This window comes from Marmota flaviventris, chromosome 11 (genome assembly GCF_047511675.1).
Source record: "Marmota flaviventris isolate mMarFla1 chromosome 11, mMarFla1.hap1, whole genome shotgun sequence".
NCBI classification, from domain to species: Eukaryota; Metazoa; Chordata; class Mammalia; order Rodentia; family Sciuridae; genus Marmota; species Marmota flaviventris.
In genome coordinates this window covers 26,593,508-26,665,596 of record NC_092508.1, presented here as the reverse complement: position 1 = coordinate 26,665,596, position 72,089 = coordinate 26,593,508, and the positions used below count along the sequence as shown (strand labels likewise).

The 72,089-nt window shown below is 35.8% G+C and overlaps 2 pseudogenes; both read left to right on the top strand.

The window, feature by feature from the left end:
* Positions 1-17,009: 17,009 nt before the first annotated feature.
* LOC114097872 (growth arrest-specific protein 7 pseudogene) lies at positions 17,010-17,962 on the top strand (annotated as a pseudogene).
* Positions 17,963-46,598: 28,636 nt separating this feature from the next.
* On the top strand, positions 46,599-46,753 carry LOC114097696 (large ribosomal subunit protein eL39-like; annotated as a pseudogene).
* Positions 46,754-72,089: the final 25,336 nt, after the last annotated feature.

The following is a 72,089-nucleotide window of genomic DNA, read 5'->3' as shown; positions in this document are numbered from 1 at the left end:
TTATTGTTCACACAGGGGTATTTATATGCTGGGGATAGGGAAGCTCTCTAATCAGCAATTGCTGGATGTGGGTGGGTATTTATATGCTGGGAATGGGGAAGCTCTCTAATCAGCAATTGCTGGATGTGGGTGGTAAAACTGCCAGGTGCAAGATGTCTGATGATCCTGATAACCGCAGGATGTTCCAGGGAGATAGGTAGCTGCAGGATGCCTCCCAGGCAGGATGTCTCCCAGGGGGCTGTCAGGCTAATCTTTGAAGGAGAATTTCCTTCTAGTCCCTGACATAGAGTAGTTTTGATTTGCATTTCTCTAATTGCTAGAGATGTTGGACATTTTTTCATATATTTGCTGATTGATTGTATATCACTTTCTGAGAAGTGTCTTTTCATTTACTTCGCCCATTTACTGATTGGATTTTTTGTCTTTTTTGGAGTTTAGTTTTTTGATTTCTTTTATACCCTAGAGATTAGTGCTCTATCTGATGTGCAAGTGTTAAAAATTTTCTCCTGAGCTCTAGGCTCTCTATTCACCTCACTGATTGTTTCTTTTGATGAGAAGAAGATTTTTAGTTTGAATTCATCCTATTTATTAATTGTTGATTTTAATTTTTGCACTATAGGAGTCTTCTTAAGGAAGTAGAGGCCTAATCCAACATTATGGAGATTTGGGCCAATTTTTTGTTCCATTAGGTGCAAGGTCTCTGGTTTAATTCCAGGTCTTTGATCCACTTTGAGTTGAGTTTTGTGCATGGTGAGAGATAGGGGTTTAATTTCATTTGTTGTATATGGATTTCCAATTTTCCCAGCATCATTTGTTGAAGAGACTATCTTTTTTCCAGTGTATATTTTTGGTGCCTTTGTCTAATATAAGATAACTGCAATTATGTGGGTTAGTCTGTGTGTCCCCTACTCTGTACCAGTGGCCTATAAGTCTATTTTGTTGCCAATACCATGCTATTTTTGTTACTATTTCTCTGTAGTATAGTTTAAGGTCTGGTATAGTGATTGTTACCTGCTTCACTCTTCTTGCTACGGATTGCGTTAGCTATTCTGGGTCTCTTATTTTTCCAGATGAATTTTATGATTGCTTTTTTCTATTTCTAAGAGGAATGTTATTGGAATTTTGATTGGAATTGCATTAAATCTGCATAATGCTTTTGGTAGTATGCTCATTCTGACAATATTAATTCTTCCTATCCAAGAACAAGGGAGATATTTCCATCTTCTAAGGTCTTCTTTAATTTCTTTCTTTAGTTTTCTGTACTTTCATTGTAGAGGTATTTCAACTCTTTCATTGGGTTGATTTCCAAGTATTTTATTTATTTATTTATTTTGATTCTATTGTAAATGGGATAGTTTTTCTCATTTCCATTTCAGAGGATTTGTTACTGATATACAGAAATGCCTTTGATTTATGGGTGTTGATTTTGTATCCTGATACTCTGCTGAATTCATTTACTAGTTCTAGAAGTTTGCTGGTGGAATTTTTTGGGTCTTCTAGGTATAGAATCATGTCATTGACAATCGTGCTAATTTGAATTCTTCTTTATCTATCAATATTCCTTTAATTTCTTTTTTCTGTCTATTTGATCTGGCCAGTGTTTCAAAAACTGTGTTAAATAAAAGTGGTGAAAGAGGGCATCCCTGTTTTGTTCCAGGTTTTAGAGGGAATGATTTCAATTTTTTTATATTTATAATGATGTTGGCTTAGTGCTTAGCATAGATAGCTTTTATGATGTTGAGATATATTCCTGTTATTTCTAATTTTCTAATGTTTTGAACATAATAGGGTGCTGTATTTGGTCAAATTTTTTTCTGCATCTATTGAGATGATCATACGGTTCTTATCTTTAAGTCTATTGATGTGATGAATTACATTCATTGATTTCTATGTGTTGAACCAACCTTGCATCCCTGGGATGAATCCCATTTGATCATGGTGGACAATCTTTTTGATATGTTTTGTATTCAATTTGTGAGAATTTTATTGAGAATTTTTGCATCTATGTCATTAGAGATATTGGTCTGAAGTTTTCTTTGCTTGATGTGTCTTTGTCTGTTATTGGAATCAGGGTGTTATTGGCCTCATAGAATGAGTTTGGAAGTGCTCCCTCTTTTTCTATTTTCAGAAATAAATTGACGAGTATTGGAATTAGTTCTCCTTTAAAGATCTTGTAGAACTCAGCTATGTATCCATCCGGTCCTGGGCTTTTTTTGGTTGGTAGGCTTTATAGTGTCCCAGAGATTTTTATATGTTGTATCTGTGTTCTCATTCACCTCTAAGAATTTTTTAATCTCCTCCTTGATGTCTTTTGCAACCCATTGTTCATTCAGTAGCAAATTATTTAGTCTGCAGGTGTTTGAGCAGCTTTTATTCTTATTTTTTATTGATTTTTAATTTCATTCCATTGTGATCTGATAGATCTCTGCTATTTTATATTTGATAAGATTTGCTTTGTGGCATAATATATGGCCTGTTTTAGAGAAAGATCCATATGCTGCTGAGAAGAAAGTGTATTCGCTGGTTGAAGGATAAAATATTCTGTATATGTCAGTTAAGTCTAATTTATTGATTGTTTAATTGAGTTCTATAGTTTCATTTTTCAGCTTTTGTTTGGAAGATCTATCCAGTGGTGAAAGATTTGTGTTAAAGTCACCCAGAATTATTGTGTTGTGCTCTGTTTGACTCTTGAACTTGAGAAGACTATGTTTGATGAATGTAGGGGCATATAAATTTATTATTGTTATGTCTTATTCATGAATCTTTCCCTTAAGCCATATAAAATGTTCTTCTTTATCCCTTTTGATTAACTTTAGTTTGAAGTCTACTATATTTGATATGAGGATGGAAACCCCTGCTTGCTTCGGCAGTCCATGTGAGTGGTATGATTTTTCCCAATCTTTCACCTTCAATCTGTAGCTGTCTTTTCCTATGAGATGAGTCTCTTGGAGGCAGCATATTGTTGGGTCTTTTTTAAATCCAATCTGCCAATCTATGTCTTTTGATTGGTGAGTTTAGGCCATTAACATTCAGGGTTATTACTGATACATGATTTGTATTCCCAGGCATTTTTGTTATTTAACTTGACTTGGTTTCTCCTTTGATTAGTTTTTCCTTTAGTGTAATACCTCCCTTTAGTGATTTTCATTGTTGTTTTTCAATTTTTCCTTATGAAATATTTTCTGAGGATGTTCTGTAGTTCAGGCTTCCGAGTTGTAAATTCTTTTAACTTTTGTTTCTCATGGAAAGTTTTTATTTCATCATCAAATCTAAAGATTAATTTTGCTGGATATAATATTCTTGGTTGGCAATCATTTTCTTTTAGAGCTTGATATATGTTGTTTCAGGATTTTCTAGCTTTCAGGTTCTGGGTTAAAGAAATCTGGACATAATCTAATTGGTTTTCTCCTATATGTAATCTGATTCCTTTCTCTCATGGCTTTTAAAACTCTCCTTATTCTGTATGTTAGGCATTTTCATTATAATATGCCTTGGTATGGATTTGTACATTTGGTGTCCTGTAAGCCTCTTGAATTTGGTTTTCCAATTCATTTTTCATGTTTGGAACATTTTCTGATATTATTTCATTGAATAGATTGCTCATTACTTTGGTTTGGAACTCTATTCCCTCCTCTATCCCAATAACTGTTAAATTTGGTCTTTTATGTTATCCCATATTTCTTGAATGTTCTGCTTATGTTTTCTTACCATTGTCACTGTGTTGTCTACATTGTTTTCAAGATTATATATTTTGTCCTCATTGTCTGAGGTCCTGTCTTCCAAGTGGTCTAATCTGTTGGTGATGCTTTCAATTTGGTTTATTGTTTCTTTCATTTCAAAGATTTCTATTTGTTTGTTTTAGAACCTCTATCTCCCTATTGAAGTAATCTTTTGCTTCCTGTATTTGTTTAGCTCTTTCTCGAAATGATTTTTGCTGCCTGTATTTGCTCTCTTATAGTATCTTTTAATTCCCAGAACATTTTAATATGTACATCCTGAACTCCTTCTCTTTAATTTCTTCTGCTGTGCTTACCATGGATTCTAATAATGTGGTATCTTTATATATTTGGGGCACTTTCTTCCCCTGTCTTTTCATATTGCTTATATGTCTTCCCTTCTAGCACTGTAGATCTGAGGCATTACCCTTTTTACCCTGTAGGCTTATAGTGCCCCTGTAGGGATCCAATATCTCTTCTTTGAGGTGAAGGACAATGTTATCAGATATCAATATAAATAGTGTACACCCTAAAAACAAATACTTGCTATTAAGATGTTTACAGTTTGGTCACAATGTACAGAAATGGTAAATTCAATTATTGTCTACAATATATTCAGTAAGTTTGTAAAAGGGCTTACAGTTTCTGATGGTGGACAAATAAAATGGGAGTAAGGAGAAGGATGATATGCTGAGGAGGTAGGAGGTGAGGATATAGGGTTGTTATATCTTAGGAAATGTGAAATAGAAATCTAAAGAGGAAGGCTAGTAGCAGGAGAAGGGAGAAGAAGTAATTTGGGGTAGACAAATAAGTGGGAAGATAGCAGAGTACATAAAACAAACACACATATATATTGAGAAAAATTAAAAATGTTAAAATAGTAGAAATTAGCAAGATAAAAGATACGCACACACATGCAAAACACAGCTATAATATACTATTCAGACGTCCCAGTTCTCAAATCCTACTTCATGCAAAGTACTTAGTTTTACATATGTTGGGGATGTGAGGGTGGGAGAATAGAGAGGGAGAGAGGGAAAAAAATCTTAAAGGAAGAAACAGGATTGTTTTGGTTGGAGATCTGTATCTTTCATGCTTCCCTTCTCATCCAATAGGCAGGGTCTTCTGTTATTAGCTGGTATCTCCGCCTTCAGGGTAGTGAAGTTAATCTGGGTGTCACTGTGCCAGAGTGGCAACTGGTGGGGAGAGGGGGCAGTTAGAAGCTGGGTACCTGGGGTCAGCCAGAGTTCCATGAAGGTGGCCCAAGATGGAGGCACCTGCTTTCAGTGGTGAGCTGTCAGGTTGTGTGGTGGAAGCCAAGCAATGGCATTGGAGGATGAGTTCAGAGACTAGCTTGTGCAGTGTGTGGCAGTCAGCTTACTTCAGAGCCTGTGTGACGTTCTCTCAGTGCAGGCAGGCCACTGTGCAATATCTTCACTGCTGCAGAGTCCCAAGATGGCGGCGACCAGTGGAGCCCTGCGTTGGTAGATGGGGGTTCACATAGGAGTGGCGGCTGGAGTTCCTGCATGTGGGAAGCTGCTGGATGTCCTGGGCAGGTGTAGTTTTAGTGATTTCTGCTCAGGTGGGTAGCCAAAAGTTCTGCATGGGTGTTGATGGTTCCACTCAGGTATCCAGTAGTCCTGCATGGGTGAGTAGTTGGGAGACCTACTCTCACACTGGGGCCTGGAGCCCTGTAGGGGCATGGTGACCATGATTCCCACACAGGAGCAGGAATATGGCTTGCAGAGAAGCAATATCTCACAACTTGAGTCCCAGGTCACAGAGCAACACAGAATGCTGCCTCCCTCTGGCTCACCATCTTCTCTCCAAATTCTATCCTTATATTTCATTCCAACAGGAGACACAGAGTACTGAGCTTCCCAATATTACTTGCAATTTTTTTATGTTCTGCTAAAATATGCCTAGTTTAATTAATATAAATTAAATTTTAAGAATTTTTGTAAAATTCTTAAATATAGGTTAAAGTATACAACTTTTAAAGACAATTTTATAAAGGGAAAAGTAAATATCAACTTCTCTAAAAAATATATATAGGCATATAGCACCATCTATTGATGACTCTATTTATTTGTAGACATTTTAATTTTAGTTCATTGATAAATAAAAATGAAAGTTATGAAAACTAGCATATGATTCCACTTATTTTGTGGATACCTAAGGTATTAATTCGTAGTCTTCACTGATGATCTCATTCCTCTGCTAGTTACAGTGCAATAGAGAAAATAAGACTATTTTAATAATGTTACCAAGAGTTATGTAAGTGCTATTGTTCTAAGTGTGCCATTTACAAATCTGTTGCCTATCAGCTGCAAATCAATTCTTTATTTCCTTGTTTGTGGTGGTGGAACTGAATCTCTCCCACCTGGAAAGATGTTAAGCTTCACCACTAGAAAGAGTCTGCACTACCAAAGATGGGACATCTTTCCTAGGTGTTTTTCCCTTTTTTATCCTGCAGTATTTTGCTGACAAGTAGGACATCTAGCTGAACTTTCCTCCAGCAAAGTCTAATGACATACCTATGGCCAGCTTTCCAGAAAGTTCTGCAGGTAGCACTGCAGCTTCTCAGCAAGTTCAGCAACACCACTAGTGTTGCTGCAACAACAGTAAAAAATATTATTATTATTATTATTATTATTATTATTATTATTATTATTATTCAAGTACACACAAAGCTCATCACAAAACAGACTATATTTTGTGCTAAAAAGGGAATTGAATCATATTATTTGGCCCAATGGAATTAAATCCCAAATCAACAACAACAAAAATAAAAGATCTGCAAAATTTCCAAATGTTTAGAAATTATAAGACATTTCTAAATAATCAGGTTTCAAAGACATTACAAGAGAAATTCTTAAATATTTTGGACACAATGAAAATGAAAGCATAACATAATAAATTTTTTTGAGATACTCTTAAGTCTGCTAGCAATTAGGTGTTGATCTATTTAAAGATAGCATTTAAATTCTCAATGCCTCCATTGTCTGATTATAAAGATGGTTGAGTTTGGGTATCCTGGCTCTTAGTTTTTTTATTCTTTTTAAATTTGTTCTAATTAGTTACACATGATAGTAGAATGCATTTTGATTCATCATACATAAATGGAGTATAACTTCTCATTCTTCTGGTTACACATGATGTAGAGTTACACAGGTCATATAATCATATATGCACATAGTATAATAATATCCACTTCATTCTATTATCATGCCTACTCCCAGACCCCCTCCTCTCCCTTCACTCCCCTCTGTCTAAGCCAAAGTACCTCTATTCTTCCCTAGCAATCCCCCTTATTGTCCTTATTGTGAATTAGCATCTGCATATCAGAGAAAACATTTGGCCTTTAGTTTTTTGGGATTGGCTTATTTTGCTTTGCATGACATTCTCCAGTTTCATCCATTTACTGGAAAATGCCATAATTTAATTCTTCTTTAAGTCTGCTAGCTCTTAGTTTTTAATGAATTCATATTGACACAGCATTTACTCTGAAACTATAGTCTCAACAAGACTTTATAAGAAATAATATTGGAGAAAAATTATGATGGAAATAGAATTTTATTATTTTAGTTTCAATTGAATGCCAAAATGCCCATACTACTGAAGACACTATACATATTTAATGCCAGTCACATTAAAATTTCAATGACTTCTTTAGAGAAATAGAAAAAGTAGTCATGAGTCATGAAATTTATTTGGAAAAATAAGAGACCCAGAATAGCCAAAGAAATCCTTAGCAAGAAAAGCAAAGCAGGAGGCATACCAGGCCTTAAATTATACTACAGAGCTACAATAACAACAACAACAAAAAAAAAAAAAAACCCAACATGGTATTGGCAAAAAATTGGCATGAAGACCAATGGGATAGAATAGAAAACACAAAGACAAACCCACACAAATAGAGTTATCTTATACTAGACAAAGCACCAAAACATATATTGGAGAAAAGAGCCTCTTCAACAAATGGTGATTGAAAAACTGGAAATCCATATGTAGGTAAATGAAATTTAACCTCTGTCTCTCACCTGGCAAAAACAAAACTCAACTCAAAGTGGATCAAAGACCTATGAATTAGACCATAAACCCTACACCTCCTTGAAGAAAACATGGTGGCTCAGGAACTGACTTCTTAACAGGACTCTTAAAACACAAGAAGTAAAATTAAAAATCAATACATGGGATTACATCAAACTAAAAAGCTTCTTTACACCAAAGAAAACAATCAAGAGCATGAAGAGAGACCCTACAGAATGAGAGAAAAACTTTGCCACCCACACTTTAGATAGAGCATCAACCTCCAGGATATACAAAGAACTCAAAAAACTAAACATCAAAAAAAAAAAAAAAAAAAAAAGACTCAATTAATAAATGGGCAAAGGAACTAAACAGATACTTCTCAAGAGGAGAAATATGAATGTTCAATAAATATATGAAAAAAAATGTTCAACAACTCTAGCAATTAGAGAAATGTAAATTAAACCTGCCCGGAGATTTCATCTCACTGAGGTCAAAATGGCAATTACCAAGAATACAAGTAACAATAAATTTTGGTTGAAGATGTGGGAAAAAGAATACACTCATACATTGTTAGTGGACCTGCAAATTGGTGCAACCACTCTGGAAAGCAGCATGGAGATTCCTCAAAAAACTAGGAATGGAACCACCATTTGACCAAGTTATCCCACTTCTCAGTATATATCCAAAGGATTTAAAATGAGCATACTGCAATGACACAGCCACATCCATGTTAATAGCAGCACAATTCACAATAGCTAAGCTATGGAGCCAACTTAGGTATCTGTCAACTGATGAATGGCTAAAGAAAATGTGGTACATATGCACAAAACTCAGCCACAAAGAAGAATGACTTTATGACATTTGCTGGTAAATGGATGGATCTGAAGACTATCATACTAAGTGAAATAAGCCAATCCCATAAAAACCAAAGTTTGAATGTTTTCTCTGATGTGTGGAAGCTAAACCACAATAAGAGGAGGGGAGGGTATGAGGGTATGAGGGTAAAAATAGAAGTTCAGTGGATTAGGGAAAGGAGAATGAAGGGAAGGGAGGGAGGATAGGAGAAGGAAAGACAGTGGAATGAATTTGACATAACTGTCCTATGTACATGTACAGTGAATCTCACCATCATGTAAATCCACAAGACTGGGGTCCTAATTAGAAAAAGATATATTTCATGCTTGTAAAATTATATATATATGGACTGTGCTCTCATGTATAAGTAAAAAAAAATAAAATTTCTGAATTTTTTTTTAAAAAAGAGTCAATTGAAAATCCAGTATTATGCTGAATTTGTGTTTTTTTACTTTACTCCTCAAAATCTAAACCCTGTAGTATTGGTAGACTAACAAAATACTCAGTGCACATAATCTCAGGGACATTAGTAATGTAACCTGTTATATAATGTCCTTTTTATTTTTCCAGTTAGATAAGTGTCCAAACAGAGAAATATTTTTCTGTAGCCCTTGACACTTCATTGAAATAAATAGGAAATTATGACTATGTATGCTGAAATTATTTTATTTTGTTTCCTTTAACAAAATGGTTCAAACATATAATTTAAGTTCTGAAAATATATATAACAACCAAGACTTATTTTAGCTCCAGTTAAAATTTTACTGCAATATGATTAAATAAAATGTTGTGAGTTAAATAATTCATCAAAAGGAGGTTTAAAAGAGATTTTTTCCCCTGAAAGGAATCTCTAATTAGAAAGTAAAAAACTTCACGAGCTATAAGCTTCCTCTGAAAGTTTTAAGAATAGCTTAGTAAATATTCTCTAGCTTCTCCCTAAGAATATATCATGTCTAGAGTCAAAACTACTGAAAATAAAATATTTACCGAGTCTCATTGACTTGAATTATGTAAAGATGCTGGGTACACCAAATTCTAATTCTTTGAGCAAAAAAAAAAAAAAAATGATCATCAGGTACCATTAAAATCAACTGTTATCAGGTAAGAAGAAAATAACTTTCAGACAGAATTGTTCATTCTAGATTAATATTTGCCAGTTGGTTATGTTTGCCAAGTTAATTTATACTGCTGTGGTTTCCTGATTTTTAAATAGAAAACTCTGGACCTAAATTTCACTGTTCCTATGATGATAGGCATTATCTTTTCTTTAAAAGGCTCTCCATATACCATCTTTACTTCAGCATTATATAGCTTATACAATTTTTAATAATTATAATGATGATTTGTTCATACCTATTTCCATCTGAGGTGCTATTAAAATGTTGTAAATACATCCTTTAAAGGTATAAACTACCATAAAAATGAGAATAAATGGGAAACATCAGCAGAATACCAATCAAGAATACTCAAAAATCTTAAAGATTAAAAAATCATCTCAGCATAAAATAGGACATTATATTTGTACCCAATCCTAAGAACATTTTCCATCTAACAACACAAATTTCTGGCATTGCGTTGGTAGAAAGGATAATGTAGTCATGCCACTTTACCTGGCTTTGAAATGAATAATATTGCTGCAATCATAACAGTGTAAATTCAGGTCTGGGTTTTTTTTTTTTAATTATCAGGTTAAAATTATGGCAAAATATAGGGATTGAAATAATAAAAGATAGTACAAAATTTCTCAAGTTTGACAAAACTGACTTCAATGAGGATAGGTTGATGGTAAAAGAAGGATGATGAGGAGAATTGGAACATTAATATGCTCATCATATCAGAAAGTGAATGATTGAAGTTTTGGTGTTTGAAGTTGCAGAGGTGATTGGCTAAGGAGCTGAGCTGAGAAGACAACAAAAAAGTGGCAAGAATAAGAGGCTGAAATGAATAAACTGAAGTTCCACAAATCAAAATGAACATGTTGGAGCATGTTCTTAAGAGCTATCTGAACCAGAATTGCCCACACTGATCTGCGTAGGACACAAGCTCACAATAGGCCCCAGTTTATCCCGCCACTGGCAGACAACCTTCAGAGCTCAGACTCTGGAACAGGACCACTTCTTCCAACCACCAGACCACCACAGGAGCTCACGCTTGGCCCAGATCTGCCCACACTGACATACATGAGACCCAGGCCCAGGGTAAGTCCAAGTTCGCCACCCCACCACCACCACCTGGGAACCCAAGCCTAACCCACCTCCATCTTGGAACACTGCAGACATCACCATAGCCTTCCTCACACAGTAGCCCCTATATTTTTGACAACAGACAGGGCCTAGAAGCAGCTACATCTCAGAGCAGGCATGCCAAAGACAGTATAAGGCCCACCCTATCAGCCCCATTTCTGTAAAACATTGCACCCATCTTGGGGCACCTTCACCATTATCTCGGCTATTGCTGCCACCATCTTTAGTTGCAGTAGCATACATTGAGGGACAGCAGCAGGGTCTGGAAGCCCAACATCAAGGTGAAGTATAGACAATCAGCACAGGTGCTACAAGAATCTAGGGAAGAAACTGTAATATCTCAAATCCACACTGTGAGAAAAGACACATAGACAACATGAAAAAACAATGGAGGAAAGTTCCTCAAACAAACCAGGATACTATAATATCAGAACCCATGGACAGTGAAGTTGATGAAATATCAGAGAAGGAATTCAGAAGGTTCATAATTAAAATGATCTGTGAATTAAAGAATGACCTAAATGAGCAAATACAGGAAAAATTGATCCAACAAAGAGATAAGAGAACAAATACAGGTAGCAAAAGATTACTTCAAGAAAGAGATAGAGACTCTGAAAAAAAAGTCAGAAATCCCTGAAATGAAGAAAATACTAAAAAAAATAAAAGACTCAATAGAAAGCATAAGCAACAGAACAGATCACTTTGAAGAAAGAATGTCAGATAAGACAAAATATACAATCTGAAGAATAAAGTTGGACTTGTAAGAAAACATGAACAGAACATTCAAAAAACATAGGATAACATAAAAAAAAACAAATTTAAGAGTCACTGGGATAGAGGAAGAAATAGAGTTCCAAACCAAAGGAATGAGCAATCTATTCAATGAAATAATATCAGAAAATGTTCCAAACATAAAGAATGAATTGGAAAACCAAATACAAGAGGCTTACAAGACACCAAATGTACAAAATTACAACATATTTACACCAAGGCAAATTATAATGAAAATGCCTAGCATACAGAATAAGGATAGAATCTTAAAAGCCACAAGAGAGAGGAATCAGATCACATATAGGGGGAGACCAATTCATATCTAGGCAGATTTTTCAACCCAGACCTCAAAGCCAGGAGATCATGAAACAACATATACCAAGCTCTGAAAGAAAATGGATGCCAACCAAGAATCTTATATCCAGCAAAATTAAGCTTTAGATTTGATGATGACATAAAAACCTTCCATGATAAACAAAAGTTAAAAGAGTTTACAACTAGAAAGCCTGCACTATAGAACATCCTCAGCAAAATATTCCACCAAGAGGAATTGAAAAACAACAATGAATATCAGCAGAGAGAGGTATTACACTAAAGGAAAAACAAATCAGAAGAGAAACCAAGTCAAGTTAAATACCAAAAATAAACAAAAATGTCTGGGAATACAAATCATGTCTCAATAATAACCCTGAATGTTAATGGCCTAAACTCACCAATCAAAAGACATAGACTAGCAGATTGGGTCAGAAAAAAAAAAAAAGACCCAACAAGTCTCTACAAGACTCATCTCAAAGGAAAAGACATCAACAGACTGAAGGTGAAAGGTTGGGAAAAATCATACCCAATCATATGGACTGCTGAAGCAAGCAAGGGTTTCCATCCTCATATCAAATGAAGTAGACTGCAAGGCAAAGTTAATCAAAAGGGATAAAGAAAGACACTATGTTCTGCTCAAGGGAAACATACACCAACAAGACTTAACAATTATAAATATATATGCCCTGAACAATGAAGAATCTATGTTCATCAAACAAACTCTTCTCAAGTTCAAGAGTCAAATAGACCACAACACAATAATTCTGGGTGACTTTAACACAGCTCTTTCACCACTACATAGATCTTCCAAACAAAAGCTGAACAAAGAAACTATAGAACTTAATAATAAAATCAATAAGTTAGACTTAACTAACATATATAGAATATTTCATCCTTCAACTTTCTTCTCAAGCAGAACATGGATCCTTCTCTAAAATAGACCTAATATTATGCCACAAAGCAGCTCTTAGCAAATATTAAAATGTACAGATACTTCCCTGCATTCCATCAGATCATAAGGAATGAAATTAGAAGTCAATGATAAAATAAGAAATGAAAGCTACTCCAACACCTGGAGACTAAATAATATGCTAATGAATGAACACTGGGTAGCAAAAGACATCAAAGAGGAGATTTAAAAATTTTTAGAGGTGAATGAGAACATAGATACAACATATCAAAATCTCTAGGATGCTATGAAGGCAGTTCTAAGAGGAAAGTTCATTGCATGGAGTTCATTCCTTAAAAGAAGAAAAATTCAGCAAATAAATGACTTAACATTACAGCTCAATACCCTAGGAAAAGGAGAACAAATCTACACCAAAAGTGGTAGAAAACAGTAAATAATTAAAATCAGAGATGAAATTGAAACAAAAGAAATAATTGAAAAAATTGACAAAACAAAAAGTTGGTTCTTTGTAAAAATAAATAAAATTGACATACCCTTAGCCATGCTAATGAAGAGACAAACAGAAAAAACTCAAATTACTAACATGATGAAAAAGGAAATATCACAATAGACACTATAGAAATACAGAAGATAATTAGAAATTATCTTGAATGCAAAAATTGAATACAAAAACATATTAAAATATAGTACACCACAATCAAGTAGGGTTCATTCCAGGGATGCAATGTTGGTTCAATGGCGAAACCAATACATATAATTCTCACATCAATAGACTAAAAGAACCATATGATCATCTCAATAGATGAAGAAAAAGCATTCTACAATAAAATTTAAAATATTGAAGGCATCGACAAATTTCTAGTCATATGATTTGCCCAAATTGAATCAGGATGATATACACAATTTAAACAGATCAATTTCAAGCAATGAAATAGAAGACTCCATCAGAAGCCTACCAACAAAAAGAAAATCCTAGGACTGGATGGATACACAGCCAAGTTCTACAAGATCTTTAAAGAAGAACTAATACCAATACTTTTTAATTTATTTCAGGAAATAGAAAAAGAGGGAACACTTCCAAACTCATTCTATGAGGCCAATATCACCCTGATTCCAAAACCAGGCAAAGACACATCAAAGAAAGAAAACTTCAGACCAATATCTCTAATGAGCCCAGATCAAAAAAAAAAAAAAAAAATCTGGCAAATAGAATACTAAAAACATATCAAAAATTATAGTACACCACGATCAAGTGGGATTCATTCCAGGGATGCAATGTTGGTTCAACATAAGGAAATCAATAAATTTAATTCATGACATCAATAGACTTAAAGATATGAACCATATGATCATCTCAACAGATGCAGAAAAAGCATTCTACAAAATACAGCACCCCTTTATGTTCAAAACACTAGAAAAACTAGGGATAACAGGAACATATCTCAACAATGTAAGAGCTATCTATGCTAAGCTCCAGGCTAACATCATTCTAAATGGAGAAAAATTGAAAGCATTTCCTCTAAAAAGTGCAACAAGACAGGGAAGCCCTCTTTCACCAATTCTATTTAACATAGTTCTTGAAACGCTGGCCAGAGCAATTAGATGAAAGAAATTAAAGAAATATGGATAGGTAAAAATAGAACTCAAATTACGACTATTTGCTGACAATATGATTCAATACCTAGAAGACCCAAAAACTTCAACTAGTAAATGAATTCACCAAAGTAGGAGGATACAAAATCAACACCCATAAATCAAAGGCATTTCTGTATATCTGTGACAAATCTTCTGAAAGGGAAATGAGAAAAAATATCCCATCTACAAAAGCCTCAAAAAAAAAAACAAAAACAAAAACAAAAAAACTTGTGAATCAACCAAACAAAAGAGGAGAAAGACCTCTACAACAAAAAGTACAGAATGCTAAAGACAGAAATTAAAGAAGACTTAGAAGATGGAAAGATCTCCTCCCTTCTTCTTGGATAGGCAGAATTAGTATTGTCAAAGTGACCATACTACTAAAAGCACTATACAGATTCAATGCAATTCAAATCAAAATCCCAATCACATTCCACATAGAAATAGAAAAAGCAATCATGAAATTCATCTGGAAAAATAAGAGAACCAGAATAGCTAATGCAAACCTTAGCAAGAAGAGTGAAGCAGGTGACATCACTATACCAGACCTAAAAATATACTACAGAGCAATAGCTACAAAAATAGGCTGGTATTGGCACAAAAACAGACTAGTAGACCAATGGTACAGAATAGAGGACACAGAGATAGAGTTATCTTATATTAGACTAAGTGCCAAAAATGTACATTGGAGAAAAGGTAGCCTCTTTAAAAACTGGTGCTGGGAAAACTGGAAATCAACAAAATGAAAGTAAACCCCTATCTCTCACCATGAACAAAACTCAACTCAAAGTGGATCAAGGACCTAGGAATTAAACCAGAGACACTGCATCTAAGAGAAGAAAAACTAGGCCTAAGTCTCCATCATGTCGGATTAGGCCCCTACTTCCTTAACAAGACTCTTATAGTACCAGAATTAAAAATCAACAATTAATAAATGGGATGGATTCAAACTAAAAAGCTTCTTCTCAGCAAAAGAAACAATTGGTGAGGTGAATAGAGAGCCTACAGCTTGGGAGCAAATTTTTACCACTTGCATATCAGAGAGAGCACTAATCTCTCTGGTATAAAAGAACTCAAAAAACTAAACTCCAAAAAACCAAATAACCTAATCAATAGATGGGCCAAGGAACTGAACAGATACTTCTCAGAAGGTGATATACAACCAATCAACAAATATATGAAAAAATGTTCAACATCTCTAGCAATTAGAGAAATGCAAATCAAAACTTCTCTAAGATTTCATCTCACTCCAGTCAGAATGGACGCTATTAAGAATACAAACAGCAATAAGTTTTGGTGAGGATGTGGGGAAAAAGACACACTCATACATTGTTGGTGGGACTGCAAAATGGTGCAGCCAATATGGAAAGCAGTATCGAGAATCCTTAGAAAACTTGGAATGGAACCACCATTTAACCCAGCTATCCTACTCCTCAGTCTATACCCAAAGGACTTAAAAACAGCATACTACAGGGACACAGCCACATCCAAGTTTGTTGTAGCACCATTCACAATAGCTAAACTGTGGAACCAACCTAGATGCCCCTCAGTAAATGAATGGATAAAGAAACTGCGGTGTATATATACACAATGGAACATTACTCAGCATTAAAAGTGAATAAAATCATGACATTTGCAGGTAAATGGATGGAGCTGGAGAACATAATGTTAAGTGAAATTAGCCAATCCCAAAAAACCAAATGTCAAATGATTTTTCTGATTTAAGGATGCTGATTCATAATATGCTGTGGGGGCAGGGGGATGGAAGAGTTAAATGAACTCTAGTTAATTGAACTCTAGAGTTAAATGAACTCTAGATAGGGCAAAGGGGAAAAGTGGAGGGAAGGGAAGGAAAGAGGTAGGAAAGATGTAGAATGTGAGGGTCATTACCCTGAGTATATGTATGAAGATATGAAGGATGACTCTACTTTATGTACAACCAGAGATATGAAAAATTTGATTCTATATATGTAATATAAATTGTAATGCATTCTGTTGTCATATATAACTAATTAAAAATACAAAACTTAGCCCTCGGTCGGTGAATCTTCTGGGTCCTGCAGTGTGGCAGAGCCTGCAGAAACCGGAGCCTAAATCTGCGAGTTTCTGGAAACCTTCAGGGACACTTCACATCGACAGAGTAGAAACTATCCTGCCTCAGAACCACCCGGCTAGATGGGAAGACGCACAAACAAAATGAAAAAACAAGGGAATAAAGTGCTCCAAACAAACCAAGCTGCTCCCATAAGAGAATCCATCGAAAAAATATCAGTGAAGGAGTTGAGGATACATTTAGAAAAAATGTACTTCAACTTAAAGAATTTTATAAGAGAGCTGGCACAGGAGTTTTGCAGTAAAATAACAGAATCTTTTCAGGAGATGAAAGATGTATCAGAGGTCCTGAAAAGAAATAAAGAAGAAATCATTGAAGGGAAGGAATCACTAAACCAAGTTAAAAGTTCAATGGAAAGTACCACCCACAGACAAGACCATTTGGAAGACAGAACCTCAGGCAATGAAGACAAAATATTTAATCTTGAAAATAAAGTTGACCCCACAGAGAAGATGATAAATTGCGTGACATTCCCTCACCCAGACACCATGCCTGAACAGCAACTGTTAAAGCCAACCGAGTGGAGCTACTGTGACTACTTCTGGGCTGATAAGAAGGATCCCCAAGGCAATGGCACGGTGGCTGGGTTCGAACTGCTGCTCCAAAAGCAACTGAAGGGCAAACAAATGTAGAAAGAAATGTCTGAATTTGTCCGAGAGAGGATAAAGATTGAAGAAGAATATGCAAAGAACCTGGCTAAGCTCTCTCAGAACTCCTTGGCTGCACAGGAGGAAGGCTCCTTGGGAGAAGCTTGGGCCCAGGTGAAGAAGAGTCTGGCAGATGAAGCAGAGGTTCATCTCAAGTTCTCCGCCAAGCTTCACAGCGAGGTAGAGAAGCCCTTAATGAACTTTCGTGAGAACTTCAAGAAAGACATGAAAAAGTGTGACCACCATATCGCTGACCTCCGCAAGTAGCTCGCCAGCCGCTACGCGTCGGTGGAGAAGGCCCGGAAAGCCCTCACTGAGTGGCAGAGAGACCTGGAGATGAAGACCCAGCAGCTGGAGATCAAGCTGAGCAACAAGACAGAGGAGGACATCAAGAAGGCACGGAGAAAGTCCACACAGGCTGGTGATGACCTCATGCGTTGTGTGGACCTCTACAACCAGGCGCAGTCCAAGTGGTTTGAAGAGATGGTAACCACCACTTTGGAGCTGGAGCGGCTGGAGGTGGAGAGGGTGGAGATGATCCGGCAACATCTGTGTCAGTACACACAGGTGCGGCATGAGACAGACATGTTCAACCAAAGCACAGTCGAGCCTGTGGACCAACTGCTTCGAAAAGTGGACCCGGCCAAAGACAGAGAGCTGTGGGTCAGAGAGCACAAAACGGGCAACATTCGCCCCGTGGACATGGAGATCTAGACACGCCTATGCAGACCCGGGGGGTCCTGCCCCAGGAGAGGGGCTGGGGGTCCGGTGGAGAGGGGGTGGTGGCTCCCGCTGGGTGAAGCTGCCCTCCCACCCACTCTCCTGTCCACTGAGGAGAGAGGAGAGAGCTGGCAATTCCAGAAGGGTGATCTGGGTGGCTCAGCTGGGGAATCCCAAATATTCCCAGGCCAAGAAGACAGACCCCGCCCTTGTCTCCAAGACTGAAGCCCCCCCAAACCCCGTGCCATGCTTGTTGCTCTGAGAACAAACTGAGCCGGAAAAAAAAAAAATACAAAACTTAAAAAAAAAAAAAAGAGCTACCCGAACAACAACAAACCCTAAAATAAAGTTTTGGTTTTTGAAATAATGAGTCTTATGTAGAAAAGGGTTATTCAGGACACAATTTTTTAAATATACATTTAATATGCATAGTATTTTTTAATATACAAAGTATTCTCTCAAATACTATAGATTGTATGTGTTTGTTTGTTTGGCTGCTGGGGATTGAAACCAGAACTTTGTTCGTTGTAAACACATGCTCTATCATTGAGCTACACTCCCAGGCCTGTATTTTTTCAGTATTGTATCTTTGTTTAATTGGGGTTCAGTTTTAAAACAATCACTTCAGTTGAATCTCATCTCTGACTTGAACATCATAACTGAAGGGATCACTGCCATTAGTGATGCTTGGTGGCATGAAGCTGCAGAAAATCTTAAGCAACCAAAGAAATCAAATCTATTTAAATAAAGAGAAATGTCATATCATGCTTCAGTCTAAATTGCCCAAATTACCATATCTAGAACTCTAACAATAACAGCTAACCAGGGACCTAAAAGCAAGGGAATTGGAAAGAAAACAATTGATCTTTCTACCTGGTCCCACTTTGTTCATTTGTTAATTTGTTAATATAGGAAGCATTTTTGCTGAATTTGAGACATAAGGATCTGATTAATATTAATACTGACATTAATATCTTTTTTACAAGGTCTCAAAGTGAAATAAAGAGACAAGCATATAGATCTTGGAACCAGATTTCCCAAAATGGATTTGGGCCCAATACTTACAAAATGTGTGATCTTTGGAAATTTATTAGAATTCTCTGTACTTCAGTTTCCTCTTTAGAAAAATGAGGAAAATAGCCCGGTGTGGTGGCGCACACCTGTAATCCCAGTGGCTTGGGAGGCTGAGGCAGGAGTACTATAAGTTTAAAGCCAGCCTCAGCAACTTAGTGAGACCCTGAGAAACTTTTTGAGACCCTTTGTCACAATAAATTTTTTTTTTAAGAAAAAGAGGGGTGGGGGTGCCTGGGGATGTGGCTCAGTGGTTAAGTGCCTCTGGGTTCAATCCCTGGTAGAAAAAAAAGAAAGGTAGGAAGGAAGAAAGGAAGAAAGATTGGGAAAACAATAGTTCCTACCTTGAAGACTGTTTTGAGAGTCAAATAAGTTAATTTGGCTGAAGAACTTAGAATCATGCCTGGAAATATTTTTATATGAATTTCTTATTTAGCCTTAAAAAAAAACAAAAAAAAATCTCTCATAAAATTAGGACACTATTGTTCTCTATATAACAGAAAAGAGAACAAGAGAATATCTTTTTATCAAAGTTAAGAGCTCCAAATCAGTGTTTGTTATTATATTACCAAGAACAAAGTTATAAACAACCTAATCAACAGCTAAAGTATGACCTCGAGCAAAGTCAGCAAACTTAGGTTTTTAGTTTAGAAAAACAGAAGCATAAAATTAAGTGCCTTTCTTTTGCTATATTTGAAACAAGTTTTTATACTCTTTTTCATGATAGATTCAATCATACATGTGAAATGAGGACATGATAGATTCAATCATACATGTGAAATGAGGACTAAGTAGAGCCCTCCTCTACGATGCCCACTTTCTCTCACAATTCCCCACCCTGCCATCCTTGCCCTAACTTGTTTTGTTCTCACATACAGTTCTGGGGGGTTGTTGTTGCTTTCATTGTTTGTAGCACTGGGGATCAAACCAAGGCCTCCATCCTGTTAGAGAGGCACTCTGTCCCTGAGCTAAAGCCCCCAGTCCTCATTTTCAACTTTAAAACTTAATTGACCAAGTAATAATAATAATTGCCTTAGAGGGTTTATTATATGGCATTGGCTTTCTAGAATTTATTTTATTCAATCCTCAAAATTAACCAAAGAGAAAGATATTACTATGATTGACAGGTGACCACTCTGAGGCTCAGAGATATTCCACAGCATGTTCAGAGTCATGAACTAGTGACCGAGAAAGTAAGGATGAGAGCACTCCACATTAAGCCATGTGGCCTCCCCAGGTATTAAATAAATAAATAAATGGTTTGTTTGTTTGATTTTTTATATTTTTAGTTGTCAATGGACCTTTATTTTATGTTACTGATAGATGGTGCTGAGAATCCAACCCAGTGCCTCACACATGCTAGGCAAGCACTCTGCCACTGAGCCACAACCCCAGCCCTCCAAGGTGTTCATTTATATTTTAAAAGAAAATACTCCTGCCATCTCCACCTCTGGTACTCCACTCCCTTTTTAAGAAGAATAATCTTCCTGATGTAATTGAACAACTCCAAACATTAAACTCTGAGTAAAATTAGCATACTACAGTGACACGGCCACATCAAAATAGCAGTTCAATTATAGCAGTACAATTCACACTAGCTAAACTATGGAACCAACCTAGGTGCCCTTCAATAGATGAATGGATAAAGAAAATGTGATATATATATATTTCCCCCAATGGAATATTAAATGTGATATATATATATAAAGAAAATGTGATATAAATATATATATTTCCCCCAATGGAATATTACTGTTTTAAAGAAGAATGAAATCATGGCATTTGCCGATAAATGGATGGAGTTGAAGAATATCATGCTAAGCAAAATAAGCCAATTTCCCAAAACCAAAGGCCAAATGTTTTTTCTGATATGTGGATGCTAATTCACAATAAGGGGTGGGCACTAGGGAAGAATAGAGTTACTTTAGATTAGGTAGAGGAGAGTAAAGGGAGGGGAGGGGATATGGGGATAGGAAGGATAACAGAATGAAACAGACATTATTACCTTATGTACATGTATGACGGCATGACCAATGTGATTCTACAACATGTACAATCAGAAAAATGAATAATTATACCCCACTTATGTATGACATATCAAAGTGCACAAATGCATTCTACTGTCACGTATAACTAATTAAAACAAAAAATTATAAAGTAAAAATATACGAGTATTGCAACTATGTAAAGAAAATTTCTAAAAAGCAATTGAAGAGCATAAGGAAAATATACGCATTGAAAATTTCGATTCTCTCAGTAACTATTACCACATGAACAGCCCATGCCAGCCTGCTGAAGCCTGGGAGACATGTGGTCACCATCATCTAGCTAACACAGTCCAATTGTAGACATACAATTGAGACTATCATAGGCTATGCAACTCAATCTTCCCATTGATTATGCCAATAATGGCGAGAAAACCCGCTAAAGAAGCTACTTACAAAGGACTCACAGTCCTTTTGGTGCTAAAATAATGTTTTTCTTTTCTTTTTTTGCCTTGTGTATGCTGGGCAAGCACTCTACCACTGAGCTGTATTCATTCCCAACCCCCTAAAAGGATTTTTTCAAGTGGCAACCCAAAGCTGTAGAACACCCTTATGACCTGTAGAGGGCAACGGTGACCCAGACAGCAGAAGGCTCCCATTAGGTTCAGCCTTTTTGAAAGGAAAGCTCTCCTTGCCACACACTCTGTCTGTGGTTTGTGGGAACCAAAGTCAGCACGAAAACCTCCTGACCTGGAGATCTGAGCAGCAATCTCAAACTTTTGAGTTTCAAATCAGGCCTTCAACTATATGTTTACATAATTTAACTATAAATAAAGCTTTGCAATTTATTATCATTATTATTTTCACCCCTAGAAAAAAAAATAGTTTTAGAAGAGGATATAATCCAAATTCTAAAATTATTAAATTATTGGTAAAGTCAAAATACTCAGAAAATAAAACTCACTACCTAACTCAAGCTGAAAGACTTGTCTATCTAAATTACTAAAAAAAAAAAAAAAATCCAAGTCATATACTGTTTTCTGTAAATCTTCTTCCTAATTAATCTAATATCTCTTTATTCATTCAATTTGTTTCCTAGGAAAGGTATATCAAATGACCTGGTCCAAATCTTGCCTCCATCACTAATTAGTGAGGTGACCTTGAAGGGTCACTTTACTTCTCTGACCTTCAATTTACTCATCTGTTTAAAAATAAAATTCTTGCTTCATACATTTTTAAGAATTAAAGTAGATTATGTATAAAAATGCTTAGCTCAATGTGGATAAGCGTTCAATAAAATTATTGATTATAATTAGCATATTAATAGTTGTCTACTAGTGTTTATTGATGGGAGGACAATATTCCTGACTTGTCAGTACTCTAATATTTGAATTATTTTATGTGTTTCTATGAAAATTGTTGGCCATATTTATTTCTGTCTTGAAGAGTCACATTCAGTGAAAGAAGAAAATATCCTTAGGTAAGTAAAGAGGAGCTGCTTAAGTGTCCATTTACAAATAACATTATATTAGAGATTTTCCTTGAGATTTTGGAAAGTTGAGCATTATAATTTGATAAATAATTTGTGATCTATGAATAAATAATGCATTGAGTTTAAGTTTGCTTAATTTTGTCTGCACTATAAAAAAGAATTACTTAACTTTCAGTAAATTTAGAGAAATCTGCTGTTAAAATAAGATCATGGAAGAAGAGACATATAAGTCTGAGTTCAAAGCAATAACCATGAAATAAGAAAAGCAAATATATTTTACAGTAACAAGTGAGAATAAATCACAGTAACCACTTATCGATAATATTTATATATATCAAGTTTCAGATCATTAAAACAACAAAAGAAAACTGAAAAAAAAAAGAGTAAAAATAGAGACAAATAGTGGAAAATTCTTTCCATGAGTTTAGACACAGAAGTACACATAAAGAGATAGGAAATCTAAATTTAAAAGTAATTATACAGGTCTTATAAATATATATCAAATCCAATAATTGAAATTTAACTGACTAGTTTTATTTTTCATATTTATTTATGACACATTGAATTATCGATCATTGATTCCAAAAATAAGTTATTAAAATTGTCAAAAGGCTGTGTTAACTTCATTATTATTAATGTTACTGATAATGATATAAACAAAAATAAACCAGGAATAAGATTTTCAACTAACACATCAGCTACATAAATAAAAATTTTAAAAGCAATTGAGGGGCACAAGGAAAACATATTCCTTGAAATTTTCAATTCTCCCTGTGAACACTACCCTGTGAAAGGCCCAGATTGTCCAGCTGAACAAGACCCTTACCGTCAACATCACCAGGCTGACATCCAGTCAATTGCCAGACATCCAATGAAGCCATCCATGACAATCCAGTTCCAGACAAGCTGCCAGCTGACCACAGAATGACCATGCAGCTGACCCATGAAAATCATAAGCATCTTCTGTTTTAAGCTACTGAGTGTGGGGCTGGTTTGTTACAAAACAAAGTTATAACTGATGCACCCTCTTAGGCAAGAGCCAACACAAGCTCACACTGGCTTTTCCCTGGCATGGCTCCTATCAGGTATAGGAAAAACAGCATATGGCTTTGCCCCAATGAATTCGAGACTGTAGGATGATTCTGAAGCAACAGCAATCCCTTTTCTGTCACTACCAGAAAGCCAGCCCAGGGCTTGCCTTTTGAATTTCTCATGCATGAGTCAGACATGGCAGTAGTGAGAAAGAAAGGGAATGCGGTAACCTCCACGAGCTGGCTCTTTATAGCCTTTTTTGCTATTGAGAGAAAGGGAAAGCACCTTGACTTTTGCATTAGGGAGAACCACGGAGTACTGACACTTCACCCAAAAAAATCTCTTTGAATTTCTCTTTTTTCTTAGCCTATCCAAAATTTGTTGGGCATTGGTGGTATGTGGCCAGCCATTGATTAAAAATGGAACCAGTTTTCTACTATCTTTAATTTTTGTTTTTGGGGTCTTAAGTCTCATTGTGGGCTATACATGTATCATTTTGGTACCTTGGACAAAACTGACACAATTTAATTCCATTATAATATCCTTATATCATGAATTTACATAATCTTTGCAGGAGAAAGCTCCTTCACTTTTTGATTTGAAATGCAGATACTTAAAATAGAAATGATAACGTTTTATTCCTTCTTTCCTCTTTCTCTGTTCAAGGTTCTGAAAAGCTCCATACTATTCAGCTTCTCAGGAGCATTGTGCATGGTGGAAATCTTTTCCACACTTCATTTCCAGAACACAGTATGATTCTTATTTTCCTCTGACATTGTAAGTGAATTTTACTCATCTTTCTTTGTTCAGTTTACTTCATATTTCTGATCTCTCACTAGTCTTACTCCCTAACTGATCTCACCTAGCAACATAACTTTAAATACCATCTATACACGAATGATTCTCAAATTTATAGACCCTATTCTCTCCACTCCTCTGAACTTGCATATCCAGCTTCCCTCTCAACATCTACACTTGGCTATCCCATAGCTATTTCAGAAATACAATATATAAAATATAATTTGATCTCTTATTAACCCTCACTTCACTTCCCCCCCAGACAGAACTTAGTAAATACTATTGCCATTCACTCACCAACTCAAGTCAAAATCTTTAACATCATGTATAAGTCTTCCCTTTCTCAGCACCCTATCATTGTCTTAGAAACTTGTAACACATTTCTTCTTTCAAACAAAGCAAATGCAACCATCTCTTAGCAATTTCCTTTCCATCAACCTTGTCCAGGTCACTATATCTCACACCCAGATCATTGCAATAGCTTCCTATCAGATTTCCCACCATGAAAGCCCAAGCACATCACTTCCCTGCTAAAATTTCCCAATAACATTCTTTAATATATAGGAAAAAACACACTTTTTTTCTACAGCCCTTAAGACTACCCATGATCTGACCAGTAGCTACCTAGTTCATTACATTTGCTCCTACCTTTTCCTTGCTCTTTCTCTTCATGCCAAATTGGCCTTTTTCTGAGGATAAAGCAGGGAGTACACTTCATAGTATGACACCATTCATAAAAATGGAACATACATCAACACAAAGCTATTCTGTCTATGCACTGGAAAGGATATAAATAAATAGTGGAGTGTCTGAAAAGATAAAGACAAAACTGATTGTAGTGATTCCTTCTGGGAATAGAATTTGTGAGGGCCAGAAAAGTCATCAAGGAGTAGCTATGTTTTTTTGTACCACTGAATTTTTTTAACCATGAAAATGCATTAATGTATTATTTTTATAATTCAGCAAAACTTAGATAACATGTAAAACTTACTTTTTAGGGAGATCATAAAGAATATTTTCTTTCTCCAATAATTAATGTTTAATTTCCAAAAAAAAAAAAAAATCTATGTAGGCTCCAAAGACAAAGGCCAAAAGGCCATGCATGAGAGAATTTCAATGTTTTTGCCATCATATTCATTTGCCTTTCTCCCTTTTGTTTAGAACATACACTCTGGGGACTGGGATCGTGGCTCAGTGGTAGAGTACTTGCCTGGCATGTGTGGGGCCCTGGGTTCGATCCTCAGCACCACATAAAAATAAATAAAACTTTGACAAAACATTGACAACTAAAAAAATTTTTTTTTAAAAAAAAGAACATACACTCTGGTTGATACAGAGCATACTCAGGTCTTCAGCCATGGGCAGGACAGTGAAAACTGAGACATGGAATTGAACATGTCAGTTTTACATGGCATAAATTGAAAGTGAGTATACATGGAAATTGGTATACTCATGAATAAGCTCATGCTTATTCACAGAGTCCATCTTAATTCATTGCCATCAAAGTTAAATGGAAAGTCAATATTCAATAATAGTCCCTTAGGAATTTGAAAGTTGGCCTCCTGACTGCTCCTCTGTTGACACTGCCACAAAAAAGAACATGACCAGGAAGATATTGTTGCTGTCTGAAGAACTCCCAACACTGCTCAGTATTCTTACTAGAGCCATCTCAACAACCTCATCACTACAACTATTCACAGGCTGCAACCATGTTGGGTTGTTCTCTACCTGGGCATCTGGGCACAGGAGGGATCAGAAATCACATTCAGATATGCTTATATTTACATCAAGAAGCCCTGGGAAAATACATAAAATATTAATAATAGTGGTTATTTCTGAGGATGGGAAGTAAGCCAATGTATATCACAAATGTGTGAGATCTTTTTTGAACCATATAAATATCCCTGTTCAAAAAATATTTTAATAATAAACAAAGTACTGAAAAAATAAAATTGGATACAATGAAACTTGATGATAGCTCCTGAGGTCAATAAAAGTGCAGACTTGGAAATATTTTTGCCTCTGATAAGGTTTTGGGAACAGAAAGCACAGAAGCATTTGTCTACTGTGTCTATTCAGAAGAGTTCACATCCTTGTGTTGATTTGATTTGCCTGCAGTTTATAGTTTGAACCATTTTCCTAGGTGGAATACAGGATTAACAAGCAGATAACAAAAATCTTTGATACAAAAAAAATCTCTTTTTTTTCTTTATTTTTATTTATTTGTTTGTTTGTTTGTTTTAAGAAAGTCTCTCCTACTACAGAATTGCTGACATGGTATATACACTTCTTTTAATCATGGTCATGATTTTCTTCCTGGAATGAATTTAAAAGAAACCCATCTCACCCTAAATTTTAAATAAATTACAACTGAGATTGCTCTATTCCATAACATTCTTTAACATAAACTTTTCTTTTAATATTGGGAACCAAGATTCCTCAACTCTGAAAAATAAGTGAAATTAAGGAAGAACAATGTTTTAGTCCCATTGCAAAACTATGAGAGAAGGCTTAAGAGTCTCATTAGAGTTCATCAGCTATTATGCAGACTAGGCTCCCCAGACGCAGATCTTGCAATGAGAATCTGTGTGTAAGTAAATTTTTAAGGAAGTGTTCACAGGCTTGTTTCTCACAGGGAGACAGGGGTGTGGTGTCTGGTGGAAGTTCCTCTAGGGTGCCTCCAACCGATCTTGCAGAGGAACTCTGAGGTGTGAGGTATACCTCAGAGCTGTCCACATCTGAGAGTGGAACTGAGATTTAATGCTCCCACATTAGAGTGGTGGCCACAGAAACAGGTCTGCTGAAGAAACCCTCAGTCTGGCCACTGAAAACACTGAGAACCAAGGAGCGAAAGGTATTTGGGTTAGGGGCCGTGGAAGAAAAGGACAGAAATCTATGAAAGGATTAGAGGGCCAGGGTGGAGCTCTGGCATTACTTAATGCAATTATTCATCTTAATTGCAGACTCAGAACACTTATATACGATTTGTGTATAGACCTAAGGCTATTATGTGTTTTCTAATTGTTACCATACCTAATGTAGCCAGAATTCATATGGGTAATTTGACAGATTAAATTACAATTTTAGATAGTATAAAAGAAGCTCTTTTAGCATCTGTATTTTAATATTTTTTTAAAAAAAACTTCATAAATGTATTGAATTAATCTATTCCATGCAACATAAAGATAAGCATTCCTATTTCTAGTGATGTCTTCATTTAGTAAATACAGACTAAGAAAGCTTAAGAAACTTAACCTGCTGGTTAAATGTTTCTAAAATATAAAATGTCACATAGTTAAAATTTCTGTACCTGAGGATCATGTTTCAGTGTCTATGTGAGATATTTCAACAAGGTATTCATGTAACAAAGTTTATGCCAATAACTTTCTTGGCATTGGAAATAAAGTGGGAATAGACAAATTCCTTTCTCATAGAACTTATTTTCAAAAAGAGAAGACATGCCAAAAATAAAGAAAAAAATGTGATATTGTTTCTGATTGACAAATCCTCTAAATTAAATTAATGTGGTAGAAATTAAAGATACACCTGAAAATAAAATTATAATGTAAAAATTATAATATAGAAAGAAGGAAACACTGCTATCTGTGGAATTTTGAGGTTAAAAAAAGAGAACTTCTTATGACCCAAAAAGTACAAAACCATGAAGCAAAATTCATTGAATTTTTAAAAATATTTTTAGTTATAGGTGAACACAATGTCTTTATTTTACTTTATGTAGTCCTGAGGATTGAACCCAGTGCCTCATGCATGCTAGGTGAGCACTCTACCTCTGAGCCACAACCCCAGCCCTCACTGAATTTTTATACATCATTATTAGTAATCTTTCACAAGTTAATTGAATCAAATACAAAATTAACTAATAATATAAACTTTGAAAAATTAATTTTGCCGAATGGGTAGTGTGTGCCTCTAATACTGGTGGCTCAGGAGTCTAGGGCATGAGGATCACAAGTTCAAAGCCAGCCTCAGCAAAAGCGAGGTGCTAAGTAACTCAGTGAAATCCTGTGTCTAAATAAAATACAGAATAGGACTGGGGATGTGGCTCAGTCGCCAAGTACCCCTGAGTTCAATCCCTTGTACCACCTCTCAAAATTTTAATCTGTAATATCCAACTGATTGAAGATTAATATAGAGAATATTCAAGACATTCTTAAAAATCAAGAAGAAATGGATCAAAAGAAAAAAAGATGTTAAAAAATATCCAAAACAAAAAATCTGATTGCTAACAAGTATATAAAGAGATACTCAGCCTCATCAATAGTTGAGGAAATGCATGTTAAATCAAGACAATACATTCAACCCATCAAATCAGCATAAGTTTAAAATCAGAACATTTCAAATATATAGAGAGAAATGGAAACAATCTTGCCCAGGAGGTAGAAGTGTAACTGTTTCTAAAGAGCAATCTGGCAACATTAAGGATGACAAAGCCACAGGCTAAGAAATATCTTTAGCTTTAGAAACTACTCCAGAGAAAAGATAGCACAGGCTACTTTGGAGTCTCTGGGGAATCAGAGGTGATCTTGTTGTAAACAGCTAAGGAAATGCACAAATAAAATGTGGTGTTTAAGCATCACAAACACTGCAACAATTAGAACAAATTAATGCACATAACAGCAATATTCCTAGTGTTGCATGAAAAACACTTGAGGAATAATAATCATAGTCATATGTGTGTGTACACATAATGTATAGTATGTGTATACATATAATATGTGTATATAATGTATAGTATGTATAGTATAAATATAATTTTATAGCACTTTGACTTTATTTTATTATATTTTATATTTACCATGATACAAGTACCTCTGCAGTAAATTAATTCATTTTATAAACACTTATAGGTTTATAAGGACCAGGCCTTGTGCTGAATGTTAAGCTTAGAAAAATACATGCACAAGTAGCATCCAGTCTAACAAAGGACGGAATAGGGATACATAACAGTCTTATGTTTTGGGGTGAATTTGTACATCTCACTCCCTCATATAATGAATGTGATATCTGTTTCATTCAATGTAAACATTTTTCTCTTTTGGATTCTGTAACTCAGTTAAATTTTTAATTCTGTGTCAATAACTAATTCTGAATTTCCTAAGCAATTTTCTACTTTTGAAAGTATTTCATCTGATTTTTGAATTTTTATTTCATGATATATATCAATGCTATTTGGTTACCTCAATCCTTTTACAAAAATAGACAAACTACAAAACAGAAAACACATAGACAATTCAAGCAGTATATTAAAATGCATGCATTTGGATGGCATTTTTCCCCCTGCATTTCTTCCATGGTTATCCGATATTTGATAGGGGATATCAACTTTGTGAAATAATTCTGACTCATTATCTATTTTTAAAATATTTCTAAGAAATTCAAAAGTCATATTACAAGAATGGCTCTAAGAAAATCTTAAGGAAAAAGTTTTAGTGGGAGCCATGGAACTCACCAATAATTGGATCTCATGAAATAAAAACAAAACTGCAGTAACAGCTGGAGAATAAAGATGGTCATTCCAGAGATGTAGCAAGTGACATTTTATTCATGCCCCAGGTCTTCTTCCTACTGCAAGGTTATTTCCTCAGTGTGAGCCACAGAGGATCTGCAGGCTTGACCCAAATTGGCAGATCTCAGGTAGAAGCCTAACTGGAAAACCAGCAATAGCTTCAGGTTGTCTCTTTCTGAAACTTTTACCAACATAGGGAACCAGTGGCTTCCCATCTGTGTGCTCAACAGCTTCATCATGGTGACTCTCAGAGGCATTTGACAAGGAACAAAAATGGTGGTAAAGAGAAAAATTGCATCTCTGTGCCTTACTATGAATTGTAAATATATTATTGACAAAAGCATTTCTGAGTTTTGGACTTGTCTTTTTTTCAATATACATTCATATTTAAGTAACTGAGCGACTTCTAAACATATGTTCATATTTAATCCTTGAAGCAACCAGAATGGCAGATATAGTTTACACTTGTTTTCTATTCAAAGATAATTGAAGCTCTAGGATATTAATGGTTTGTACAAGATAACCCAGCTTGAAGTAAAGCTGCTTGTGGAGAAGACTGTGTTAAACCTGCTGTTTAGACCACCTAGGATCTCAAGAAAAAACAACTCACACCTTAGTCACAATGATGTATATTTGCTGCAAGGATCATGATGCACAATGTAGGAGTAAAAATCAACTCATCAGCAATACATCCACCCAGGCCCAATTCTCTAAATTCTATAATGCAGAAGATCCCTCATAACTATACAGAAAGACTGCCTGGCATTTCTAAAGTCAGAACTCCTGGCCACTTATATGAGCCACCAGCTTTTCAAAAGGAAAAATATACTTGGGACAGTTTGGGTGGCATTTAGTGGTAGTAGTTCTATTAAGACATGTAAGTCAACTATCTCTGCATGATCAATCAAAGAAATCTATTCAGTACTTCCCTTGAACCACGTAGCAGGGTCTCTACACCAAGACTTTCTATTTAGAGGGCTCCATATATTACAAATGCAGAAAACAAAGAACACAAGGACTCTTCTCTTACTCAACATAATTTGTAACTGATATGCCCTTTTTCTGATGAACACTTTTCAAATTCTGTAAAAATATTCCTCAACATTCATTTTCTCAAAATGAAAGCAATTGAAGACAAAAGTCATAAAAGTGTATGGGTTTCACCATACCACCAACATTGGGAAAAGGTGCTGTTTTAGAATGTGGGGTAAATTGATCAGTTAAAACATTCTTACTCTATACTAACTTTTTCATAATAAATTCTTTTTCTCAGGAACAAGGATTGTTGATTTTATTGTTTCCTCTTATATCTCAATTTTTGGAAACTCATTAACTTCTAGGTATTTGCAATAGTTGAAAAAATGGCAACTGAAGAATATTTTGTGATGTTATATATTTGTTTTTACTGGCAACTAGAAAAAAAATATATACTGAAAGTGTAGATGATTATATTTTTTTGAAAGTACAGCCTAGAGTGAGACAGTGAGGAAAGAGCCAGAGACAAGATGTAGCTTTCAGGGGAACACCTGGGAACTATTTTCTCCAATGAAGCGCCACTTGCCTAGAGTTTCCATTTCCTCCTAATAGTCCTTTCAAATGAGTGATCCATCAAATGGATTAATCCACTGCTGACGTTTAAAACCTGATGATACAACCATGTCCCCAAACCCCACCTCTGGACACTACTTCACTGGGGACAAAGTCTTGAGCACACAAGATTTTAGGTCACATTCCAGTTCAAACCTTAACAGTCTCCTTTCTCAGCCCACCTAGAACACCATGTCTAAGGACTACTGTTTTTCAAAACTTAAGTCACCGACTAAAAATTATTCTGGAACAGAAATCTTTTCATTTTCTTATGAACCATACAACTGTTAGACTAGGATATTCCCCAGTGACTAACATTTGATGAAAAGAAGACACTGCATCACCACTACATATAGTTTGGACATCAAGTGTCTGCCACAAATGTCCTTGTGTTCTCTCATGTGTCACCATTGGGAGGGTGATGGAACCTTTAAGAAGTGGGGCCTAGTGAGAGGTCTTTGGGTCATTGAGGGTTTGCCCATGAAGGAGACAGTGGGACCCTAGCAACATCCTCTTCTTCTTTCACTCTCTGGCCATGAAGTTAGAAGTTTGCCTCCCGCCATGTGCTCCCTACCTTGGCACCTCCACCAGAAGCCTAAAAGCAGTGGAGCCAACCAATTATGGACATAAATGGATTGAAATCTCTAAAACCGTGATTTAAAAAATAACAATGGCAAGCTAACACCCAGTTCTTCCCCATATTCGACTGTGGATGCCCAGGGATGGATAATTACTCAGAGTCTAAGCACAGTCCAGAGACAATTGCGAAGAAGGTCCTGGTCTTTATACACTTCCCATTAACAATAGCCTCAAAGAGTCTCCTTTCAAGGAGAAAATACAGGAGGAGATAGAGACATTGATCCTTAAGCCATTATTAGCTAGATTCACCCATTAGCTTACATAAATAAAGGAGGGAAATTCAGGGTTGTGAAAATGATGGGAATAGTAGCAATAATTATAGATACCAGTCATCACTCTCAACTATGTGCCAGAAGCTTGACATACATTAATTAACATACCAATTGTGAGAGGAAAACATTAAGATGCCATGTCAATGAATAAGAACCATGTGACTGAGTAAGGTGAAATCAGAGTCACCAAGTAACTAACTCTAAGAGCCAGGATCCAACACATGTTTTTCTGACTTCAAAATTCAGGAAAACATTAACCTTCTTTCTAAGATCACTGCCTCTGTGGCAGAAGGGACCATTTGCAGAAAAGAGAGTGTAACTCAAGGAAAAGTACAACTGGGAATAATGTAAAGACCACCAATGCCAGTGATTCTCAAACTCCAATGGGTAGAGGAATCAACCAGTATTGTTAAATATCAATTCTGCTTCAGGGATCCGGGTGGAACTCAATATCAGATATTTTTTAGGTTTTTAGTAGCAACCATCTGTTCCAATCCCCATTATTTGCAGATGAGTTAAGTGAGATGCAGAGAAGTTAGGTGATAGGCTTGAGGTCATGCAGTTTGTTTAATGTGGACAGAACTCTTCTGGCACTATTTCCATTTATTGCACAAATTGTTCAACAGAGACACATCACCATTGCCAGAGCATTTCAATAGACCATATGTCTATTCCAGATGTATTCTGTCCCTGTACCCCTGGACCTTTATGCTACCACAGTATATGGATTATATTCCCATCTTTTTCCTTAATATCTTAGCATGTTTGAGGTTGCCTAGAAAATTATATGGAAATGGATTTTTAATGTTAAATCATGATTTAAATTTTCTGAAACCTCCTGTTCTTTTTTGATTTGGTCAGGGATTGGGGTAGAGTTTGAGCATTCATATATGTGAATATTTTGAAAAATATCTTAGGTTGGAATTTTGCTTACTAGAGTCTCTTACGTTAAAAAAGAAAAACACTAGATAACTAATGGAGTTTCCCAACATAAATAAATTATCCCAGACTCTAATTTGATGACCTGGAAAAGATCCATAATTAGATTATTAAAGTACACAGATTGTGTTATCTACACTCAGAGATATGCTAGTAAAGGAATAGCAAACTCAAATTTATTATTTTATATTTCACAAAGCTCATTATCTCAAATTGGAGAAACATTTCTTCTTTCTAAAGCATTTTAAATGGATTTCTCTAGAACTTACTGCAATGCAGACTGTTCTTGGTAAAAGAAAAAGTAATTCATTTTCTGGTTTCAAGAATTTTTTAAGCATTTTATCAAAGATAAATTAAACATAAGAAGGCTATGATGCATCAAAACTTAAGCACTCATTAGTATTAGGCAATGTATGGGATGGGATAAATTCCTTAGGCAAACTGACTTTCATTTTTTTAGCAGTTGCTCTAATTAGGAGCAAACTATTGCTCTTGAACACACCAACGCATTATTGCAAATGGAAATGGTGTCTATAAGGAGTATTTGTCCCCAAATCACATCTTACATTTACTTGAATATGTTAACTAATTTCTTGGGAGTTAGTTGAGCTGACTGTGTTTTAAAATCAGGTCTAACCCCCTCTTTTGCCTTCCTTTATGTGGCTGCCAATTTCTAAGTAGCTTTTTATGCTAGGCTTAATCGAATAGGATGGCACCAGCCCCAGCAGTGGGGTAATGTTCTTTTCCAGCACCCTGCAGTCATCCAGTCCCTCATTCCATTTTGTCTCTCTCCTTTCTCCTTTCTCCCTCCTGCTGTCCGCTTTTACATGATTTTACTTTCTTGTCTTTTCACCAAAGGAGTAACCTGAGAGTAAAATAGGATTGAATTTTACAGAGATTGTTATGGTTACTATCAGGGGAAAATAATAACGTCAACTGTGTCTCCTTCTCTCCTTTAATCAGCCCTCTTCCTCCGCCACAAAACCTAATCACTTTAAACATTTTAGAATGCAAAAAAATCATTTTAAAAATTACCACATTATTGCATTCTAACCAACCAGGAGCAATGGCCATTCTTTGACATATTGCACTTGTCTCTATGTCTCTGTCCCCACCAGCGAGGGTACATTTTATTTAGATACATGTATGTGCCCCTCTAAGCAAGAAAGAAAAATACAACTGATAACACAGGTTAGGCAGACAAAAGGCTAAATTTACAGTATTAACTAAATGTAGTGATTATATCATTTTGTGTATAATAACTTTTAAAAGTTAATAATAGGTACATGGTCAAGAAACATTATGACTTCAGGCTAGAAAATATTGTTATGCAAATATGGATTCAAAAACTACATACAGTAATTCTGGAGAGAAGTCAGAGACCCATTGATTGAGAATTCCAAATTTAAGGTTTTACTATCAGAAATTATAGATTTGAGTTAAAAAGCAGACTACAAAATCCAGATTGGACAAAAAGGTAAAAGGGAACAATGATGATAACACATAGATTAAACTTTGACCCTAATAAGGAGTAATTTTTCTTCTCTTCAGTCTTGTTTCATATGGTATGTTCTAGATTTGAGCCTAGAGGTGTTTAATAAAATCCAAAAAGTAAAATCTAATACATAGATGATTCTTACAGCTATAAGTTTTTAAATCTTCTCCATAAATTCCTTTTCCACAAATAAGGGTCTTTTTTCTTTCTTCCTTGAAATATTGTAATATTCTTAGTGCCTAGATAATACTAACATAAAGTAACTGATCAATGTGTAATAAGTGAATAAATGAATAAATAGTTACTTAAAGCCCAAAGTAGATATGACTTGCTATTTCAGTAAGTGTCTTACTGGTATAAGTAAGTCAGTCATATTACTTCCTAGCATTTGGGTTTTCTCATTAGAAAAAAAAATTAGATCATCCTTTTTAAAATTCTTTCCATCTAAGCGTGTGTGAAACTACTTGCTCAGTGTTGACTTTAAATCTTGTGTGACTTCCTTAAAGAGCTTTGACTATTAATCTTAAGTAAAGTTCAATTCAAAAAGTGAAAGCACGTGAACAGTGGTAGTGTTAATTGGGCAGTGGTTTCTAATTTTACTTTGATTGATCATCCTTAGTTTTCATTCTTATCACGTACAATGTAAAGAAAATCTAAAGTAAGCTTTAGGAAAAAAAATAATTGAATTACTGATCCAGGTTGTTGACCATTTCATAACAGGATTGCTTAAAAGGTGGTATTTACCCTTCTGATATCAGAGCTACCAAGGATCTGGTTTAAAATGGGAGTATCTAGATCCTGTCTGGGTCAATATTTTTAGGGACAACAGTAAAGAATGTGAATTTTAACAACAACAAAAAAAAAAAAAAACTTAGAACATACAAATTTATATCTTAATGATTTAGAGTAAGAGGTTTTCCTCCTCTGGGGCATTTAAGAACCAGAGGGAAAAATAATTAGTAAAGATAAAGAAAAAAATTATACAAAACGTGACTTTAATGCATGATGACTTAGCCTGTTCTAAGGTAGAGTTTTTCAAAGACAGAAGTATAAAATGGAATCTAATATCCCTTCCAGCTCAGTGTGTCCCTAATTGTCCCCAGAGCTGTATGAGAGCTACAATTTCCATTTACAAAATTAACAGCTCTTTAATTAAAAAAAAAAGAGAGACATGTAACCGCAGAAGAGATGTAAGAAAACTATTCAGAATCAATCTCTTGCTGTTCTATTTTAAATAATATTCTGCCATTTCACACACTTTTTCTCTCTCCTAACATATTTTCTTAGTCTTTGCTTTCCTTCTTATTTCTCTAACCAAGCAGGCTGTGACCTACTTGGAGTCTGTTGAAATGATTTACAGGAGGTTTATCATTTCCTTCATGGGAAGGTCTCCAAAGGGCAAAAGCTCTGTTTTGCTATATATGCTATGTGGGGCCATAAGCCCTCTCTGGGAGCCGGGTGACGAATGCTCATATAAAGACTGTTTCTCCTTTTCTGGTTGGGTTTACATTGATTTTATTTCTTCTAAGTGAGCTGATGAAGGCAGACATACTTGGCAAGAGATTTCTTCATATTATCTATGTTTGTAATCAATATATCTGTTTGTAACTGATTACTATATTCGACAATATTTTGTTCTTTCTTGCTTTCTTACAGAAACATCTGGAAATTGATAAATTAAAATGTACACTCTTGGAGCCCTGTGTGGCTCGTAGACATTATTGCTGGCTGTCCATTACTTCTGGAAAGGCGTGCTGCCCTGCTCTCCTAAAGGTGGTGTTCAACTTGCTCTGGCCAATGGAGATGTGTGACTTCTAGGGGTGGCGTTGAGTTGCTAATGATCCATGCTGCTGGGCTATCATAGGAGGACACGTTAGTACGGAGGTGACACTCCAGAGAGACAATCTGAGAAATTGACCAAGGCTGCAGAGCTATTTCCAGCCCCTTTCATTAGTTGCCAGTTTCTCCTCAAACATTGGTTCTTAATTGTCAGGCCTGATTCTCCTAGAAAACTGAGGAAGATACTAGGAAGATCTTTCCGCACCACAGAAATCTCTAGGATGAATCTCTGCTGGCTGTCATCTCATGCCATTCATCTTATTTTTGTTATTTCTTTTTTTCACCATATTTTTATTGGTGCATTATAGTTGCACATAATCATGGGATTTGTTGTTACAGATTCTTATGTACACACAATATAATCATGTTTTCATCCTACATGTGCGCAAGCTCTTAGAAATTTCTCAGGGTCAACGTACCTTATTACTTTGTTGTATTAGCCTGAAAATAACATGTTTAAATAATGAAATAATTCCTCTTTCTAAAATTGCCTCCTGAACAGAAACAAAAGTAAAACCAAATTACTCCATATCAGTGAACTCGGTTTCTTGCCCCAGTCCTTTCTATTCCTTTCTCAATACCGTTTTAGTTATCTCTGGGATCCAATGATTCTGGCTCTCCAAATATCCCAAACAATATGTTTCAAAAACTAAAACCAGTTTCAGAATTTTGTTAATATAGCACAGATAATTTTAGTTATTATTTAAGTATATAGTAAGATAAAATGCATAAAATAGCTATATTTTACATAAAGCATAAAGAATGAAGATGCAAAAACATACACAAGACTACACAGAAGTTTAAGAGGTAAATTATTCTGAATGTGCCTGAAGCTACCTGAGTATCTCTCCTCAATCTTCTCTATTTACCTCTTGTTAGAAATACACAGTATCCTGAATTTATGGTTTATCATCATTTACTTTATTTAGTCTTACCACCTATATTTGTACTGTTACAAGTTTGTTTGTTTTAAACTTGTATGCTTTTGAACTTGATATAAATAAAATTATACTATGAGTATTTCTGGAACTTTTTAATTTTCCCTTTCAAGGTTATGATCATATGATCAATTCAGGTCCCTGAACTTACAAATCAACTTAATATGGCTTGACTCTTGATTTCTCAACTATATAATGGTGTTGTTTCATTTTCACTTCTAGTGTGTAGTTCTATTTCATTCTTCATATCTGTATTCCACTGTATGAATTCTGTACATTATTCCATTGTGTGTATTTACATACAGAGTACTGAGTGAAATTTGTTTTTATTTTATTTTATTCCAGGTATTTTTAAATGTAGATACTTAACATCGATTAACATTTGATTATCTTAAGTTTTTGATCATTTTTTTTTGTAATTGTAGACGATGCTTACCTGAATAGACCTCTGAATAAATTTTAAAATCAGATTGAAATGAGCTACAATGCTACTGAACTTAGTTTGAAAGATGTGGTTTGGTTGTGGCAAGTCACTGCAGAAGCAAATTGATGCAGAATATTTTAACGATGCACACAGTATCTAAGAGCCCTGCATGTCTCCATAAATTATCATAGTAAATTAAGATAATTTGGAGTAAGGAAAAGAGGAAAACAACTTTGGTATTTCCCACAAAGCAGAATAGTTGCTTTAGGACTAGAAGCTATTGGAAACTACAATTCCTGCAAGTGTGACACAGCCTCAATGCAGATATGACAAAAAAGCAAAGCCTTTTCCTAAACTGGCTGGAATGAACACCCATGTGGTTAATGAAATTCCTGGAGAAGAGGGTGAGAAACACTCCCTTCATGCAGCAGAAGGTACCAGGTAAGAAAATTCCAAGTATAAGGGAATGCATAAGAGGCTTCAGAACTTCAATTGTTTTCCTCTTTCAATGAAGGAAGGTATAACATTACAGATAGTAATTGGCACCTGTAACAATGACTTCACTGTAAAGACATTGCTTTGTTCTGCAGAACACCTTGAAATGTTTGTGTGGACATTGGGCAGCAGTGGATAATTAACTAATGCAAACAGAAGGAAGGAGATGGAGGATTTGAAAGGGGACAGAAGGTAAAGAGCCTTGGGGCTATGCAGAAGGTCAAAGGAGAGAGTGAAAGCTGGAGTAGAAAAGAAATTGAAAACAAAACCGTCAGCAGATATTTTTAGATCATGTGATGTCAACTCCCTCCCCCCACCTTCCCATGTACATTCTTCATAAGTCTGCATGGCCCTCACACCTTTCACAGGAAGGGTCTTTAGAAGGAACACAGGCGTGATCTATCTACATCTCTGCCCACGTAACAATACAAATCACACAGGAGGATGGAGAACAAAGCCTAGGGGACCATGACATAATAGATTTCTGAAATCTGAAGATGAGTAATTCCTCATGCCTTGGAATTGGGGGTTTACAGCAAGCCTACCTCCATTTCTTTGGACAAGACGTCCTCAGTTGACATCTTAATCATATTAATCTACAGCCTTTTAGAAGTGCTGATTACTACTTTAGCTATATAAGTGATTTACTATTCTTTATTCTTGTAAAAATAAAATCCAAACAGAAATTAAAAATACATAAAGAATGAAAGTTCCTCATCAAAACTAGTTCATCTTTCTCCCTTCTCAGTATCAGGCCCAGAGGAATTCACTGGTGTATATTTGATCATTTTCCTTCCCTTCTCATACATATATTCTGCACACATTTGAATATCTATGAAAAGCTTTTATGTGCCTGATGCAGTCTCTCCAAAAGATTACAAATGCAAAGCTCTGTTCTTTCTGTATGAGGAGGTTGTCTGAGTCAAAGAGAGCAGCCTTCTTATGAATGGTGACCCTAAACTGGACTCCTTCATGTATCCTCAGAGGTTTGGTTTCTTCCCATATTCTGAATAGAGTAATTTTTGTTATTGTCACTTAATGGACTATTGCCAAATGCAAGCCATTTCTAATAGAATGATTGGGAAAGAAGGCAAAAAGAGAAAGGAATTTTCCACTCCTTCCTCCCTTTGGGTGAAATTCTATTTATAAGCATCACTGTGGGGAGTGCCGTGACTCCTAATCTCTCTTGAGGCTGCTGTCTACATTCTCAGAAAATTCCTTAGGGAATTTTTCATTGCCTCTTTTTCCCTGTTTGAACTCAGGACTATCATAAGGAACACTGATTTCTTCAATGATGATGATTTAGAATAGCTTAACCTAAACTTTTGCCTGTAATTTCTTTTCTGTGTTTGCATAAAAACATGTAATAAATTTGTATACATAAATCCAAAACATTCTCCTTTTCAATTTACAAAATAAAAATGCTAACTGAAAACATTGTTTCAGGGTTTAGTGATCAGTGTTTGATTTGTATTTTTGGCCATGAAATAACTAACTGTGCTTCTTACAATTGATAATATATCCTATTTAAGGAAATATGGGTTTTCTAGCCCTATCATAGCTAGGGAAAAGGCATGTGAGCCAGTTTCATATAATAAAATGTACCTGTGTGAGACTTTGTGCCAGATCCAACCTGTGTGGATAAGCAGAATTCTGTTTTGGTGGCTTGAGTGGGAGCTGAGAGGACCTTGTTCTGGGGTTGGATGTGGCTGCTGGTGGTGTTGGTTGTGCACAGTGGCTCAGGAAGTGTACTGGAACCTCAGTTCTCATGTTTCTTCTGCAATCCAAGGATTCTGTCAGCTACCTAACATTCTGAAACAAATTCCTTTTTTGGAAAGCCCAAGTTGGTTTTGTTGTTTGCGACTAAGAATGTTAACCAACATGCCCTATAATAAAACTGTTGGAGAAAGGATAAGGAATTCACAGATAATTCCAGGCCTTGATATTCCTTTAGGGAATAAAAAAGAATTTTGAATCCCATCTTGCACTGCTCATGAAGTAAATTCCAAATGATTAAATATCTAAAGGTATATAAGAAGATCAATGGAACTATATTGATAATAACTGGCATTTGTGAACAGTATAGACAATGGTGAATATATTTTATGGAAATATCAATGAACACAATCTGGTTTATTTAAACAATATATATATATTTTAAAAAATTCAATATGCAGCTCTTTGTAACAAATAATTCTGCCCCTAAGAATCCTGCAGGCATATATTATATAACTGCAAAATTTCAATATATAAGCATTTATGACAGTATAGTTTGTTCTAGAAAATGGGAAATGAATCAATGTATATAAACTACAGCAGGGAAATTGTTACATAAATAATGGTATGTCCACATAATAAAATATTCTGTAGAAATGACAGAGAATCAAATAGATCTCTTATGTTATAAGCTTGTGGTCAAACATGATATGTTCCATTAAATATATGTCAGGATTTGTATATATTGAGAATTTTTTTATATACTAATATCTTGGGAGATGCCCCATTTTGATCACCTCTGGTAAAGGAGAGACTGGTAGGAAGGAGATGAAGGTTTCTAACATTTCATTCTCCAATGTTGAGACTTATTACAATGAACATTACTGCTTCGTAATTTAAAAAGCAATAAACTTGAAAACTAGAAGCAACCTCTTTCAAGTTAATGTAAATTAGTTTTTTTTTCTTCCAATACTGGGGATTAAACCTAAGCGTGCTTTAACATAAAGCTATATCCAAAACCCTTTTTATTATTCATTTTGAGACAGGATCTAGCTAGATTGTTGAAGCTGATTTCAATCTTGCAATCCTCTTGCCTAATCCTCCTGAGCGGATGGGATTACAAGTGAACACCACCTATAATATGAATATTTTTGAATCAGAACAAGTCTTTCTCATGAGGCTTCATGCTATAGATATACTAGAAGATATTTAAATATCTTCTGTTAAAGCAGTAGTCAATAATATTATAGAACCAACTCAGAAGAGTAAACATATACTTAGGAAAAGCTGGATTTCGTTTTGACATTGAGAAATCTGAGACAGTTAAAATTGACTTTTATCTCAGAACAAATCAAAGAATTTTGAAGCAAGGAGGTTGATTTGACTGATTCATTTTAAGTTATTAAAAAAAAAGTGCCTGACAAAAGCTTCTGGCTGACTTTCAAAAAAAGCTGTTTGACTTCTAGAAAATGCTAAAGTCAATTAAGTTAGAAACAAATGCATATATTCAACTAAATAAGAGTGCAAAAATACCCTGTGTTCTTTACTGTGCTTTAAAGTTTTATGAACAATTTTAAATATCTAAATATACAAAATAAAATTAAAAGAAATATGTTGATAATAACTATGCTAAAGTGGTTCAAATCATCCTGTGAAAGATATTATGTTCCTGTGATGCTAAATATATATACTTTTCAATAACCAAAGTAAGTTAATAGAATTTTTATGCTTTAAATGTGAAGAAAATATACACTTTGTAATACTAAACAAGGAAACAGTGTATAATAATATGAAAAAGTCATGTTATTGGTCAGAAAATAAAACATTTGTGTGTGTTTATAGTAATGACTTCTAACTGCATCTTCCCTCCCCCCTCCCCTACCCCACCCCCAAATATGCTGCTATTAAAAATGATGGTGATTGGTCCAACAGTGGCATCTTAAGGTAAGTCCTTCTCCTGGCAGGTCACTGAGCTGGTCTTTGTTGCTAATTTCACATGACATAGTTTTAATGTTGCCTCCCACTTACACACTTCCAAAATATTAATCCATTCCCTTCCTACAGAACCTTGTATTGTAATTCTGTACACAAAAACAGAATGTTTTATTGATCTTTATATTCCCCAAGGGAATACCCCAGTACCTTGACCAGAATGCTTACTCAATAAACGATTTATGAAGAAAGGATTGACAATTAGTGTGTAGCTTCACTGAAGTTATTTTATCATCTTGGCTCTAAAACAATATTGTAATCGGTTTATTTAATGTCTAACAAGTGAACATTCCTGCTTCCATAGAAACCTAGGCTTTTGGTTAATGTGACATGTTAGTGAAAATACAAATCTTTCTTTCTCTGGGAATGCAATACATTTTATTTATATGTAGAGATGAATATCATATACCTGGTGTAAATTTGAGTTTACACATTTGCACTAATGTATATGAATTGGACCTTAGGGCATTTTAATAGAAACCAGGAGAAATAAGTTTCTTATTATATTGGTAAAATACAAATTTTGTCAGTTCCAAATATATTCATATATTACTTTATATTCATTTCATCCTATAATTCCAAATTATTCTATTCAAGTTAATGCAGATTTCTTCATGATTCCCTAAATATTATTCTCCAAGTTCCTTGAATATTTAGTAAAAGAATATGGAACTTAAGTCATGTGTTTGTCATTTCATTTGTATCTATATTTTTCTAGAATTAACTCATTCCTAAAGATAGATTAAAAATAAAGATGGATAAAAATATCTCTTATATTTCAGTAATGCTTTCCCATGCACAATATCTATGGGAATTAAAGAGAATATAACAACCAGAACAGATTGCTATCAAAGAATATGATTAGTCATTATGAGAGAAGATGTCCTGTCCCCCTAACAAGGAATCATGATGTAATGTTTACAATTTCATCCTTGCTAGATAGGATCCTTATTCTCAAGTAGCTGCGATTGTAATTATGACTTTTCCATGCCACAAAGTGAGAAAATAGTGTTGTACTTAACACTGGTGTTGCTAAGAAAGAAAGAATACACCAAAGTGACTTGGGAGTATAATGTTGTGACCGGATACTGACAGGCTAAAGGGGGAAAAAATACAAAGCACTGTGCTCAAATTGGTAAATTTGTTTCTCACAGGGTACATGCCAGCAATTCTGAAACTATTTTGCCTATGCACTAGGATTGAACAAATAAGTAAATATATTTTAAATTCTGAGAGTCTGGTTTCTCACTGTTAGAGAATAGTGAAAAATTCACCAATGTAGTTAAAAAACAGAAATGTCAGAATGAAACCAGTAGAGGTAGACTGAAGTTGGAAATATTGGGTTAATTTAAGTTTATTCTCATACATAGCTTAATCAATGTATGTTATATAGTTTATTTATCTTTATATGTTTGTATATTAAGATATACAAATTATCATATATTAAAATATAACATTGTATTTTAAGATATTCTTATATATATATAAGATAGATACATAACTAACTACAGGTGTATGGACATACAAAGGCTATCATTTTTACATGCATTTCTTAGCTTTCTCTATTAAGAGAGTCTAGTGCAATGTCATAGCAGTAGCAAGAGCATACTTACTATCCAGATATTGGTTTCTAAATGTCATCCAGTAAAAGGAGCCAAGGCTCCATTTCTAGGTTTGGGGCTAAAAAATAAAGATGAGCATGGAACATCTTATGTTAATGTTTTGTACTTTAAAAAATGAGAGATTGTCACAAGGACATAAGAGCCAACTAAAGAGCTCCAACTAATCTAGCAAATGACAAACATATTAGATTATAACCCAAAGAATAAAATAAATACCCATGAGTTCATAAAGATATGAACAAGTGCATGAATTAATAAATTTTAAAATGAAAATAAAGAAATAATAAATTAGAGCCACTCTTGCTTACAGAATGGTAATTCATATCTGAAGAAGGAATAAAGGAATTTTAAAAAGCACCCCTAATATTCCACAGTCATAACTGCTGCAAGGAGGATTCACTAATGAATGCTAAAATTCATGGACAAAGCCTGGTGGAGAAACAAAATACTTGCATAGTCTCATAATATATCTTAATTCCTTTGAGGGTTTTAACATATGACTTCAGGTTGGTTTAGATTCTTCCCACCAGGAAATGGAGCTTAATTTCACTTCTCTTGAAAGTGGGCTGGATTTAGGGTGACCTTGTTAGTGACTAGAGTTTAGAAAGGTAAAAATAGTCACCGTATTGTGGAGGAACCTGGCAGGCATCCCTTAACCAAGTGACCAAGATTAATATCACCAGCCATAAGATATATTCATACATATCGCTTAACTGTGATCTAATGCACTAAATGCACCTTGCCCCTGTGTGTTCTTCCCCAGAATTCATATCCTCGATTTAATAATGTTAAACATTAGATAGAATATCTATTCCACAAAATACTTAATAACTGTTCTTCAATGTGTCAAGGTCATAAAACAGAAGGAAAAACTGAGGAACTGTCATAGATTAGACTAAGGAGACATAACAACTAAATGCAATGTGGTACCCCAGACTGAGCCCTGAAACAGAAAAAAGACATTAATGGGAAAAAATGGGGAACTTTGAATAAACTCTTTAGTTTAGTTAGTAGAATCACATGCATATTAAATTCTTAGCTTTGATCTTTATATCAAGGTTATGTAAGAAGTTAACCTAAGGGAAGGCAATTGAAGAGAAAATGGTACTATGTACTATTGTAATTTTTCTATAAGTCTAAAATTATTTCTAAACAAAAGTTAAAATAAAATCCAAAAATAAATATAAAATATGCTTTTCCATAGGTTGCTCTTTATGGTATTTTTTTACAACAAGAATCAACACTAATAATCATTAGCAGTTGAATGAATAAATATATCACTATATTATATAGTATAACACTATTCACCAATGAAAAATCACTTCAACATGAATCAGTGTTATAAAAATTATGCTTAGTGAATGAGACAATAACCCAAAGATAATTATTGATTAATACCATTCATATGACATTTTAGAATAAGTAAAATTAATTCTATCATGACAAAGTACAGAAGTGGTTGCTTGGAGCTTGTGGTACTGGGGTGGGGAAAGGCTATTGACTAGGAAAAGGCATAAAGTAAATTTTTATAGGTTATTAATATGTTACATATTTTGAGATAAACTCCATGGATGATTGGTTTGTTAAAGCCTCCTAAACTACTCTTAAAATGAGTTCATTTTTAAAATGAGTTCATTTTATTGTATTTTAATTATGTATCAATAAAGTATATTTAAAATTCAGAAAATATGATAATCTAGAGATTTAGTCATACCTGCTTTATTAAGTTCCATGGTGGTATAAGTTGGCCATGATTCTATTATAAATGGACTCCGGTGACTGCTTTTTTCATATTTGGCATGACCCTGAACTATTTTCTGAGTGAAAATCCCCTGCCACCTCAGAACTGAGAGAGCATGGCTAACTGACCAGAAAAACATTCTGATTGGCTTCTCCAGTTTCACAGAACATTTCAATCTTTCTCTCTGACCTGGCAAATTTTCAACACCAGCAGATCTGGTGGGTAGAAGGACAAAAAAAACATCTTACCAAATTAAAACCACATATTGTTGCTAATTCTTTTTAAAATTTTGACTGATAATTTTATTTGGAGCATTGCCAGAGTAATAAAAAGTGATTCTGTTCATCCAAAAGTATAAATCCTTTGGTCCTCCTGAATTTACTTTTAACAAATTGTACTTTGGTAACAGAACATCAGATTGGGCTGTGGAAGTTATTAGAAAGAACACATTATTTCACTACCTATTCAACTTTTTAAAACAGCTGCACTTGTGGCATGTTAAATTTGAGATAGCTGTGAGAAATCCAAGTGGGTATGTCAAGTAGGAAATGGGATATCCAAATCTCAAGATGTATATCATGTTAACCTGGGAATAACAGGAAACATTTAACAACCAGGAAGACATGGACACTGGCCAATCAGGAAGGACATCCCAAAAAGTGTTGAAGCAGGTCTTGAAGCTTTCCTGACCCTGACGGTGAAGATGAGCAGAATTTCTGATATGGTCCACAGCATAAAGGGATGGAGAGAATGCACTCAGGGCAACAGCTGATACCCGTCCTTGGGGAAACATTTCAATATTTTAATATCCAGGATGTCCATACTAATGCATACTGGCTGAATATCAATCCTGAATGCAATTGAAAAACATTCATTGTTGTATCATTCCTACCTTATTTATGAAGAACTCAGGGAGATTTCAAAACAATGAAATGTTATACAGAGTTCCAGAGATTGGACTCTTTAAAAACATATCTTATGACTTTGTCTATTTTTTGCCATTGTGGTATGTGCACTTGATCCCATTGCTCGCCATGTCTTCTCACAAAACTTTCAGGATCAAGTGATTCCTGGCCAAGAAACAAAAGCAAAATTGTCCCATTCTCCAATGGATTCAAATGAAAACTGGTAACAAAATCAAGTACAACTCCCAAAGGAGGATTGGAGGGGAACCAGGTTGAGTCTATAAGGAATTACTCATGAGATGACTCACATGTTTATGCTGTATCAAGTCATGATCATCTTATCATGTCAAGCTGAAAATGTCACCATTGTCTGGACAGTTGGACATATTTAATCGGGATCAGATCTTCTTTTATTTAATCAGATAGCTATGAAGGTGCTTTAGTACTGGTTTTGGCTGGTTCAGTAATAAATATGTAGAATTTTTGAACTGCAAAAAAAAATAAATACAAATAAAAATACATGCCAGGAATATTTTTGAATATTTTCAAAAATCTTTCCCTCTCTTGCTCTTTTCATCCAACTTTAGCCATTGTAATGCATATTTAAAATAAGAGAACATATTCCTGCATTTGGCTGTATATTATTTGCATTCTAATTTCTTATTTATCTTTTGAATAGTTTCCCATTGCTTTATTTATATCCTGTTGTATCGATTTTTTAAGGGCAGTCTCATTATATTTAATATGTTTTTCTACTAAAGGCAAGCACACACTCACAGAGACACACACAAAGGGTAGGTTAATTTTACTGAGTTGGAGTAAAGTGACATTATTTGAACTGCGTATTGAAAGACAAAGGTGTTTACTTGGTTGATATGAGGACAATGACATTCCAGAGTGATGTCATAGCATGTTCTAAGACACACATTTTTGAAACATTCATTGCATATTTTGATATAGTTCATTTTTCTAGCAGAAGAAATACGGAGAGGAAAGATTTGCAGAGATAAACAGAGATCACTCAAAAAATCAAGGCAATGAGCTCAGACTATTTCCAATATGCAACTGAAATATAATGAATAATTTTAATCACGGGAGAAATTTGAAGTGATTTGAAACTTACAAAGCCTTACTCTGGAAGCAATATATAAAATAACTGTGAAGATGGTAAAGTTGACACTCAAGGATACAAATTGAATGGCTATTAAAATATTCTAAGCCAAATGGGAAAAGAAGTATGTTCCAGGCACAGTGCTAAGATTTTATATATACACATTGTTTATCACTCTGTTCTAATCGCACCACTCTCTTCATACTCCATAAAAATATCCCTGTAGCTGTACTATCTCTGACCTTTTCTACAGTGGTCCACCTGTCTTCTCATCTTGCTTGCTCAAACATTTCTCATTCCCCAAAACTGGGTCCAAGTCTCACCATCTGTAGAAAGTCTGCTCTAACTATTGGAGCCAACCTGAGTCATTCTCATCTCTAAATTTTGAGATGCTACTGAATCTACAAAGCAATATTAAGCAACCCAATGGTGATTAATGTATTTATTTCATCTCCACCAGGAAAGCATAAACATTTGAATAGAAAGATCATATATAATTATTTCTTACAAGTTCTGTCTATACCTTCTTCACAGTGTTTAGCATTAAGAATACACTGGAAAATTTATTTCCTTTGATCTGTTTTAAATAATTGAATTCCTAATGACTAATGTCATTTACTAGTAAAAGACCATTAATAACTAACTTTAAGCAGAGCATGGTGGCACATGTCTATAATCCCAGTAGCTCGCTCGGGAGGCTAAGGCAGGAAAATTGAGAGTTCAAAGCCAGCCTCATCAAAAGTGAGGCACTAAGCAACTCAGTGAGACCTTATCTCTATAATAAAATACAAAAAAAAAAGACTAACTTTAATAAAGTAGTAGTTCATTTCTCTGCATTGAAAAAAAAAAGTTGAGATAAGGCCACCATGGTAGAGGTGGAGTACCCAGTTATTGAGGACCCAATATTCTACCTCCTGGGTTCCCAGCCTTAGCACTTACTTGGCTAACATCCTGGAGGCTGAGGAATGAAAATTATTAAGGAAGAAAGTTTGAGTGGACATGAGATAGGCTTTTCAGGCTCTGCCACATGTTCATAGCATTCTCTTTATTTTATTTTACCTTCTTATTCATTTTTGTCCTAGGATGTGCATGTGTGGTGATGGGAACTGAACCCATGTCCTCATGTAGGTTAAGCATGCACTCTACCACTGAGCTACATCTCCAGCAAGGATTTTAATATAAGTTTTCTTTTATTTAACTCAAAGAGCATTGAGCTGAAAGTCATGTGCTCTAGAATCTCTGAATCCATATCCCAGCTCTCACTGTGAACGTGGGCAAGTTATTCTTCCATGCTATACCTTAATTTCCCCATCTGTAAAATGGTGATATTAGCACCTACTCTATGAATGATTTCAGTGATTAATTAATTAATTAGTTAATAATATTTAACTGACTACATAGTATTTGTAATTTTTGCCACGATGTTCTGTGAGGATAAGTCTAATTGCCATTTGGGTGGCAAGATCTGAATTTGACTCTTCTAATCTTAAACTCAGTATTCTTTCCACATAACCAATGATTTGTTGGGTACAAAGACCAAAGTGCAAAAAAAAGAACAGCAAGAAAAGAAAGACAGTAAAACCCAAACATGATCTTCATTCTTTTGCAGACTGTATGTTGTATTAGTGGTCCACACTTTTAAATATTTAAGAAAGCTTCACATAACCTCTGGATCTTGAATGTCTATGAGAAAGAAGAACCTCAATGCATCCTGTAAAACATCATTCATCAAGATGAGATCAGCCATGTATTTGGAACTGCATTGCAAGCATTTTAATAGTGAAGGGGGTTTGTTGTTGTTGTTGACTAGACCAAATTTCAAAGCTTCAGGTGATTTTTACATGTCAATCCTAAAAAGTGGTTTTCATTTTACAGAGCTACAATACTCTCTGTTCCTTCTCAAAGGGACCTGGAATCACCAGGTGGTTAGATTTCTCCTTATCTGATGGGACTCTTCTCAGGAATCCTCACTTTAGTACCTGCCAACTGAGGCAACTCAGCTCAGCTCTTTGACACACAGCCCAGGAATGAGACCATCCCCTGGGACTGCAGCTGGACTTTCTGTTGACAATATCATCACAGACTCAAGCTGCCCAGCTTTGGCTTTATGTTGGCCACAAGCCATGGCTAGCACAGGTTTCTTGCACTGAGATGGTTGGGACATCTCTTGTATCAGAACGATGATCCATATGTAAAACACACATTTTTGCAATTTGTCTAGCTTCACCTCTACCACTCTATGGAGTCATTGCACCCACCACAGTGTTATGTTTGGTTTTTCTTTTAAGTGAAACATCACCTATCTTGGTTCATCAAAATCTTTAGACCAGCCAGTTGTGGTGGTTCACACTTGTAATCTCAGTGGCTTGGAAGGTTGAGGCAGAAGGATCATAAGTTTGATGCAAGCCTCAGCAACTTAGTGAGGCCCTAAGCAAAATAGTGAGACCCTGTCTCTAAATAAAAAATGAAAAGGGAGGGGTATTGCCGCAGTCTGGCTGGGCACAAATCACGAGCCACTGAAGCAGGAACAAACTTTATTTTTAAACTGCAGGAAAACACTTCACACAGCTCCCGGGGAATCCTCCCGAACGGGCCACGAGGCTTGTCCAGGAACCCCCAGCCGGAAATATCTCTCCCGGAAATCCCTCCTCCTGCACTTCCCCAACCAATGGGAACTCTCGGGGAATCCCCGGAAATCCCCACGAGAACTCCAAAATAGTTCGAGAACTCAAAAGTTGCGGCAGAGGCGGATAGTAATGCCTCGCCTGTCAATCAATACTGTTGGCAAAATGCCAGGGGCCATACAGACTCAGCCGTGGCTCTCAGCAGGGTATGTGGATCAATGGTAAAGCACCTCTGGGTTCAATCCCTAGCACCAAAAAAAAAAAAAAAACAACAACAACAAAAAACCACAAAAGAACAACCCACATATTTTAAGAAGAAAAGAGGTCAATCTGTGTAGCATTATAAGCATTTGTCAGAGGAGATTATTGATCCTCCTGACATGGGGCATAGTCATCTAACAAGTGCAGCCACAAACAGGCTAACACGTCTAAAACCATCCATTTTGTTTGAAAACCAGGGCAAGACACACCACTATTTTATAATCCTTTATTCATTTCTAAGTCACAAAGATGATGAAAATTTACACATCACTCTTTTAATCAAATTTATTTCTAAATGATATGGCTGGTGATAAAATAATATACAGGACCAAAAAGCCATCATTAAGCAAACTATGTTCCTATGGAAGGGCTTCTGTATTTTCTCAATGTTGTAAGAGTATTGTTTGTCAAACTGGAGGATGAAAGAAGGTGAAATGGCTGCAGGTGGCTTTCCCTGCTCAGGCAAATGACAAAAGGTCAGAATGTCCTGTGCTTTTTCAGGTGCTCATCAGTTTGGACCTCTCTTGCCCATGTTCATACACACACGAATTAGCAGCCCTACATTTAGGGTCTATGTATTCAGTTCCGTTCATCCCATACTTATCCACCCACTGCATAGCTTGTTAGACTCATGAAGCAATGAATCACAGAAAAGGGGAGAGTCTTGAAGTTATCTGTGGCTTGGGTCCCAAGAGCTGTGAGAATGACATGAATATTGAATTAATTTGAAGAGCAAATGAGAAGAGGCTTATTGTTATGGAGCCATAAGTAATGCACAGTGTTTGGCAGTAGTAAGTAGTTTAAGAAAACACAATCAATGAATTAAAAACTCTGGACAAGAACTCAGGGAGTAAGGACTTGAATTGCAACATATCCACTTGCTCTTATGTAAAAGATGTTGACCAACTGTCACGACACATGACTAAACCAGTCAGGGTCACTCCAGGTGGCTGGGCTGGCATGAAATAATGACACACAGAGAAATACTTTTTCTTTGGGTTCTCTGACAGCCCCTCTGACCCAGTTCCCACAAAGGAGGCAAGGCAGGCAAGAAAGAGAGGGAGAACACCTTGAACCTGGGTTTTATTAATGGGGGGAGCTAATCCATTGGAACATTCTATCCAAGAAATGGCAAAGGGTAGGATTACAACAAACAGGTGGGTGTAATTCAACCCCATCATGTGACACTCACTCCCTGAGCTGCACCTTTCTTATCTGAGCTGAGGTAAAGTCCACTTGCATTGCAGGGTGCAATACCAGTCCAGTACCTCTTTACTCAGGACTGAAAGGTATCCAGGGCAGCCCCCAACAACCAATTATTTATTTTGATGACAAAAAGATGTTAGTCTCATCTAATAGTTCATTTTCATTTTCATTTCTTTCTTATGAAAGAAACTCTGCAGAGCTTACAGGAATCTTCCTGTCTTTCTGCAGAACATAACACTCAATGCCTATAAATGGTAGGCTTCCCCCTAGGAGGCCTCTGCATGTTTACCAGGTACCGACTGATCAGTACTCTGTGTGGCTGGATCTCAGTATTGAACATTTTGAATTAATCATTATATTATTTGATGGAAATATGTATGTAAAAATAGGGTTGTTTCTATGAAAACTCATTGAGTGCTTTGGAAAGACTCCATAAATGTCAATCTATTAAAAACTTTATTTGAATTGAATATATCAAAGAAACTAAAAAGTTGAGAAAAAATAAAATACATAAAATAAATGGGTACCCTACTGACTTCATAACTATTTTTAAATTCTTGCTCTACTTTAAGTAAACTGAAACTAGAAAGTAAGTACAGTGAATTTTAGATGTACATTAGCAAGAGGATAAAATTCAAAGCAGGGAATCCAGAAAAAAAGACCTTGGCACAATATCTAAATATTAAACAGTTAATGCTTGTTTTATAAGCTATTTAAATAAAAATACATTCAGTATGTATCACTCTTATGCTTTCTAAATAAAAAGCTTCTCATTATAATTGTTTTGACTAACCAATTATGTCAGAAAGCAAGGCTTCATCTTGAACATATTTGAGAAAATTTTACAAATTATAAATACAGAAATGTAAATACATAAAATATACATAGATATGTACATATCTATTGTCTGTATTACTGATATTTCATAGTTGGTAAATATTGAATTCATCAAGAACTAATGAAGAATTGATTGGTACAGGGGGCTGGGGATATAGCTTAGTTGGTAGAGTGCTTGCCTCACATGTATAAGGCCCTGGGTTCAATCCCCATCACCTCAAAAAAACAAACAAACAAACAATTGATATGGTGTAGCCATGAAGATATATATCATGGCTTTAAAGGACAGGGCACAAAATTTCAGTGCTCATAAACTGGAAATGTGTCTCAAACCCTTCCTTCACCTCAAAAGCATTACCAGAAATAATTAACTTCTCTCTTCTTTTTCTCATATATATATATATATACATATGTTTATATAAGTATATACATATATTTAGTGTCTGTGTATGTATACATGTGTGTAAAATATTTGGATATATGTCCACATGATTTTGTACATATACACTCTACACACTCATGCACACGTGACAAATCCACATATACATGTATAACACTCTTGTGCCTATAAATGCATTCACATATGTCTGCAGAATACTGAACATGCCACTCCCCCTATAATCTTATTCCTACAGGAATTATAGTTTCCCGCCAACAATGGGAGTTCTGAAACAAATTACCTTAAAAGGAAATTTCACACCTAGCTTGCATCTCTTTATAGAGTTCTATGGCAGCAGGTTCTCAAACATCTCTCCTGACATTTGGAAAGCCTCACTGCTAAACTTAGACAATAGAACTCAACACCTGAACAACATGCCCTACATTTTCAGAACACTATGAATGTACTAATTAATCTACAAAATACCCATGCAAAGTGAATAATTACAATTTTCACAGCTTTTTTAAAATGAGACGGCTGAGATTCAAAGTATCTAGTGACACAGGTTATTAAGGAAACGTATTTTAACACTATTGTTCACAGAAGGAGGACTACACAGGAAAGATGAAATGTTTGTGCAAAAACTAATTATTGTTCACCAATTATATGCCTTTCAGATGAAGAAGAAACAGTTTCTGTCCTTAATGTGATTTCTGTAGAATGTGTTGTGATTGGAGAGAGATATATTGGAAGCACAGAAACAACTAAATGCTGTTTATGGGAAGTGGGAGGGAATGTGTTCTTTAAACAACTGTGATGGAGCATTTTGAAGAACAGGATTTCACTCAGTGGAGAGGGGGATGCTCCTATGGGAGCACTGTGACATACCGAGGTGTTTACATGTGGAATGCATTACTTAGCTAAGTAAAGTTATACTATTGCAGTAGACCTAATTGAGCCCCAGGGTCTCAGTAGAAAATTGTAGAAGATATTCATCACTTGGTGAAAAGCTTGTACTCCATGTTATAAAATTTTAAGCTATTTTAGGGTCCCAGGAAGCAATGAAGGAGTTTACACAGAGGAGTGAATGACACGATCCCATTCATGGCCAAATGGACTAAGTAGAAATGTTGAAATTGCACGATTCGGTATTTTATCTGAAGATATTCTCATCTAAAGTGACAGTATTGCCTGCCTCTTAATCTGGATTTTAGAGTCAAATAAAATTTACATAATCTATTTTCTTCTCTCCCAAATGAAACGGATTGCCCAGTGTATCTACAAGGAAAGCTACTTCGCCGCAGCATGAGAGTCCTCACTGCAGAGAGAAAGTGGAGGTCGAGTGTTTCGGGGAGGGTGTTCAACTGCTCCTAACTTCATGGCTCTGTAATAGCAACTAGAGAAGCCAGTAAATTACTTCACACATTTCTAAAAAACTTTTTCATTTTTGTTCAAAACAAACAATCTGCTTTCCAAGAAGATTAAAATATAATTTACATTTTGTATTCTAAAGTAAAATGTTTGAAATAAATTCCCAATTCATGAACCTACAACCACAAAAAGGAATGGCTTTCAGAAATTGTCTCTGATCAGTGAACAGTGGAGTAATGACAGAGATGCATTCTAAGATGTGATGTTGGGTGATTCATCTTTTCATGGACGTTATAGAGCACACAAACTAAGATGGCTATTATGTCACTAAGGGGGAGGATGATACAGGACCACCATCACACAGGTATCTGTGGTTGACCAAAACACAACTCACAATTGTATACAAGCAATGCACACATAATGGCAACCCCTGTTATGGTTTAGATATTAGGTATCTATTAAGTCATGATTGAAACAATGCAAGAAAATTTAGAAGTAGAATGATTGGGTCATGAGAGCCTTAAGGCAATCAGTGAATTAATCCTCTGACAGGATTAACTGAGTGGTAACTGAAGGTGGGCAGGGTGTGGCTGGAGGAGGTGTGTCATCAGGAGCATGCCTTTAGGGTATGTACTTTGTCCCTAGAAAGTGGAGTCTTTCATCTCTCTGCTTCCTGGTGCCATGTTCCCAGTTGCTTTCCTCTGCCACACATTTCTATCATGATGTTCTACAGCACCTGTGCCCTGAGGAATGAAGCCGGCTGTCTATTGACTGAGATCTCTGAAATCACGAGCCCCCAAATAAACCTTGCCTCCTCTAAATTTGTTCTTGTTAAGTCTTTTAGTCACAGGGGGCTGGGGATAAACTGACTAAAACAACACCTATGTCAATAAACATCAACTTCAACATAAAGCCTGGTTAAAGAGACACTATTGGGGTTTTTTATTATTGTTGTTTTGTTTTGTTTTGTTTTATTTTGGTACTGAGGATTGAACCCAGGGGCATTTAACCACTGAGCCACATCCAAAGCCCTTTTTGTTTTTCATTTTGAGACAGGGTCTCACTAAGTTGCACAGGGCGGGCCTCAACTTTCTATCTTCCTACCTCAGCATCACAAGTCACTGGGATTATAGACATGCACCACCATGCCTGACTACCTGTTGTTATTAATGGTTTAGTGCCCGAATCTTATGAATCATATGGAAAGCTATTAAATCACAAATTAAAAGCTGAAAAATATTTAAACATGCAATTTTTTTAACACCAAATGTGTTGTAACCCATCTCAGTTTGAAACATGATATAGAAATGTTTAGCTGTCATTATTTTTTCCTATCTTAGCTTATATGAGGGTTTAAGGATAAAGTCATGAAGTAATGTTTACCAATAATGGTAAGAGGAAGATGCATGGCTGTGTCTTCAAGACATTTTAGATGTTTTCTCAGGGAGACTTTTTTTTTCTTCTAGAGCTGTCCATGGGAAAAATCCATGCTCACTTTCCAATCTGTCTGACTTCTCAGAACATTTCCCCCCTTTACCGGATTCTACTCTTAGTCACCAAGGAGAGAACCAAAACAAAGGTTTCCTCCTTGCAGGAGGCCCTGTGGTGGGGTGCTACAAGCACATCAGTAGGCATGAGTGCTGCAAACACATGGGTAGGCATCTTGCTGGTGGTTGGCAGAGAGCAGCAGTGTGCACCCCAGGTCCTCCTGTCCACTCTCTGCCTTCTTGTACACGAGTTAAGACATGAGACTTAACCCAGCTGTGTCTCAGCTCCTTCCTCTGTAGAAAGTGAGAGAATTATAATTACTTACCTCTTCAGGATGTTATAACACTAATTAATGCCTCAAAACTGTGAATAAAAATCATGCTGCACAGATGCTAATTACTATTATTCAAAACATAGCCATGAAGCCAGATGCAGCAGAAGAAGGTGGTGGACAGGTTTTCAACCTCCTTAATGAAGGCCAAATGACAAATAGTAGGAAGAACAATAGAGAAAAATTAAGCAACCAACAAGGGCTTAACATGAAGGCATTGCATTAGCAGAGCTAAAGCAACCCGGGTATATTGAAAATGATGGTGGAGAGTACATCTCATCACTGGAAATCACCAGAAAATGCAAGGGTCTAGCAGAATAGTTCATGGACAAGAAGATCTTTTTAGTACTACTTGAATCCTAGTGGAAGGAACAAATTTTTTTAGCAATATTACTATACATAATTTAAAATAAGAGTAATTTACTTAAAATTCATCATATGAGACTACCTGACACTGTCCTTTTATTATTTTTTAGATACCTAAGTATTTAAAAATATAAATAAATACTAATTCCTAGGGATGGAGGAATGTGGTCAGATTAAAGAATTCCACAATTTTTCTTATCTGATACTCTGTAATTGTGTAATATATGATACCACAGCCCAAAGATACTTAAAAAGGTGGGGTTTGTTTTGTTTTGTTTAACAGCATGGCTACTTTCTTATGATTTCTACCATAATACCCATATCCTTTGTCTTTTTCTTGTGTCTCACTTTTTGGTCACCCCTGGGGAAGCATGCAGAGAACAGGTCCTCTATTCTCCCTGACAAATTTCTTGTAACATGACTTAGGAAATCATGTGAGGTGATTATTGTAAGATTTCTAGCAGTAAAGTAATTTTAGCAGAAAGTCTAGGAATCCCAAGATCTTTTCCAGCCTAAGATTGCAGAGTTCCTAGGCACCCACATTTTTCACATGATTTATTTCACTTTTTGTGCTTTCTCGCACAACTTCTTCAGGACATTGTGAGTGCTTTCAACGAGAGAAGCAGCTACAATAGTCCCACTCAGAGACGCGATCAAAGTGCACTTGAATTGTGTGTGAGTGAGCTACTGAAGAGGCGGCCCAATTGGAAGACTCCAAAGCTCTCCACCGGAGATCAAGTCTGGAGAACCCTTGTTATCCTATGCATCTGAACTGTAGCTGACAGCCAGTTGTTTGTCTGAAGATCAGTTTCAACGTGAATTGAATTTGTGCTATATGCCAGGCATAGTCATGGTTGTTTTCACATTCCAGTTTCAAAAACACACAAGTAAGATAGGTATTTTTATCTCACTGTGTTTTTTTTTTTTTTTCAACAAAGAAACTGAAGTTCAGAGAAGTTAACATCCTAAGATACTTCAGATGCCAAAGTAAGGCACCTTTGGCTTCCAGTCTAGTGATCTTTCATGTACACCCCATGGCTTCCTCTGATGTCATAATTATTTAAGTGTCTAAAGAGGCTCTATGAAAGATGAGTGTGCCACTTCCTTATGGACCCCACCCCAGAGCCCAAGAATGTACCCAGACACACCCAAGCCCCAGGTGTGGAGAAGCAAAAGTAGTAGTGGACTCAAATAGCACTTAGAAAACAGAGCAGAAAGATGAGAAAATAAGCTAAAATATTCACCTCACCAAATCACTATGGTTAGGAAGAACATGGGGCTTGTCCATTCTTAATTTATGAAGATTCTATTATATATTAACCCAATAAGTCTAGAGATGGCTTTGCAGTCAAGAGAGATTAAGTCCTTTCCCTCAAAGACGTTAACTACCCACAGGGAAGAGTCATGAAACAAATATTATTTACAAGCATAGGCATACTAAAATGAATTTAAACCTTTAGTTACCGTAATATCCCGTATGTATAAAACAAGCTTCTATTTTTCCCCAAGTCAGATCGGTTTTAATGTTAAAAAAAATTTAATTTCAAATTGTGTTCTATTTCCCCACATCCAAAATGAGATTGTGGGCAGCATTTCCCTGGATTTTCACAGTTCCCAGGACTTCCAATGCATTTTAAGACTCTGCATTGAAAGGCAGAGAGAGAGAGAGTCAGGGCTATAATTATCATGAAAGAATAGTAAACCTGATGCCAGGAAAATGGCCTAAGAAGATGAGTCAGGAATATGAAGGCCCTGGATGCCTCAAGGTACGCTGTCTCAATAACTCAGCTACACAGAGGTCTGGTGACAGGTCACTTCCAACACCAAGCAAGAACAAAGGGTCTCCTCCTGAGTTACAGGTGAAATGAATGTGCACATTGGTCTCTGACAACTGGACTTCAAAATACTGTGACTGTGAGTTCCCTTACCACTCTCTCAGCACTTTAACTTGAAAACTGTAACTGCATCTTAGCATGGAAAAGAGGTATGGAACACTTGAGACTTGTTTGTTTGTGTATGTGTTGTAATTTCTCAAATATTCTCTTGATGATTTTTTAAAGATGTCTGGGATTAAGCTGTCTCTTCCTGCACTGCAGAGCTGTATTATACACAGCACAGTGAGCTAAGCTATCAGATAATGGAGCAGAACAGCAACCTAATGAGATATGATAGAAACTCCTAACCCATTCCACACCCCACTGACCCCAGTAATGAGCCAATAAGGCCTGTAGCTCTGTAATGGGGGCTTACACGGTAGAACATTGAGGCAGAATGTTATAGAGTAACCCCAGGAGCTATCTACAGCAGGTATTGTGGTTCCTAATATTTTTAATAGGCCAAGTCAATCTGTAATCTGATTTCTATGTGGTACCCTTGCTTCCTTTTCTGAGTCACTTCTCCATTTCAGGTTTCTTATATTAAAAAAAAAAAATGAGCACTTCTTGTTAAGTGAGACATACAGGATTTACAACTTTAAGTTTTTAAAAGGAGGAAGTAGAGTGTGTCAAAATAAAGCTTATTATAAAAATCTTTGTTAACCTCTCATCCTAACTCTGGGGTTCCTAGAACACACAGATGGTAGAATGATATTATTCAGGACTATTGTCTGCCCATTTAGTTCTAAAACTCCTTTAATTCTTCAGCAATTTTTACTCATTTTCATCTCATGTGAAATCTAATAACCATATGAGAAATCTTAATGTTGGTTGTTTTGAACAGTTGGCCATGATGTCAAATTGGTTAAACTCAAAAAGCTAACTATCCCAGTTCAGCATGTACTTTACTTCTTAAGCCATAGAGGATATTGTACCTGATAGAGTCTAAGATATCCAAAGATATAGTAAATGTTATTTCCTGTGATAGCTCTAGCAGAAGAGAAGGATGGATTGAAGTTCTTTCCAGAATCCTGGGCTCAGAGGGGCAGTCACAGGTATTGACAGCATGATTTTTGGGAAATAGGAAGTCCCTTGTATCTTAGTTTCCATGTGGAGCTACCAAGATAGAGGTTCATGTGATCATCACATTGTGACTCCTCCAGATCTAAAGCTTCTAAATTTGCAATTTTGAAACTTAGGATTTGAGGTATCTGAGTGGATAATTAAACCCAAAGAATCACAAAGTCAAGTCTTCACCAGGAATTTTCAGGAGTGGAGAGGACTTTGAGAAGCTGCAGGTCACAGAAGAAGGATTAGGACATGTGCAATTGGCTCTTCAAAAGGCAAAGACTTAAAGCAATGGGAGAAAGTGCAGAATAGGAAATTCTGATTAAGTTGGACCACAATGATGGAAAATAGACATTTTTTTTCTATTGTTTATGTGAGAGAAGAAGCACTTTTCCTTTTTTTATGGATTGAAAGAGGAAAGGGGAAAGAATACTTATGCCTGTAATCCCAGAGACCCTGGAGGCTGAGGCAGGAGGATCTCGAGTTCAAAGCCAGCCTCAGGAATTCAGTGAGACCCTGTCTCTAAATAAAATACAAAATAGGGCTCAGGATGTGGCTTAGTGGTCAAGTGCCCCTGAGTTCAATCCCCGGTACCTAAAAAAAAAAAGTAGAGAACGGGAGGTAGAGGGTAGAAGCCAAAAATATCTCTTCTTATATTACTGATTTTTGCTTACAACCGAACTTAGTTAGTGATATATTCCCCCCAAAGAATATCAAATAACAACTTTTTGATCATTTCACTTCATTGGTTCTCTAATACATCATCTGAAGATTTAGTTTGTTATTTTATATTTTTTTAAATAACAAAGTTACACACTTAGTAATAAAAAACAAAGAAATGGAAGTAAGGCAAAGGGCAGTTCATAGACATATGAAGATAACCAGGGGAAAGACTAGGGAATGAAATATAGGAGTGGAGGGGAAGGCACGTGAGAATGAGTAAGAATTCATGCAAGAGAGTAAGAGACTGTGAAGCAGAGAACAGGAACTCAAAAGATCCATTTCCCAGACTCCCTTGAAGTTAGGTGTGAGCCACTTGACCACTCTAAGGCAATGAAATAGAATTGATGTGTTTATGGGCCTAGGCAGGTGAGGGCTGGTGTAACACTCACCTCTTACAGGCTACATGCTCCTAGATCAGTGCTGTCGTTGCAGTAGAAATATGGCACAAGTCACATCTGTAATTATACATTATCTTATAGCCTCATTAAAATAGATAAAATTAATTTAATAATATAATTTATTCAATCCAGTAGATGAAAAATATTATCCTTTCAACATATAATCAATATAAAAGTAATAATTGAAATATTTTACATTTGTTTTTGCATTACTAAGTCTGCTGAATCCGGTGTGTATTTGATACAGACAGCATGTTTTGAATTCAGACAAGAAACTGTTCAAGTTTTTAATAGCTGCATATGGTTAGCGGCTACTCTGCTGAGTAGCAAAGTTCTAGAATGTGTTGCTACAGGATGAAAGGGCTGCTCCATCTACATCAGACAGTGAGGCAATCTTTTGTTGCATTAAGCAAGCCACCGAGATTTCAGAGTTTGTTACTACAGCACAACACATAGTTACCCTGACTGTACTACTTACAATTCAGGACCAAATGAAAGATTACCCCTTTTCATTTTAAGTTTGGAGAAACTGTAACTAAACAAAAACAAAATTTTGGCCAGGAAATTAGGTGACTGTTTTTACTCAATGTTTGTGTTACTAAACAATGACAGGCAATATATCACTGTCAGAAGAAACACATGTAACTGATAGAGTTGACTGTCCAACCAATCATCGTCAGATGGGTGCCCCAAACTGAGTTCTAATACAAATCAATTTAGGAAACTCCTTTCCTGACTGCTTACTGAAAACACATCTTGTTGAAAGTATATAATTCAGCCTGGCCCCAAGAGTTATTGTTTACTACTTCTTTCCAATCTTTCTCTTTCTTGTTTATTTACTTGTCCCCTTCCTCCTGGTCTCAGTTTTAGTTTTACAGGAGTCAAAAATGCCTTTCTTCCGGGGGGTGGGTGGTGGTGGGGGAATGACAGAGTCTGACATAATGAAGTGACAGAGATAGAAGTTGGGGGAGATTGGAGGTAAACTGAGGGGGTAGGGGCATTTACATTCTCTCAGCCTCACCTGTTTCTCAGCCAGATGTCCAGGGTGACCAGCTGTTGACTGCTATAGCTGAAGACCTGTGGAATGCTAAGGTACCAACTATGGACCACTTGATGACCTTTGGGTGCTGATTAGCCCCATCTACCTTCCCAACTACCGAAGGGGTATCCTTCCATTGAGGAGAACTGAAGATCTGGCTCAAGATTCAAGTGAACTTCTCTGACCTGTCTTTGACCCACACGAGAAATTCAGAAATGACTGCCACTCCCAACAGGGACATGGGGAATGGACTAGGTCCTCTCTTATTTGGAAATCCCATTCTAGCCATCCTCTCCCAAGCCCCCAATTCTACTGCTCCACAAACGCCATTCAGAAAGTGTTCGAAAAGTTCCTTAGTAAAAGACTCACCCAAAAAACTCATGCAGGGGGCTGGGGTTGTGGCTCAGCGGTAGAACACTCGCCTAGCACATGTGAGGCCCTGGGTTCAATCCTCAGCACCACATAAAAATAAATAAATAAAATAAAGGTATTGTGTCCAACTACAACTAAAAAACATATTTAAAACAAAACAAAACAAAAAACTCATGCAGGCCTCCAGGGATTCCCACTTGCATAGGCAAATGAATCAAGTACCAGCTGCCATAACTAGGCCAGGGGACTGAAGGAGCACAACATTCCTCTCACTCACATCTCTCCAAATCTCTCTCACTCTCACTCTCATACTCTTTTGCTCCACCTCAGCAGTGAAAAGCAAAACCAGTTCTTCTAGTTCTTGTAATCTCTTCCCCCAAAGGGCTTTAATCTGACACTTAGCCAGGTCTCTGTTGAAATGGTAATCTCGTGTGTGTGTGTGTGTGTGTGTGTGATGACGCACCTGTGCATTTTTTATTTTTTCTATGTGCACAAGTGCTGGGAATATAAGAGTGAGGAGTGAGAAAGGAAATAAAATATACTGTCCTTCAGTTTATGGCCTCTGGTAAACACTTCACACCTCAGCATCTTCCCTGTAGATTCTATAGCTTTGCTACAGAGAAAGGAACTTCCACAGATACTCAAGGCAGGTGCACAATTGAGTTCTTGATGAAAACTTTTCTGCTTTGGCTTTGTAAATAGACTTGACAACAGCTTCCAGGAAATTGTATCTGATGTTTCAAGGCTAGATCTGGCTGTCAAGCATGCTGAGTCATAGCCACTGAGTCAGAGAGTGCTATGCTGGAAGGAAATTTGTCTAAGGTTAGCCAACATCTTTTCTTTGGGATGAAGACAGCAGAGTTCCCTAGCAAATGATTCTGAGGAGATAAGAAAACTCCCATTTTTAAGGGGTTGTATTTCTTATTTTTCCGTTAAGATCCTGTTGTTATTGCCTCAAGGGTCAAATACAACTCGAAGCTCAACTACCTGGGAACTAGAAACTTATAACTCAAATATTTTATATTAAAAAATAATGATGTAAGAAAGTAAAAGATAAAAGATATAACATGAATAGTTTATTTGAGCTTCTATTGACTCAATAAATAATATAGCTAAGGGCCAGAATACTAAAGCTGGAGTCCTCAGAATCAGAAAAGAAAAATATCAGCTCCATTGCCCTCTTCTTCAGTGCTTTTAATCCTTAGATGTTCACAATGAGCAATAGTCATAGAAATGGTGGCATAGATAATCAGAACCCATCGATTCCAAATTAATTGGAACCCACCAAGCTAAAAAGATTGAAAGGAAGTTCTGATTTGATAGAGCACAACAGGCAGAAGTAATATGATACGCAAACTGCCCAGGTACATGATAGAGCACAAAATCATAAAGGAAATGTGAGCAATCGGGCCACTGAGTCACCACAGCAGAGTTTCTAGCTCTATTTCTCTGGATAAGTCTCTTTGAGCTTCTATTATTTGTATGCCATTCAGAAATAATTAAATCCACCTTAAAGTGTTGTGAATATTCTTAATAAACTATAGAATTATATGCAAATGCTAATATCTTATCTGATAATGACACTGCCCATTTATTTACATCATCCTTTGTTAAGAAAGACAAAAGTGGGGGCTGGGCTTGTGACTCAGTGGTAGAGTACTTGCCTAGTACATGTAAGGCATTGTATTCATGTATAACTAAAAATATATATATTAAAAAGAAAGATTAAAGTAACTAAAATGATGAAATGTCACACATGAATTTCTATTTTCAGTTTTTATTATTAGATTTGTATTATTTTAGTAGTAATTTGGGGAGTGTTTATAGGGATATACATTAAAACTGCATTAATTTTTTTTAATACAAACAAGTCGATCATTACTAGTACCCATGTTATTCTCTCCAAAATGTTTCTTACCTTTTCCCAAACATAAATAAACAACGTTGAATTTTATGTTATGAGTCCCTTTTTGTTCTTTATATCTTTTGTGTGTGCTTCTTTTAAGCCATGGACTGCTTGATTTTTAATATTTTACATTCTTATTACATTTATTCTTTTATGACTCACTTTTTCTCTTAACATTAGTTTATGAGCATCATTCATACAGATACATGTAGAATATTCAGTAAAGTCTCCAGTAGTTTAGCCATTATTCCCAGGGCTGCCCCGAATGCTCTAGTACACATGCTCTGGTATGCATGTGCAATGATGCCTTGAGACTCTGCTCTGAGGAGTGAGAATACTGGGTCATAGATTATGTACCCTTTCAAATCCATTAGGAATTCTATTTTTTTTTTCAAAATGATTACCATCAACAGTGCATAAGAGTTCACACTATTTCCGTTTTTGCTTGAACTTGGCACAATTAGATTTTGCAAGTCATTCTGCACTCATCCCTCCTTTCTGTCTCTCCTTTCTTCCTTCCTTCTCTTCCTTCCTCTTTTATATACTTTCTCCAATGATATAGAAACTGAGAAATACTGTAACTAAATTTTCTAGGTGGAAGGTAGAGGCAGGGGAATTGGTGGAGTGAGAGATGCTTTGCTGACTTTTTAACAAAGCATTATTAGTTCAATCTCCATGGTGAAACTGTTGTCAGCTTGGCAATCTTTGCAGCATTATTTTTCCAAATTGCTTTAGCATCGTTGATTGCAGAGGAACATTTAAAAGGTGACCTCTTGAAACAGTCAGTGGTCAATGTCAAATGCTTTACCGGCAGAGTTGCTGTTTTGAGGATCTGCACCAACCATGTTTTGGAAGGTACACAAATAGATGAAATCTTTTACTAACTGACTGTAACCGCTGACTCCACTGTTTCCATGGCAACCCATCCTGAACAAGGTATTCCAAAGATTCTTTATTTAAGAAATATCAAATTGCCCCAGGGAGTCACTAGTCATGTCGGGCCACCATATTCACAATAGCAAAGATTATCCCTTGCCTGTCGGAAAGGGATAATCCTTCCCTAGGTTTCATGACTTTCTGATACCTCTTGAGGGGAATAAAATTCTATCTCAAAGCTTTTTCTTCTTGAAGTTACTAAAGTATTTAGAGTACAAAGCAAGCAGAAATGGAAGCTATTGAGTGGATCCATTCTGCCTCCAGTAGCTCTATTTATATGAGCTCTCTGAATATACCAAACACAAAGATTCAGAGGGTCTGTGTTTTAATCATCTTTTCATATTGCTTGATGTTGATGCTTTAGTCTGGAATTTTTCTTCTTTAAAATAAAAGGATTGAATTGGATTATCTCATCAGGTTATCAACTGAAAAGTGTAATGCCATTTCCTGTCTGTCAAGAAGACTTCAATATAAACTGACTTCCTCACTCAGAAGGTGATCAACAATCAGAGCAAATAGAACCTAGTTCCCACTGCACTGTCATTTTTTTTCACTACATTAATTTTTTATTTCGAAACAAACAAGATCATTTGGGATTTAGGAGAATCAGCTCTTTTCAGTGCAAACCACTGCATCTCCATGATCTCCTTTGGCAAATAAAAGAAAAATTAGAATGTACTAGCACAGCCTCTTACTTTGCACAGCAGGACATGATATTGAACTTCTATGCTCATTTGTTTTTCATGTATCATGGACTTGTGCTCTGGCCTCACTATGAGAGATGCTCGTGCCCAGTGGCTAAGAGGAGAGACTCTTGGGATCCTGGTTTCCACTCCTAGATCTGCCCCTTCTTGGCTCTTTGACTTTGGGTAACTTCCATATTCTCTATGACTCCAGTTTCTACCTATGTAAAATAGGAATAAAACTATGACTTCCATTATAGAGTTGTGAAAATAAGTAAGCTAGTACATTTAAAGCACGTAACAGTGACTGGCATATTATAAGCACTCAACAAATATTAACTATGATTACTTTATCATTTCAGAAGCATCCCTCAGGGTACCATTCAGTGCACCAAAGTGCTCATTTACTTGATAATAGTCTGGTTTCCCAAATGTTTATTTTCTTCCAAAGTAAGCAGTTCATTCCTTGCTTGAATGCTTAATGCACTCAAACATACTTTAACCTGCTTGAATAATAAGTAAAAGACTGTAAAAAGCATTATTGCTATCATTTTAGAAATTATTAAGAGAAATTTTAATATATATTGAATATAAGATGTTTATTTCTTTGAAAATGTTGGCAGGCTATTGTTAATATTTATAATACTTATTACTTTATAAAGCAATAAAGAAAAGACTTTCTTTAGAAACATGTTTTTTCATCTCTCCAGGGTCAATGTCTCCATATATTTCATTTCAATTCATACATCTAGATTTTTCTATTTTTTTCAGTTTTTAAGCAAAGTCAGTTTTACAAGACATTCTAATATCTTCCTTTCCTCCTATCCTTCATTCTCTTTGTGGTCTGTCCCTATCTAAATTCTTCAATAACTAAGTCTAATTAAAAGTGTTTAAAAGTGCCAAGTGTTAGAAACCCAAAAGAAAATGTTCTTTCATACATCAATGATCACATTAATATTTTCATATTTATTTAATTATTTATATTTTTCATTTGCTTTTTGAATCTTGTTATTTTATAAGTAGATTAGAAGCAAGTCTTTCATTTAGCCATAAATTTTCTATGTAACATTAAGAAACTTTTTACAATGTCAACCATCAGCAGCAGCAGATTTTTTTCTATGTATATAATGAATTTCTTTTAAGCAAATCCCAGCTGTATTTTTCCATCTCCAATAAGGACACAATCAGGCCAACTGCAGCAGGAATGCAGTGAGATAGTTGGAAAGCTTCCTGTGCTGTTGTGACTGGCAAGCCTTAGGATGCTTCACTAAGGCAGAAAGCTCTTTCTCCGAAGTTTTTCAGAACAGGATGAATAACTTGTCTGGGAACAATGCCATTCTGATATCTGAAGGACAGACAGAAGTTACCAGATCATTTAATATAGACAGCTTCATCTTACCCTATGCTTATCAAACTTTCAATCCCGATTGATGGCCAGCCTTCTGAAAAACAGTGAAGTCATCAAATATATCTTGTTTGCCTTTTTCAACTATGTAGAGCTGCTCATAATATTACCTCAGTCCTTACCAGGGAACTGGTACCCACATCTCCCAAAGCCTCTGAACCATCCACTCCAAGAAAAATAAAGTGAGCTAGTGTGGCTATATGAAGAATTCCCCAGTATAGGAATACTTAGATAATTACATTTAATTCTCACAGAAAAACTTCTTAAGGAAGATATACTTTCTCCTATTTTGCAATAGGAACGTCAGAAGTAAGAAGCCTGTTCAAGTCAAAACAGTTGACTCCAAATCTTGTGCTCTTTTCAACAAACTGGTTTTTCTATATTGTCCATTAACCCCTGAAACTCAACCACAAAAAAATAGCTAATTACTGTTTCTCAGGGACTATGGCAAAAAGCAGATCAGACAATTGTTGAAGAGTTGGGAAATGGGAAAAAGCTCTTTCCTAGCACTCCTCAATTTGTGGTAAATAGCCACATTCATAGTCTGGCGTATCTAAGTCCAAAATTTTAAATTTTACTGTAATAATTGTATTTGTCCTCAGGCAGTTCAGCTCATGGCAGTCTGAATCGTGTAGAAAAACAGCAGCTATTCCTGCTTCAGTAAGTTACTCCCCTCATAATTTTATGCATGACCAAAGCAGATCATCCCTTAAGACCTGTTACTCATTGACTCCACAAGCATTGAGAGACATCAGGAGAGGGAGACGGATGTTAGTCCACTTAGAATGGTTGCTTTGAAGTTTGGTCTCGGTATCTGTCAGGACTTGTAAAGGAGCAAAAATACCTCAAATTGATGTTATAAAGATGAATGAGTGGAGCAAACTTCATCAGTTCCTTAATCATATGTGTATGTTTGCCTCGTGAATCAAAAACATGATTATTCTGGGATGGACTTTCTCACCATTACATATGAATATAACCTTGTGTAAATTCATTGAAATAGCAAATTAACATTTTTAAAGTACGTATGTTTGCTTAAAATTCAGATTCTGTATTCAAAGTCATTAAATTTACAAGTGAATGCTTATTAAATGCATCATTTGTTTGTTTATTAAATATCTTTGTTAAATGGTGCAATCAATGCAAAGTAAACACCTTTCTAAGAGTTAAGCACATAGTAAACATGCCACAGAAGTTATTATTTTTGTAAGTCTAACGAACATGGCTCTATTTTATGGTTCCTTTAATTTTTGCTAAGTTTTATATTGCCTTTCTTGTAATAATCTGTTCCACTACTAATTTTTTGAAGTTATTTTGTAACTGCTGAAAGTTGAATCTGGAATGCCCCCAAAAGTCCATGTGTTAAAATTTATTCCCCAAAGTGGCACGATTGGGAGGTGGTGGAACCCTAAGAGGTAAGACTTACTAGCGTTCTTCAGGTTATGGGGTATATGCCCTTGAAGGGGATAGTGGAACCCAAGCTTCTTTCTCATCCTCTTTTCTTCCTGCATCCCAACAATGAGGTGAGCAGCTTTGTTCTGCATGCTCCCTGACATGATGGGCCACCCCAGCACAGGTCTAAGAGCAACGGGGCCAACCAACTTGGATTGAAACCTCCAAAACTGTGAGCCAAAAGAAACCTCTCTTTATTAGATGATTATCTCAGTCATTTGTTACAGTAACAGTAAGCAACTAATATAAAATATATATTGTTATATTAATGTAAATATATGCTTGCTATTCACTACACTATGATCTTGTGGATATCCTTTGTAACTCTTTTATGGAATCTGCATATTAATTTTGATTCTCTTCAATTTCAGTATTTGTCAATCTTTCCACAAGAGCATGGGAATTGACATATTGAGTGAAACCCTTTGTCTGTTTAATACAGGATTTACAACAAAATGATATCAATGAATACTTTGATCATAATCATGCATGCACATTTGTCTCTGTAATTTTATTATATACTACCTAACTGCAAGGATTTGATTTCTGAAGTTTTTCATTTATTCGAGAATTGTTTATTATAAATTTGTCATGAACTAGGTAATATGCTAGCCCCCAATCGTATTGGAATCCATGCATTTATTTCCATTTTTACTACCTCCTTGATGATCCCAGCCATTGGCATCTCTAGTTTCCTGACTATTCACCCTAATGAATAGTTTCCACTTTTATTCCTTAGTAATACAATCTACCCAAAGGCCAAAGTAATTTCTTTAATTACATAAAGATTGCAATGGTGCTGTTGCTATTTAAAATAAAATTCAAACATTCTGATTACCAATCTGTGCACAATCTGGTTTCATCTTCTTGAACTTCATACAGCACACTCCCTCTTGACCACTACCTCAAGACTTCAGACTTTTAATCTCTTCCTCTTCTTTATCAATCTATACTGTGTTTTACAGCATAGTCATTGCAGATTTTGTGCCAAATATTTTTTGCAAAAAAGTGGGATGTAAACATTATACAAAACTTCTTAAAAATTATGTGTTACTTACAAGTCATTTGTTACCAAATGCAAGATTAGGATGCATAGAATATTTGTGAATATATGTTAATATTGACTCCAAATCAACACACATCGTTTCTTTGTGACAGTTTAGAAAACATTTTTCTGCTCTGAAAAAAAAAAAAAACTTAACACATTGGTTGTTACTGATTTGTTGGTTATTATTGAGTTGTTACTGATTTATGCATCAGTAAAAATATGTACTTGAGAAAAATATTTCACTTGAAAAAATTTACTACCATGTTGAGAAATATGAACTTAAAATTTAATCTTCTGTGTTTGAAGATTCTGTACTGTTATCATTGGTTTTATTACCTGACTGCTGTCCTCATCTCACTCACATAAGACATGTGTACCATTAACACTATAGCCCTTGAAACAAATCAGCAAGTCAGCTTCCAGAAATACACTGATAATGCATCTGGGCTGAGAACTAGGCTTGCAGCTCACGGTGCATGACGTTTGGACATGCATCCAAATGTCACTAGGGAATACATTGCTTTTCTGTTTACCTTTTACTCTTTGCCATGCCATTCTGCTTTTCTCTGTAGGCAGCCCTCAGAATATAGAATCTTTCCCCTCATCCTGCATATAAACACCAGAAAACAACTTGCTTGTGTATGAGAGTGGGGTCTTGGACTTATTCACTAGGGTATGATTAATAAAAAGCTTCTGGATGAGTGGAAGGAGTTACAAAAACAAGATGAGCTCCAATAATAATTCACATTGTCTGTCTACAAGGAATTTTCCAATCAAATAGAAGGGAGAGTAACAGATAACAGCATAGTTTAACCGTATTAAGTATACACAGGATGGTAGACACACAAAGAAGAGTGCTTGCTCGATTATTAGGAAAAGCAGAATATATTAAAGAGAAAATTTAAAACACTTAATTTGTAAGGTAAGGTGTGGGAGACCAACTTCGCAGGTGACTAAGTTAACTCCCCTGCTGAGTGATATGGAGTCATGCACCCATGCTGCTAGACTGCCCCTCCCTTCTAGGGTTCAAGTGACTGTCTTCATGCCCAGGCGTGTCTTCCTACAGTCCCATGGGTGAAGCTACGCTCACCTGTTCCTTTGTAATATAACCTCTTGCACTGTTTAGGATAGAATCTTCCATGGAAGTGCCTTGTGTGTGTCCCCTTCTCTTACTGTGCCCTTGGGTGTGGCCTACCTAGATGTCAGTCAACCTGCTGACAGTGGACATCATGAAGATAGACTCAGTCCCCTGACACCTGACCTCTTGCCTCATTTGAATAGCTTCTCCTCAATAAAAGGGGTCAGCGCGTGCTTTCTCTCTCTCTTCCTGCGGACCCTTAAGGTCAGAAGAGCCATCACAGCGACCCCAAAGAAAAAGGTATTTGTGTCCCTTGTGTGGTTATTTTGTGCAGCCCAGTTAGCCCAGTTTACCTGGAGTGACCCCTGGGCCTTTTAGTCCTGAACAGAAACCCAGCAGTAAGGTGAAAGAAGAAATCTAGGCTGCATTTGAAAGGATTTTGGGGGACAGATTGGCATATTATGAAGATAATGCAAAGAGATCTGCCTTAAGAAAAGTTGAGTTTTATGTGGGGCTTATGGAGTTAGAAACCAGGCTGAAATGTGTGGTGAGCAGTCAGAGCCATGCACTTGGAACTCAGGGACAAACCTTCACCCAAGTCCGTGTGCTACAGAAAGTACACAGCACACTACTACTTATCTGCTCATCTTCATCTCTGGGGAGATGAAAAGTCTTTCAAAATGAATAAGGCTAATATCTTTCCCATAAGTATCCAGATAACTAATTCAAAAGACAAATAAAAATAAGAGAAATGGAATTCAAATCTCCTATTGCTTATCCAGTGATTTTTCACTATTCTTACTGTAAACCCCAAATGTTAGGGATATAATTATTAATTGTTCAGTAAGAAAAATTTTTCTTAACAAAAATGGTGAAGAGCAAGAAGATATGTTTTCCTACTTGTTCTTTAACTTTCTTTTATTTCACAATGAGAGTAAAAACTTTGAGTTAATTTATGGGTATCTGTAGCCACAAATTAGATATACTAACAAGATATTGATTTATCCAATTTGTGTGTGTGTAGATATATAGGCAGATTCTATATGTGTATATATATAATATATATGTATAACATATACAAATTTATCAATCAGGCTAAGTGAAAAGAAGTAAGGGAAGGGAGACTGCTAAAGTTATTTGAGTTATTAAGGCATTTAACAATATTGAAGGAAAAAAAGATATGTAGTTTTTAGTTATTTCTATTCACTTTTGTCAGAAAGATCTCAATGAAATAAACATATAAAAGTAGCAAAAATGCCACCAACACTTAATAATAAGATTGAACCTATAAAATTTCCCTGAAAGATCTCACAGTGATTTCTGAAGAGTGATTATTAAGTCTAGCACAGAAAATAGCACTCAAGGAGAAAGTTTACTTTGGTTGCTTTAACATAGAGAGTACTTGATGTACATCCAAAGAAGTGCCTAATGGTTGTATAAAATGGGAGATGCAGTCAATAAGAATGATGAATATTGAACAGAAATGAAATAGAAAACTACATTCATGGCATTGAGCACTTTGACCAAATTATAAAGGTTATCTTCTTTAAAAAGTATTTTTAAAAATTTACTATAAAGTAAATTTTTACCCCTCACACATCTGATAGAGCTCTAATCTCTAGAGTATACAAAGAACTCAAAAAGTTAAACAACAAAAAATAAAT